Raw genomic sequence first — 72,089 nt, 5'->3', positions numbered from 1 at the left:
AAAATAGCAGTTGGCATATAATCATATTTTGTGAAAAAATAAGGTTATCTTCACAGTCACATGTTGCCTGTTACAGGTAATATAACAGAAATTATATAACTGATCAAACTAAACATTATAACATAAATCTTATTGATTAAAAGAATTGACCATTTTTATTGTATTTTTATATTTAGTATACATTCACTAATGAAATAAATTTTGTTGACAAAATGATAAAAATGTTCATGGCATATGTATTTGTAGCAGTAAAATACTACTACACTTTCAGATTTTATTTTTTTAATAAAAAAGAAACTAAGAGTTAAAGGGGGAATAGTCAAAACTATATTAATAGATGATTTTGGTTTTATTTATTTTTTTAAGGAAGAAAGAATAAAGTTTGCCATTAAGTCTCGGTCATGGCTTGTTTCAGTCTTTCATTGCCATGTACCAAACCACCCCAAAAAACAATTTATCATTTTTTTGGAACTTCATTTTTCTTGAAATCTGGCTAGTGGTTCTCTTGCTCCATGTGTTGTTGGCTAATACTGTTGTCTTCAGCTGGTATGTCCAAGACAAACGCAATCCTCCAAGACTCTCTCCACATTGCTTCTCATGATTCAGCCCAAGCTTCTTTACAACATTGCAATTTTCTACAACTGCAGATTTTCTGCAATGAAAAAATCATTCTTTTATCAAAACACATTCATTGACATGGATTGACAAAGAGAAAATGGAGCATACCTGAATAAAACTTTTACGTCTGAATTTATTCTTGTATTCTTTGTGAATCCTTTTTGTTGATAGTACATACATTCTGAGATTTCCATTTAGACCTGAAGTGAAAGTGAAAGAATATGTTCTTACAAGATTTACAGAGAATTCCACTAACTCAAGTGGTCTGGATTGCTGATACAAGTACCTGAACTTTTTCACATTTTTTTCTTTACCTGCCTCTGTCTCCACTAAAAATCTTCATTATCTTGCCAGTCATTTAACTTGTATCTACCATATCTGATTCTATTGAGTCTTTATTTCTCACACCTTCTTATTAAAACCTTTGGCAGGCCCAAAGTATGAGCATTTTACTTAGTTTCTAATCTACTGCAAAAAATCAAAGCCCAATCCTCCTTTGATTAGAGTAACCTCGGTTCTAGATTCCCAATATTTGACCTGTCTACATCTATATATTTTTTTGCTTTTATTTGTACTTCTCAACCTTAGTTTACTTTATTTCAGAGTTTTACACATCAGTTTCTTGAACATACTCTGAACGTTATGGCATCAGGAAAATCTTATCATCTTTAAAAATCACAAGAAAGTATGTTCAAAAACCTTAAGGAAAAATCTAGTTTTAACAACTAATAGGTATATCCTGTGACTTCAGTTTAAATTACAAACTGCAATCTTCATTAATTTCCTTTTATATTTGAATCAAGGCATTTTTTTCAGATACAAAATTAAAAATGTTAATTACTAACACATTTAAGAAAAATAAAGTGTAATTATTTCTTGCCCTATTGCACAAAGATTTGTTAAGCGAAAGACTGTGTTAATTTAAAAGCTATTACAGTTATGATTAATCTTAATAATTGCAATACTCATTAAGAATATAATTTGCTCAAACCTTTAATTAAAAGTTGAATAATCATTAAAACTGTGTAATGGGAAAAGAAAGGGTCCTGAGTTCAAACACTTTTAATTTAGTATTAAATCTGGTGAAAATTCAAATATTTTTCAGTGTACTAATTGAATTAAATGTTTGACAGAAACTTATATACTTTACTTCAGTTAGTAAGTCACAGCACACCAAAAATCCACTTTGTCTAAATGGTAACATCATTGATATCCATGAACTCAACACTTTTAAAACAGCAATAGACAAATATTAACCTCATTCAAATTCGACACATTTCCTGATTCTTTATGGATTCTAAGGCATCCTTGTCTTTGGAGAGTTAAAAGTGAAGTAACAGGGGCTGGTGTTGTGGTATAGCCAGTTGAGCTGCTGCCTGCAGGGCTGGCTGCTCCACCACTTCTAATCCAGTTCCCTGCTACTGTACCTGACAAAGCAGTAGAAGGTGGTCCAAGTCTCTGGGACCCTGCACCCACACAGGAGACCAGGACGAACCTCCTGGCTCCTGGTTTCAGATCAGCTCAAATCCAGCCATTACAGCCATTTGAGGAGTGAACCAGCAGATGGACAATCTCACTCTGACTTTCCCTCTTCTTCTCTCTTTCTCTAACTGTGACTTTAAAATAAATTAATAAATCTTTAAAAAAGTGAAGTAACAGTCATTTAAAAAATTAACCTATTGAGGCCGGCGCTGTGGCTCAGTGGGTTAACGTCCTGGCCTGAAGCACCAGCATCCCATATGGGTGCCAATTCGAGACCTGGCTGCTCCATTTCCAGTCCAGCTCTCTGCTATGCCTGGAAAAGCAGTAGCAGCTGGCCCAAATCCTTGGGCCCCTGCACCCATATGGGAGACCTGGAAAAAGCTCCTGGCTCCTGGCTTTGGATCAGCTCAGCTCCGGCCATTGTGGACAACTGGTGGAGTGAACCATCGGACAGAAGACTTTTTCTCTCTTTCTGCCTCTGCCTCTCCTCTCTCTATGTAACTCTCTCTTTCTCTCTTTCTCTCTCTCCTTCTTTCTTTCTTTCTTTCTTTCTTTCTTTCTTTCTTTCTTTCTTTCTTTCTTTCTTTCTTTCTTTCTTTCTTTCTTTCTTTATGACAGGCAGAGTTAGGCAATGAGAGAGAGAGAGAGACAGAGTGAAAGGTCTTCCTTTTTCCATTGGTTCACCCCCCAAGTGGCTGCTATGGCCAGTGCTTTGCGACTGGCACGCTGCGCCGATCCGAAGCCAGGAGCCAGGTGCTTCCTCCTGGTCTCCCATGCGGGTGCACGGCCCAAATAACTCTGAGTTTCAAATAAATAAATACATCTTTAAAAAATTAATCTGTAATAAATAACAGCAATTATGACACTGGCGGATATTAATAATGCATGCAGTATCAATCACAACTTTGAGGCCAACACACTAAACTAAATTTCTATACTTTTGTTATCAGTTTCTGATTTTTTTTTGATCTTTTTATAAAGAGAGAAATGAAAAATGAACTTTCCTTTGGGATGTGGAGTCTGAATTAAATTCCAAATAGACATGTGACAAGAATGGGATAGAGCCATCATGGAGAATTAAAAAAATACATATTTACTAAGAAGAATGGTTATTGCAAGTAGTGTTATCTTTCAGGATATTTTAAATTAAGTTTTTGAAGTGTGAATCACTTTTTTCATTACATAAATTTGTGAAAAATTTACTTTTTAAAATATTTTTATTTATATTAGATGACCAAATTTCATGTATTTCATATATACAGATTTAGGGCAGAATGATACTCCCCACTGCAGCCTCCCTACCTCCCATGCTCCGACCTTCCCAACACCTTCCTTTTATTCTTTTAATTTTTATAATGACATAGTTTCAGTTTATTTTATAATCATAAGCTTAATACTCCATTAAGTAAAGAATTCAATGACTAGCAAGAAGAATAAAAACACTGTTCCTCAACCATAGAGACAAGGTCTATAAACAATAATCAAAACTCAAAATGTCAATTTCATTCATATACATTACATTTTAAAGATTTATTTATTTATGAAAGAGTTACACAGAAAGAAAAAGAGAGGCAGAGAGAGAGAGAGAGGGAGAGAAAGATCTTCTATCTGATGGTTCACTCCCCAATTGGCTACAATGGCCGGAGCTGCGCCAATCTAAAGCCAGGAGCCAGGAGCTTCTTCTGGGTCTCCCATGCAGTGCAGAGGCATAAGGACTTGGGTCATCTTCTACTGCTTCCCCAGGCCATAGCAGCAAGCTGGATCAGAAGTGGAGCAACTGGGACTTGAACCAGCACCCATATGGATGCTGGCACTGCAGGTGGTGACTTTACCTGCTGTGCCACAGTGCTGGCCCCTACATTTTTTGTACTCTATTAGTTACCATAGATCAGGGGAAACATGGTATTTATCTTTTTGGAACTGGCTTATTTCACTAAGTATCATGGTTTCAAATTACATCCATTTTGTAGCAAAAGACAGAATTTCATTTTTTTAACCACTGTGTAGTATACCATGGTGTACAAATCCCATAATTTCTTTATCTAGTCTTCAGCTGATGGGCATCCAGGTTGATTCTCTATCTTATCTATTGTAAATTGATCTACAATAAAGGTAGGCATACAAATAACTCTTATACACATTGATTTCATTTCATTTTGGTAAATTCCAGGAATTGGATGGCTGGGTCATAAGGTAGACCTATTTTCAGATGGCTGCACTATTTTACACTCTCACCAACAGTGGGTTAGGGTATCCTTTCCCACACTTCCTTGCCTGTAGTTATTGTTTGTTGATTTCTCTATGAGAGCCATTCTGACTGGGGTGAGGTGAAACCTCCTTACGGTTTTGATCTGCATTCCCCTGCTATCTAATCATCCTGAGCATTCTTTCATGTGTCTGTTGGCCATTTGAATCTTCTTCTTTGAAAAACTACTGTTCAAGTCCTTTGCCCATTTCAAAACACACTGGATTATTTGTTTCATTGTTGAGTTTCTTGGCCTCTTTATACATTATGGATATTAATCAGTATCAGTATCAGTAGTGAGTTTGCAAATGTTTTTTCTCATTCTGTCAGTTGCCTGTTCACAGTTACTGAGTGTTTTCTTTGCAGTGCAGAAGCTTTTTAGCTGGAAGTAATACCATTTGTTAATTTGGCTTTGATTATGTCAGCTTCTGGAGTCTTTTCCACGAAATCTTTGCCTATGCCAATGATTTGTCATGTTTCCCCAATGTTCTTTGATCCATTTTGAATTGATTTTTGTAAAATATGTAAGGTAGGGATCTTGTTCCATACTTCTGAATGTGGAATGCTTTGACAACCAAAAGGTTAATGGTTCTCAAACTTGAGTGAGCATGGAAATCAACTAGAGAGCAAATTGCAAGTACAGATATCAAAGCTTCTCTACCAAAGATATTGGTTCATTATGTCTAGAAATAGATTTGCAAGTGTTTCAGATGATTTCTTTTGCAGGAGTCATATATCTTTATTTTCATATGCACTAGAATGGAGTATCATTTTACATGATAGCAAGTACTGGTTTGTTTCTCCCATGACAATGCCTTGAGGTTAGAATACTAGTGAAAGAAATTTACCTGCACCCATAGAGAAGAGGCGTGGGGACCCAATATCCAATACAAGAAAGCAATATGACATTTAGGATACTTACTAGCATGGCCAAGAAGGCCCAAACTGCAGAGACTTATTAATGCACCACATAAATGGCTCTCTATAATCCCAATAATAGTGAAAGGGAGCCAGGGTATTTATAGATCAACTCCTGAGAGTCAACAGTAGAAGTAAAACCATAACATAAATGTGAAACTAGAGGGGTGTTAATTTCTTATCACTTCCTGCCTGCTTGAGAAGATTAATTTAGCAGAGCTGATCTCCAGCACAGATGAAGTCCCATCATCAGAACACATAGCAGTGATGTTCATGATATCTAAGCGTCAGGGTCCAGGTACTGACATTGTCTACCACAATTTCACCGGATATATTTATACCTCCTTCTTTTATGTTATGGCATAAGAGACAACATACATATTTCTTAATAAATAAGCAATAAATGAATGAAAGAAGAAACATAGCAAGTGAATGAAGGGTGAATGCTATGTTCAAATATAACTACTCTCAATAGGAAGATGCAAAGACTTTACAAAAAGCATCATATTACAATACAATTGCTGGCTTCTAGTGAATGTCTTTTTATCCTCTGAATTAAATATTAATCCTTTTTATCTGATTTTTCTAATCTTGATGTTTATGCCAACAGGATTGTTTTTGCCTTCAGAAGAACAAATGTGAGAGTAGATCTGAAATTTTTAGTTTTAAAAAACAGCATAAGTGTGCTCGCTTCGGCAGCACATATACTAAAATTGGAACGATACAGAGAAGATTAGCATGGCCCCTGCGCAAGGATGACACGCAAATTCGTGAAGCGTTCCATATTTAAAAAAAAAAAAACAGCATAAGTAAATATGTAACTGAACAACACTCAGATATAATCTCTCTCTCTTTCTCTCTCTCTCTCTCACACACACACACATACACACACATTACACACAAATTACATCTCTCAGTGATACATATCATCAACCTCTTGAACGTGCTGATCTAGATAGAAAGTAGGAAGGCCTTTCTAATCCTTTGTCCTTTCAATGTGTTTCAGATTTCTCTTCAACCCTAAACAAGTCAAGTTCACAGCACTGGAGGTTGAAAAAATTCAAAATCTCTAGTGACTGCTTACTATTCTGCTAGGAACTTGTATGGGGTTAGGAGGAGAGCGTGGTATATAAGCAAATAATCAAGAAGTCTAAATCATAATCCTCTCTCCCAAAGAACACAGTAAATAATCAGTTGTACATCCGTACCAATTACTTAATGAAATGCTGGAGTTAGAATTCTCAGGCTTAAAAACATTAAAATGATGACCCTGAGGTGTCATCTAGTCTAGGATATATTGGTGCATGACAAAGAGAAAGGTTAGAAATAAATTCTATGAACTGGACAGTATATATCTTGCCTTAATCAAATAAAATAGGCATAAAATCAGTGCCCACACATGCACACAGCTTCTGTCTTTTTTTTTATAACCAATATGTAGCACCTAATTTAGAGAGAAGTGTTCTCTCCCTTAAACAAAGCAGTCACATAGTTTCGATTTCAGGTGACTTCCTTAAACTGTAGTAGTAATTAATAACTATTTCAAATTTCTATTCTATTGTACAGTTAAACTTCTTGACACTTACTGTATTGTTTCAGAAAATGTTTGTATACTTGATGAAAGTCCAGAGCTGTAAACTGCCTACATGAAATACTTGTAGCCTAAATATTAAGCAATGATACAGAAGCTGCATATAACAGGACCTTCTGGTCCAGGGAGCAGAGTAAGGAAAGTTCATAATGGGTTCTCCAGAGTTGCTCTCCTCCATGCTTTGTTGGAATATAAGAAGTAGACACCCAAAGGGCATTATGTAAATGTCTTTTGCAATGCATCTTACATGTGGATCTAATCAAATTCTCTGACTTCCTTAATAGTGATGCACTCTTCAAATGACTTAAACAGCTTTGAGAAGTTCCTTAAATTGCTTTGTATAGGTACTATGAGGATCAGTGGAAATTATTTGGAGCATTTCACACAATGCTTGACATATAATGTTTTCAGTAATCATTGCTTATGTTATTTGATTATTAATATTATTATGCCTACCCAAAGACCAGTGAGGCAGAACACACAGGCAGCATTCAGAGAGTACTTAGCAGGAGAGAGAAATAAAAATAATAGCTGACATCCACTCAAGCATCACAAAGTTTCAAGAGCTGTACAAAGTGCATGAACTCATTTAATCTTTTCATCAATCCTATTTTATTTCCAATTGTACACATGAAGAATCTCAGCCTTGGAGTGATGAAGAATCTTGCCTGAGGTCATACAGGTGGGAATGGCAGAACTGGCATTTAAACCCAAGGAGTCTAGAATTAGAGGCAGGTTCTTGAACAATATCCTATATGATTTCTTGGTAATAAGAAAACAACTCTTTCAGTAACAACATGGATTTAAGTGCCGTGTAGGACATGCACAAAAGGAATGGGAAATATGGTTGAAAAATGAGAACAGGTATAGTTTCTTTCACTATAGCTGGCTCACATTCTATACCTCTAAGGAGTGAAAAGGAACCAGAATGAAACACTAGAGGTCTGCTCTATCAGAGGTGTCCCTGAGTGCTATGTTAATGAAGGTGTGATTTCTTTATGACTAAATAACCTTTATAGGTAGCTGCATAGTGGTATGTGGTATGTTCTATCACTATCAATTTATCTTTTGTTGTTTCATTTTTATTTTTATGTCTTAAAGTAAATATTCCTTTCTGAGATTGTTTTAATATTATGCTATATTACATAGTGCCTGACAATTGTTATTCTGATGTCTCTCTAGGGGAATGGTGTCTTTATTTACAAAATGGTCACTCAGTGTGAGACTTAGGTTTATGTGTATGTGTTCCCCATGGTTATTAAGTCTCATATAAATACATGCATACACTTGTCTAAGAAACCAAATACTTTCATGCATGTGCATGGGCAAGTACATGTATCACCTAAACTAAAACAAACATATATATGGGGCATTTTGTTGCTTTGATTTATAGCATTCAATTGCACTTTGGAGCCACAGGTTTAAAACATTTTCTTAACATTATGGAGTTATTTTTTCACTAAGATCTATTTTCAATTAACTTTATACACATGATTAACTCTATGCTAAGTAAAGAGTTCAACAAATAGTAAGAAAGAAAAACTGTCCTTCAGCAGTCAAGACAAGGGCTGTTCAAAGTCAATGAATCTCAAAGTGTCCATTCCACTTCTATAGATTACTTTTAGATGCTCTATTAGGTGTCAGAGATCAGGGAGAATATATTCTTTAGGGATGGATTATTTCACTAAGTGTGATGTTTGCCAATTTTATCTATTTTGTTATAAATGACAAGACTTCATTTTTTTTACCGCTGTGTAGTATTCCATAATATCTTTATAGGTCTTCAGTTGATGGGCATTTGGGTGGATTACATATCTTAGCTATTATGAATTGAGCTGCAATAAACATAGGGGTACTGTTAACTCTTTCATATGCTGATTTCAGTTCCCTTGGGTAAATTTCGGATGTCTGGGTCTTATGGTAGGTCTATATTCATATTTCTGAAGTTGAATGTAGATATGTGGGTTGATTTCTGGAATTTCCATTCTGTTCCATTGGTCTATGCATCTGTTTTTGTACCAGTACCAGGCTGTTTTGATTATAACTGCCTTGTATTATCTTGAAATCTGGTATTGTGATACTACCAGCTTTGTTTTTTATGTATAAGCTCTGTTCAGTGCTCCAGAGTGAAAGGAGTGTCCAAATTGACACTAAGAAGGGTGTGGTAAATCTCTGCTTCTTTTTTTTTTATCAGAAGGGAGTTTGTTCTGCTCTGTTGGTGTAGTTTAATACTCACCTCCTCTCCTCAAAGGAGACCAATGCCTGGGCACTAGTGCCAGTGAGTACAATATTTGTCCCCCCGCCACAATGACCACACAAAGGATACATGCACTTATTGGTGTGAGCATGGATCCTGCAGCAATGATCCTCACCAGGGAATCAGGGGTCCCTGAGCATGGGGAACTGCCCACAGTGACTGCCTCAAGTCCTAGCCACACTCTGAACTCTCCCAGGAAGCCATAGTGTTTTCACAGTCCTGGCACACAAGGCCTCCACAGTCACGAGCACCCAACCCTTTGTCATCTCTCTCAGATAGACTCAGGCATCTCCTCTTGGCTGGTTGCTGGGTGCATGGGCACATGCTGGTGCAGCTGTTACATATGTCCAAAATGGCACATGCCCTCTCTCAGCTAGTTACAGGGGCCAGTGCTGGGTAGAGAGAGAAATGCCCCCCTTAATTTCCTTCGAGGTTGGTAGATACACTGGCCCCCACAGGCCTCCAAACAGGACTCACAAAGGCTCTTCCCACATTTTTATCACAAATGACTTTGGCTGCTCTAGTCTAGTTTCATCTCATTCTCCAAAGCTGGTGCTGAGCCTGTTGGCTGCTGGGGTCCTGAGTTGTGTGCATCCACACCTTCCATATATGTCCACAGATTCTGCTCCATGCTAGTATGCCTTGGAAAGCAATGGATGATGGCCTAAGTACTTGGGCTATAGTCACCCATGTGGAAGACATTGATCTAGTCCAGGATCCCGGATTTGATCTGGCCTGGCCCCAGCTTTCACAGCCATTTGGGAATGCACCTGTGGGATGGAAGATCTACCCTCTCCCTGATCTCCCCCATCTCTCTGTCACACTATTTTTCAAATAAATAAAGATCTTGGGGCCAGCTGTGTGGCAAAGTGGGTTAAGCCTCCATCTGCAGTGCCAGCATCCCCATACAGGCCCTGCTTCAAGTCCCAATACTCCACTTAAGATCCTGCTCCCTGCTAATGTGCCTGGGGAAGCAGGGAGTTGGATTGGAAGTGGAACAACTAAGACTCAAACTGGTGCCCTTATGGGATCCTGGAGCTGCAGGCAGTAGTTGAACAATCTATACCACCGTGTTGGTTCTACTCCTTTACTTTTAATCAGAGAAATTAATCCATTTACATTTAAGGTAATTACTACTGCCAATTTTCTATTTGATTTCTAGTTTGTTGTAGTTCCTTCATTTATATTCCATCTCTCTCATAATCTTCACTTGTGGTTAGAATGATTTTTCTTTATTGTGTTTTGATTCCTTGCCTGTTATTTCTGGTAAATCTATTATAGATTTTTGCTTTGTGCTTACTATGATGCTTACAAAATCTTCTTTTGCTTATACCAAACCATTTTTGATATAGTAGAAATGTAATATTGGTTGTAAAAATAGGGAAAGAAATAAAAAATAAATACTAGTAGAGCTCAACATTTGCACTCCATTCTTCATGTTTTTCATTTTTGATGTTTCTTTTAATATCCTCTGTATTGCTTATTTCAACATTTTAATGTAGTGATTAGTGTTTATTTCTATTTTTTATTCTTCATGCTGAAGATACAAATAGCTTATGAACTATGTCATATTATCTGATTATTCTGAATTTGTCCTTATAGTTACTCTTACCAGTGAGTTTCCTACCTTCTGATATTTTCTTCTTACTCATCAGCATCTGTTTCTTTCAGTTTGAAGAAATCTCTATCATTTCTTGTAAGATGTTTCTCAAGGTAATAAATTCTCTCACCCTTTGTTTTTCTGGGAATGTCTAGATGATAATACTTCCTGCATCCTCCTCCCACAGAATTTCTTATGTTTTTTTTTTGTTTGACATCACCTGAACATTGAAGAATTGGTTATAATTTGTGGCTGCCTCTTGAAATTCTAAACAGTCTATTTTTTCTCAGTATTAATATACTGCTTTTTCATCACTATATGGCACTCTAAATTAAAGAGTGTTGCCATTCCACTTTGGTGTTTTTTTCACTGTTTCCATCCCAAAAGACTACCTAAGTTCAGAATTGTTCCTAATATGCAGTTTGTCTTTGTCTGTTGTTCAGAATAAACTGGGGGAAGTGTCTGAAAAGGAATGGTCCATCACTACAGGTCTGTTCCTGTGGCTGTGGTCGACTCAAGAGCCTGTTCCTCTGGCTACTAACATCATGATGCTATATCATATCCAGAACCTTCAGTCTACTTAGACTCATTCAACCCACCCTTCTGTTGTCTGTCTACTATTGAAGTGCATTTTCTGCCTGACACCATTCCTACCAACCAGCAATTTTGGTCTCTAGGATATAAGACAGTATAGCTGGGGCTCCAGATCTCCACATGGCACCAAAGTCTCTGGAGGCTCCATGTGCAGGCATTGGCCTGATGGCAGGAACCATTAGGATCTGCTCATTATTGGGATTTACTGGCCTGGCCTTAAATACCAAAGTAGTCATGTGATTCCTTATTATTTCCTCAAGGTTTATGGAAGGGTGATTGAGGCAGCCCGAAAGGTGTCTAGGCAATCACTGTGGGAGAGGGGTCATCACACCTCAGAGTTATTAGGTCTGTGCAATTTGAGGGTGCACACATGGTCCACATGAGGCTGGCAGTGATACACACCAGAAACAAGTTTACCTTACAAGAGCACAGGTGTCCATCTGATATTGAAATCAGGCTGGATTTCACCTGGCTCTCAGTCACTAGGCTCTTAGGGGTGTATGCTAGCTCCACTTGAGTCTTTTGCGGATGCACAAAGAAAAGAGTCTATTCACCAGAGTGCAGGTCTCTTGCTGAAACAAGACTAGAGGCTCCATCTGCAAGCACTGGACTCAGGTAGAGGCCTTTAGGATTTAACAGATGCTGTGTCCCTTGGCAGTGGGTCTGACCTTGAACTCCAAAGCAAAGTTTTAAACTCCCTCTCTTGTCTTACATGTTCCTTCCATTTTATTCAGGAGGTTGATAGAGAGGTGGCAGAGGTCACCTATCTATGAAAGGTACAGATACTTAATCTGCTAGAGCCCCGGGTCCCTGTATAACATTAAATTTAATCATATTAGACCTGGCACTGGGATTCAAACATAGGAAATGAACTTAATTCTTTCTCCCTCCCCCAGGAAGGAAGCATCTCTCTAGGTTGTGCTATGCGGTGCTAAGGGAGGGGTGATATGGGCAAGTTTTTCCTTCCTGCTTTCTTTAATGTGACTTTCTGAAGATCATATTAAAGGCAAGCATTGTTGTCCCTCACCCAGCTTCCACAGCTCTTCCAGATGTGACTTGGTGAGTGAACAACTGTTCACATTGGTGCTCCCATGTGGAGGGGGTCACTAAAATGTCTCGTTGTCTTGCATCTGAACCTTGCTTTTCCAAGCTTCTGTGTCCTCCATTGATAACTTTGCATAGGATTGGTCAGTTGACTGTACTGATTTTACAGGGTAGATTTCAGTGTCCTGTGGTGTTGTTTGGATATGCCCCATTAGCTTCTGTTTCAGGTGAGTGGTTTAGTAGAGTGTCCATATATCTTCTTCAGTTATAATCAACCTTCAGTGATATTTGAGGATTTATCCATTTGTTGGGTTGCTGGGGTTGTAAGACTTCCTTCAAGAGCCAACGGTGGATGAGTTGGGCTTAGTGTGTTCTTTTCAGGGCCTCCATGAGCCAAGCCTCTGAGAATGGGCTGCTCAATTGCTTTTAGGGGCAACAAGAAGACAGGTGAGGGCTCCCAGTTGTCTCCCTGGGGATACAGCATGGTGAGCACTCAGTCAAGGCTGCTTGGCTGCTTGTTGGCATTGTGAGTGGGTGGGTGGGTGGGCTGCTTGTCTGCTTCCCTGTATCTGTTTGGGCTGAGCTGTTCAGTGCTGCCTGCCTAGCTGTTTCAGAGTTTAGGGTGGGTAAATGAAGCTGACTGATTTCTAGGGCAGTGTGAGAGTGGGAAAGGCTTCTCTCTTCCTTGGAGCTCCTCACTGGGGCTTCAGTGTATTGAGCTGTTAGGTCTGGTTTCCTGGTTAAGTCCTGTGTTCAAGGGTGAACACACAGGTCATGTGCTTATGTCTGAGCCATGGAAGAATAGGGAAGACAACCTGATTATTTTTTCCTTCCTTCCTTCCTTCCTTCCTTCCTTCCTTCCTTCCTTCCTTCCTTCCTTCCTTCCTTCCTTCCTGTCTTTCTTTCTTTTCTGTCTTTTCACTTATTTCAAAGTCAGAGCCACACAGAGATAGCAGAAGAGGCAGAGAGAGAGAGAGAGAGAGAGAGAGAGAGAGGTCTTCCATCTGCTGGTTCACTCCCCAACTGGCTGCAATGGCCAGAGCTGGCAGATATGAATCCAGGAGCTAGGAGCTTTTTCCAAGTCCCCCATGCAGGTGCAGGGGCCCAAGGAGTTGGGCCATCTTCTCGTGCTTTTCCAGGCCATAGTAGAGAGCTGGATTGGAAGTGAAGCATCTGGGACTCAAACCGGCTCTCACATGGAATGCCAACACTGCAGGCAACGGCTTTACCCACTATGCCACAGCACTGGACCCAACCTGATTATTTTCTAAGGGCCTCTGCCTGCTGAGACACTAAGAGTGAGCCATCTGTTTTCTTCCCAGGGTTACGGCAGGTTGGGTACTGTCTTAGCAGGGTTGTGGAGCTAAGTTTAGCAGAGCTGTAGTTGTTTCAAAGGACCCTGGGTGGGCCGAGTGTTACCATGACTCTATGCAGCAGGAATCTGGGTGGAAAAGAGCAGAGTGTTTGCTGGAATATTGCTCCAGGACAGTGTAGCATTGTGTCTAAGGAGGAACTCTCCAGACTGGGCTCAGGACCTAAGAAGGCTGCAAGGGCATATGGTGGTAAACACTGCAAACGTCTTTGGCATTAGTGAGGACTCCTGAGGGGCTCCTACTTATCTTTGTGTTTTATCACCAAGTAAAGTACTTGTCTAGTGTGAATATTGTGAGATAGAACCTTGGATGCTGTGTGCTTAGTTCCTTCTTTATACGGCTATTGCGTATCTCTGTGTTCCATGGTATCTCTGCAACATCGCCACCACACTCTGATGCTCTGCCTCAAATATTCCAGTGATTTAACTGTTGCTGTTTTCTTTGGTTTGGTCATTTTTGTGTGGAGGGGAGTGCACCAGACACCTCATTTAGCCAACTTGCTGATGCCACTGCTTATTATTGTCTTCTGAAAAGTGACAGAGATCTATTTTCCTACATATTTACATCTTCTTTAATATCTTTCAACAATATGTTGTTGTTTTCAGTGTACAAATATTGAAATTTATTTAGTTTATTTCTAAAGCATTTTATTTTTTCTTGCTATTTTAAATGGAATTGATTTCCTAATGTCTTTTGGATGGTTAATCACTAGTATGCAGAAATACAATTGATTTTCATATATTATTCTTGTGCCCTAAAAGTGTGCAGAACTTGCTTAATAGTTCTAATAGATTTTATTGGATTTTTTAGTATTTTCTACAGATAAAATGATGTTATATGTAGTTTTACTCCATCCTTCCCATGATGACTGCCTTTTATTGGTTTTTCTCACCTAATTGTCCTGGCCAGAACTTTTAGTGCAGTGCTGAATGAAATGTGGCAGTGGACAACACCATCTTATTCCTGAACTTAAGGGGAAATCGAATTTTTTACCATTAAGTAAGACATTAGCTATGGGCTTTTGTAGATGCTCTTAATTAGGTAGAGGAAGTTCCCTTCTATTCCTTGTTTTTTGAGTGTTTTTATAATGGAAGAGTGTTGGAGGGTTTCAAAGCATATTTTTTTCCTTTGCATTTACTGATATTATCACCTATTTTTGTAATCCCTGTTGGTGTGCTGTCTTACATTGTTTCCTAGCAAGATGTTAATCCTTTTTTTTTTTTTCTTTCTTGGAGTAAAATATACTCGGGTATTGTGTGTGATACTTTTTATATAATACCTTATATGGCTTGATAGTATTTTGTTGAAGGTATTTATAACCAGATTCTTAAGCAGGCAGTTTTCCTCCTTTGTAATTTTTTATCTCATTTTAATATCAAGGCAACACTGGTCTCATAAGATTAGCTGCTAAAAATCATCTCTACTCTTTATTATGGGACAATTTGTAACTGGTTGAGGTTAATTATTTTTCAAATGTTTGGAGAAATTTTCATGTGAAGCTATGTGCACCTGGCTTTGCTTTGTGAGAAGTACCTTGATTAATAACTTAAACTCCTTACTTCTTTTATATGTATATTTATATTTGATTTTTTTTCAAATCAGCTTCAACTGTTTGTGTCTTTCCAGGAATTGTCCTTTCCTCTAAGTTAACTAATTTGTTGGTATACACTTGTTAATAATATTCCCATATAATGCTTCTTATATATGCAAAGTTGTATTAGTGTCCTCTTTCACCCCAGGCGTAACTACATTGAGTCTCTTTTCCTTGTACTTCAGTATGTCTCCAGGATTGTAAATTTTGTTAATCCTTTCAGAAAACAAATTTGGGTCTTGTACATTGTCTCTGTTGTTTCTTTCTTTCTTCTTCTTCTTTTTTTTTTTTTTTTTGACAGGCAGAGTGGACCGAGAGAGAGACAAGAGAGAAAGGTCTTCCTCTGCCATTGATTCACCCTCCAATGGCCTCCCATGTGGGTGCAGAGCCCAAGGACTTGGGCCATCCTCCACTGCACTCTTGGGCCATAGCAGAGAGCTGGCCTGAAAGAGGGGAAACCGGGACAGAATTCGGCTCCCCGACCTGGACTAGAACTCGGTGTGCCAGCACCACAGGCAGAAGATTAGCCTACTGAGCCACGGCGCAGGCCTTCTGATAGAATGGAAAAATTACTTGCAAACTATGCAACTGATAAAGGGTTAATATCTAGAATACATAAAGAGCTTAAGAAACTCAAAAACTATGAAACAAATAACCCAGTTAAGAAATGGACAAAAGACTTAAAAACAGATATTTTTCAAAAGAGGAAATCCAAATGGCCAACAGACATATAAAAAGTGCTAAGGATCACTAGCCATCAGAGAAATGCAAATAAAAACCACAATGAGCTTTCACTTCACCCCTATAGAATGCCTTTCATACAGAAATCAACAAACAAAAATGCAGGTGAATATGTGAGGAAAAAGGTACCTAATCCACTGTTGGTAGGAATGTTAACTGGTCCAGCCACTGTGGAATACAGAATGGAGTGACCTCAGAAAGTTGAACATAGACCATATGACCAGCATTCCACTCCTGGAAATTTACCTGAGGGAAATAAAATCAGCATATGAAAGAGCTAATAGTACCCCCTGTTTATTACAACACAAGTCACAATAACTAAGATATTGTATCAGCCCAAATGTCAAGTGAAGACTATAATTATGGGGTATGTACATCATGGAATACTGGAGAATGGTAAAAAACAACAACAAAACAAAATCCTATCATTTGCAACAAAATGGATGCAACTAGAAAACATAGTGAAATAAGCCAATTCCAAAAGGACAAATACCGTATGTTCTCCCTGATTTATGGTAACTAATACAACACCTAAAAGGTAATCTGTGGGGGTGAAATTGATGCTGTGAGATGCAATGACTTTGACTAGCTCTTTTCTAGACTGTATGGAAGAGGTTTATATTCCATACTATGTGTTGAATTCTTTACTTAGTATAGAATTGATCTTATGTGTTTAAAGTTAAATGAAAATAGATCTTAGTAAAAAATTAGAATGAGAATAGATGATGTAGGAAGAAGGGTGGAAGTGTTGGTGGGAGGGCAGGTGAGGTGAGAAGAATCACTATGTCCCTAAAGTTGTATTTATGAAATGCATGGAATTTATATAACTTAAATAAAAGTTTTCTGGGTTAAAAAACAGAAAAATTAAGGTAATTTGAGTATATTTATAATTTTGATAGTAATTAATGAATATGGAACAAGGATGAAATAAGGAAACAGTCATAGCAAGGTTTATTAGCTGTATACCTAGTGATTATTTTCCCTATATACATGAGCCCTGTTTTAGGTTGGAAGTATCCTTAATCTTTGCTAGATTATCATTTGGAGCCAGCCGTAGGATACTCTGTTGGATCCTGACATGAGTAAATCCAAGCTGAGGTTGCCTGAAAGTGGTGGTCCCCACAGCAAATGTCAAAACAGAAGTGCCCTGATTACAAGGGGTTAAATTCCATCTTTCCCTTGACACATTTGAATTAAGATTCTTCTTCTATATGCTTCCCCAGGAATACCTCCTTCATATTCATGTATTAGGGGATGAATTGACAAATGAATGTTCTGATTTTCTAGTTTCTATGGCTGCTATTATTCTTTTTAAATTCTATTAAAAATAAGTAGGTAGTTTCAATGGCAAAATTGGAGTAAACAGGAGGAGAGCACACTTATCATCTTGTCAGGAGTAAGAAGAATATTTTTGAGAAAGGAAAAGGAATGGAGGGAGAGAAGACAGAATTTCTAAGAGAGAGAGAAATTCTACTTTTATAAACAAAAAATAAATAAAAATATGAATAGCAACTTGAAAAGTAAAATTCATATTCTGGTACCCCTGATGTCATCAAAGCCATATTGCCAGGCAGGGCTTAGTTTGATTGTGCAAAGTGAAAATAAAACACAAAAGAAGTGGCAACATCTCATTGTTCATTTTTGTGTCTTTTGTGCTTCATGTCAGAGCTCATTTGATCTCAAAAGAAAAGGAAACTCTGAAAGAGTTTTACTTACAAGGAACACCAAGAACACAAACAAAAAAATACAGTTTAATAAGGAAGTGACAAATCTCTTTTGTCTCCTAAACAGTGTCTTCAATATGCAAATGAAAAAAATCAATCAAATCCAAGCTTGACCATATTATAACCATTTGGGGAAACTGCTTTGCTTTGCATGTCCCAATTCAATCTCAAATTATCCCAAGGCACATAACAGATATGGAATCAACCCTAAAAAATTCACATCTGAAAGTAATCTCTACAGAACTTAATTTTAGTGATCTTGTGGTCAAAAACTCCTTTGAGTATCTATGAAGACTATTCAGCTTTATTCTAGAGAAGAAAACTGCCTGTAATTTCAGGAATTTCAGATATCTGTTTTAGTCTATCTTTGTTCTAAAGAACATTTTTCAAAGAGCAAAGATTAAGGGAATTTAGAGTTCCCTATGTTATCACTGTAATTTCTTTTTTAAGAATCCAGGTAATATTTTTCTACAGTGAAACACAAAGATTTTTCATTGATATCAGAGATTACTTAACAATCTCCCAAGTTTTCTTTGTTTTCATTGTCATTGCCACTGTCTTTAATTTAGACCATTTTATATATCTTCTTCTCATAGGTGCTTTTGGAAACCACACTACTCATTTAGTCTGTGCCTGCTGTGTTTAAATTCTGACTGACCATAAAGCAAAAATGAAGGGAAAGAGAACATTGATCATTATATCTAAATGAATCTTCAAACTACATTTCAGCATTCCTCATCCTAACAACCTGAGGCATTTTAAAAATTTCACACTGAGAGAATTGTTCATCTTTGTTTGGATTTATGTATAAATTAACCTCTGACATGAGTTTGATTCTGATCTGACATTGCCGTCTTCCTCTCAATGACTATGATGCTTCAAACTGTAGAGAAAATTAAGTGATTCCTATTTAAGGCCACTGCAAGAATTCACAGTCATCAATCAATCATACTACTATTTGTGTTTTCATTTCTATTGAATACTGTATTCATCTTCATTTGTATTACCATATTGCAGGCTATAATTATCTCAAAAACACTTGGTAATTTTCAGATTAGCTTCAAACAGCTTTATAAGACTGTAAGAATTTTATAAAACTTTCTAAACTGTATGATTTCAGAAGCTTACTGTTTCTCTGCTAAAACACTACTAAAGGGATATAAGCTGTGTTAAAAAAATGTCAATGATGTTAACTGTAATTAAAATGACAGCCAATTATTTTTCAACACAAGAGTCTATATATAACACCGACTATATTAGCCTTGCTTTGAAGAAATCAATATTAGCCTTATGTAGAATATAAATGTAGGAGGTAAGAAAAAATTCTCTCATTCGGTACAAAGGTCCTTATACTAATTATAATATAAACTCTTATAGAATGGCATAATGGTGAAATCAGTAAGATGAAATTCTACAACTGAACAACAGGTAGTAATATCTAGCTATTATTTCTTATATACTAATTGGTCTGGTTCACAAATTCCCACCTATTTTTTTTTCTTTTTTAACCCAAACAGTGCCTAATATTTATTTGCAGAAAATACATGTCTGTATTCCCATCAATGCAAAGTTGAAAATTACATAAATAATATTGGCTTCAATGTTGATTAGTCTGAACTCTTTTATATGAAAGTGATAAATTGAAAAAGGCTTCAAAACATAAATAAATTAATTAATTAAAATGAAAGACATTTTGTTACAAATAGCTTCAATGTTCATTTAGATTTTTTTTTTTTTTTATTTTTTTTATTTTTGATAGGCAGAGTGGACAGTGAGAGAGAGACAGAGAGAGAAAGGTCTTCCTTTGCCGTTGGTTCACCCTCCAATGGCCGCCGCTGCAGCCGGCGCACCGCGCTGATCCGATGGCAGGAGCCAGGAGCCAGGTGCTTTTCCTGGTCTCCCATGGGGTGCAGGGCCCAAGCACCTGGGCCACCCTCCACTGCACTCCCTGGCCATAGCAGAGAGCTGGCCTGGAAGAGGGACAACCGGGACAGAATCCGGCGCCCCGACCGGGACTAGAACCCGGTGTGCCGGCGCCGCTAGGCGGAGGATTAGCCTATTGAGCCACGGCGCCGGCTATTCAATGTTCATTTAAAGAACAACTTTAGACTTACACAATTTCTTATGGAGCATAAATAGGATCAATAAATCTCAATCTTTCTCTTTCCATCTGGCCATGTGTTTATGTTTGTTTTATTTGCAGGTGAGTTTTCCATTATTGGGGTAACATATCTCTTAGTGGCCTGCGGCTACATTCAGACTCTTTAGAAATAGCCAGTAGGAAAAGCAAAATGATGCAAATAGTTTCACATAATGCAGACACACATACAGATTCATACAAACACTACCAACCAAGAATTGAGCTTCACCAGGCCTCATTGGCAGGAATTACATCAGGTGCTCTACCTTGAAGTTAAGAGCAGTAGTGCAAAGTACAAGTTTTTGAACTGAGTTTCCAGCTTTGTATTTACCCAAGAGACATTAAGATCATGTCAATAAAACAGAAAAAAGAAAGAAATGCAGACAAGGAAAGCCATATATATCCAGAATTGCTGTACTGCTCCTGGGTGATCAGTGCCTCTATATAGTCCACTTCTTAAACTGGAAATTTAATCATCAAAAAATAATCTAAGTTCATTATACTCTCTTTTATCTCTGGAATATTAAATATTTTCAATTCTTCACATGAAATGCGTTCTCCTTCTCTCTTTCCATGTCTGGCTGTATCTTATTTCTGTATATTAAAATCTTCATTTTGGGTATGAGTCCATATACAGTATCTGCCATAAGCAGCTGCTCAATAAGTATCTGCTGCATGATGAATCCATTTTTATTTCTATGAGATGAATCAAAATTTCTCAAGTGAACTTAAAAATGCAAACTTAAATAAAAATAGAGAGGATTCAAGAAGTAAAGAAAAGACGTACCATCTCTGGTCTCCTTGTCTTGATGATAATTTTGTGTGTGAGTGTGTGTTTTTGTGTGCTTTGTCCAGTTTATCATACATTTTATTTTCTTAGAGCAGTTTTAGGTTAATGGAAAATTGAATGAGCTGTACAGAGATTCCTTATATGCCCTCTAGCCCTTCCTGTGTGTAGCCTACCCATGATAATTCCTCTTACTGGAGCTGTGCCTTTGTTACAACTGATGAACCTACACTGACACATCATTATTAACTCTATGGTTCATATAAGGGTTCACATTTAGTGTCCATTTTATGAATCCTGCAATATATTCACTATTATAGAGCATACAGAGAAGCTTCAGTTTGAAGTGTCCCCATGGGCTTTTCCTTTTCATCCTCCTGGACCTTAATCGGGACCCTGACAATCACACTTCCGCCTTTTCCAGAGTTACACAGTTTGCATCATGAAGAATGTAGTCGTGAAATTTCCTTCATGTCATTTTAGGCTTGAGAGTTCATATTTCCAGTGCTTAATAATATTCTTCCAACTGGATTACCACAGTATATTTATCCGCTCATCTATTCAAGGACACTTAGGTTGCTTCCAAATTTTAGCAATTATGAATAAAACTGCTATACATATCCATATTCTTGCTTTAGTGCAGACATATGTTTCCAACATCTATAGCACCAAGAATAACAGAATTGGTTCATATGGTGAGATGTGTGCTGTTTTATAAGAACCAACCAAACTATCTGTCAATGTGGCTAAACCATTTTGTATCCCCACCGTAAATGTATTACAGTCACTTTTGTTCCACATTCTCATCGGATTTGATGTTGTCCATATTCTGGATTTTGGCTGTGCCAATAGGTATTTAGTGTTACTACATCGTTGTTTTAATTTGCATTTCCCTGATGACATAATGTAGAACACCACTTTGCATGCTTATTTACAGTCTGAATATCTTTTCTGATGAGGGTTTGTATGTTTCACACATACAAATTATATTCAAGGAATTTTAATCACCTAAATTGTTTAGCATTTAAATAAATTTATTGCATTGATAATTATATTAATATCCCCTTTGCCACTAGATAGTAAGCTGTATAAAGGCAGAGGTAACTTTTTCTTGGGCACAGAAGTCAAATGAAAGACAAAACACATCTGTCTCAAAATACCACTAGTAATAAACACTAGTGCATAGTTGTACCTTCCAGAAATGACAATATCTGCAATAAAAATTCTTTTCCTCTTAGACATAATATATAGCATAGGTTGGTCAGCTCCACATATACTAGCTTCCTTTCTGTAATTAAAATATAGATAACATTTTTATAAGAAGAGTGTAGTGTTTTTTAACTGACAAAATCTAGTATATCTAAATAGAACTTTTGTGGGACATTTGATGACAATATATTTACTATGGTAAAATCTTGATAAGGTCTTGACATTTATTTCTGAAATTCTTTATTACATGTTAAAATGAGCATTCAAAATAATTTTTACAGATAATTTTATCTTTGTGATATTGCTTTTTATTTTATTTGGCTATTATTTCTATAATTTAGTTAAATTTATTTTTATTTATCTGAAAGGAGAAGGCCAGAGAGAAAGAGAGAGAGAGAAAGAGAATCTTCCATTCATGGGCCATTTGGAACTGGCAGGGTCTTGAACCTAGGCACTCTGATATGGGATGATAATGTTTTAACTACTGGGACAAATGTGTGCCTACATATTTCTATAATTAAATAAAAATTGAATTACCATTGATTATATTATGATAATGTGTTTGAGTATTCTAATTAAGCCTTTGTTATATATTTTTATTTTCAATTTCATAAATTTTTTTAAGATTTATTTATTTATTTGAAAGACAGAGTTACAGAGAGAGGTAGAGACAGAGAGAAAGGTCTTCTATCCGCTGGTTCACTCCCTAGATGGCCGCAATGGCCAGAGCAGTGCCGATCCAAAGTCAGGAGCCAGGAGCTTCTTCTGGGTCTCCCATGTAGGTGCAGGGGCCCAAGGACTTGGGCCATCTTCTACTGCTTTCCCAGGCCATAGCAGAGAGCTGGATCAGAAGAGGAGCAGCTGGGTCTCGAACCAACGTCCATATGGGATGCCTGCATTTCAGACCAGGTCTTTAACCCACTGTGCCACAGCGCCCACCCTTCATAAAGATATTTTGCAGATGTTAAATGCCTTTTTAGATGCCAACAAATCCTATGACCCAAATAAGTGATTTTGAACCCTAAAAGTATATAAAGGCCCTCATATGAAATATGAATTAGGTCCACTGTCATCATGTTAACACAGATTTCAGTAAATAACATTGTACTAACTTGTTGATGTTTTGACAAGTAAGAAGAATCACTGGGTTTTTAATAAGCATCTAATGCAATTGGCAAAATATCTACCAAATTTGCGGTTTTTAATAGATACTTGATGAATAACATAATAAATTACTTTATTTGCAGAAAAGCTTCATCTTTGCTACTCTTATGTCTCTTTTAGTAAATCTCCTTTGCAAGAGCTACATTCTTTTTTTCTTGGTGTGTTTCTGTTTGTTCCTAATGTGGTGACTATGTGAAGCATTTCTTCAATTTGCTTGTTTGCTGACATATGGCCTGTGAACCCCATGCTATTACAGTGTCTATTTAATTTAATATTAAAACAACATAGCAACAAGACCTGTTTCATTATAGTTATGGATAAACTAGCTCTGTGGTGATCTCAGAGATATTTTCCTCTGAATAAAATATCAATCATGCTTGCTATATATAGTTGACTTCTAATAGCACAAATGTTTCACGGGGCTGATTAAGAAATAAGTGTCTTTCCAAAGCAGCATCATTCATGCCACCTCTAAATGGCATTTAGAATCAGTTTCAATGTGTTCCTTGAGTGTTTCCTTCAGCTGCTTTACTAAATAAATTTGTTCAGTTGTCAAAATGTCTATGTTGCACATCTTGGGGACAGCTAGATTGGACAGAATAAACAATATCCTTTGGTGAAAGATCTAAGGTGCACATGTTTTGATATGAGTTGGTACAGGAAATCTAACTCCAAGCTGCCCCATTTAGCTTTTAAATAATTTCTTTTCGGAATTATTTTTTGAAAAGCTTATGCTCCTGGCCTGAATCTACTCAGCTTTTTCTTATTAAATTTTAAAGAACATATTTTAGACGTACATTTTCATGTTTTCAAAACCTTAAGTATCAATCAAATAAAAATGAACAAATCAGTCTAACTCCAATGGGAACTTGTCTTATAAAGTAGATCAATAAGACTCCAGCTAAGCTCCTAAGAAAAGAAACATCATTCCCTTGCTAAGGGATCTGCATTTCAACAGGCTGTTTATGTGTTTACTCTGTTGAAAAGCAGTCAAATAATGTGGTTTTTACCTCTTAGCTTTTCCAAAGAGACTTTTTTTCCCTCTAAAATAAAGATGCATTCTAAAAGTATGTAAAATGCTTTGCAACTCATTTACCTTTGCATATTGAAGGAGAATAGGTGTTGCATATAAAATATGGAACAAACACCAAACCCTGAGAATGTCTTAAATTAGAGCAAAAGATGTATTGTATTTAACATTTTACTGTGAAGTTTATGTTGGAATGGAGAAGTATTTTAGGAAGTGGCAAAATAGGTCAGCCAAAGTTTCATGACCACAGAGTCCCAGTGCATATGTGGTAAGAGAAAGATATCAAAACACATTGACAGAAATTCTTCACTCAACTGCTATCATCCAGAGCATGGGAGTCAGTGGTGACCAGTTTCTTGATCTTTGTAGATTCTGGTTACTAAACTGTTATCTGTTGCATAGTTTACAAATATTTTTCCAATTCTGTTGGTTGCCTCTTCACTTTCCTGACTGTTTCTTTTGCTGTACAGAAACTTCTAAATTTGATGTAATCCCAATTGTTAATTTTGGCTTTGACTGCCTGTGCCTCCAGGGTCTTTTCCATGAAGTCTTTGCCTGTGCCTATATCTTGCAGGGTTTCTCCGATGTTCTCTAAAAATTTGATGGTGTCGGATTGTAGATTTAGATCTTTAATCCATGTTGAGTGGATTTTTGTGCAAGGTGTAAGGTAGGGGTCTTACTTCATGCTTCTGCATGTGGGAATCCAGTTTTCCCAGCACCATTTGTTGAATAGATTGTCCTTGCTCCAGGAATTGGAGCAAATATAAGTTGATCAAATATAAGTTGGCTGCAGATGTTTGGATTGATTTCTGGTGTTTCTATTCTGTTCCATTGGTCTATTCATCTGATTCTGTACCAGTACCATGCTGTTTTGTTGATGCAGCTGGCAACACCTTTTCTGGTGTTAACCAAATCCTCTTCTGACGCTGACCACAGAACATGAATGGGGCCACAGTCTTTCATCAACAGATTCCCTTTCTTCCTTGTAAATTCTTTGAGATATTTTATCTACTAAGTTTATTTGCTGGCTAAACGTTTCAATAAAGTTACTCATTTCCATGAACTCCTCAGGGCGGTTTCTAGCTCCTCTCACGGAGGGCACCACTGCTCTGTCCCTTGCCCCATCCTGCTGAGCAATCTGGGCCCTTGCTTCCTGTGAGAAGACAGTCCCCATGCTTGTGCAGTAAAAAAAAAAAAAATCAATCAAGTCTTCATTAAATGTTAAAGTTGAGTGATCAGCAATTTGGTTAAACAATCTATCTAATGGCTTCCTTCGTGTCTCAGTGAAGTCATCATTAAAGCACTCCACCATTCCTTTCACTATAAATTTTCAGGTATTTCTGGAATAATCAGAGCGGGGTGTGCTTCCTCGAGTTTTCCCTTCAACCAAAGAAAATCTTGATAACGTCTCCGAACTTCAGATTCACTGGAGTCAAATTCCCCACGAGACATCTTACTAATGATTCTATAAGTGATGAAAGTTTCAATTGTAGTGTGGCGTTCAGGTTCATTGACAGTCAGGAAGAGATCCTTTAAATCTGGCTCAGCTTCAAACCTGATTTGGTTTATCATTGATAAAGGTGATGTTGGCATCATAGGGCTGAAGGAATTCATGTCCATCACGGAGGCATCCTATTCAACACAACATCAATTGTGGATTCAGTGTTGACTACCTAGATGCAGAAGAAGCTAGAAAAACACTCCAGTCAGAGCTTCTGAAGAAGTTGAGTATATTCTTACTGAACACCTCCAAATCGTACTTGTCCTCGTCTAGATCCTGCACCTCATCCTGCAGTAGGGCAGAGGAGCTGTTGCTGCCCAGGAAGGGGCTCTCCCTATTGCTGCCCCAAGGAGCAGCCCCGGTAAGCCCTCCATCCCTGTTTTATATATATTTATATTTGTGAATAAATATTTGTGTATAAAGTAATACAAAAGAACTAAGTACCCTGTTTTGGATCAAAAGGACACATGGTATCAAATGATTTTATCAATCATATGGTTTTCCTCTCTGTCATTAAAAACTACACAAAATTACTTTACTTTGTGTAGGACTGAACTGAGTAAAAAAATCAAAGCCTGGTTTTCTCTCTAGTTTAAAATAAAAGCATAGAGCTTATCTTTTTATATTTACCAGAAACCCATATTTTTAAAATTTATCTTAAAGTAGTGTATATTAATCATCACTTCTAAAATCTTTCCTTTCTCTCCCAGAAAGAAATGTGTGGTTCCTCCTTTTTCCCCTCCAAGAAGGGAAGGGGAAATTTCAATGACTATATGACCACAATTATAAAGTTATCATTTGGTCCTCCCATTTCCTGGGTATCCAATCTACTTATTTTTTCATCTATTTATTTAGTGTCAGACTGAAATATGACCAACTCCCTATGCAACCCACATCTACCTACACAAAGACACACACATAGTTTATTTCTACTTCTTTTCATTTTCTTCTCAACCATAACACTTGAATGAAATTACTACTATGGAAGACACTGATGATCTCTTCATTGCAAAATTAGTAGACTTACGACCAAAATTATATTTGATTTCTCTCTAACACTTAATAATACTTAGGAAGTCACTACTTCACACTCAACACAAAAATTTTCATCTGGGCTTCCATGACTCAACTATTGACTGTTCTGCATTATGGTGAATCTTTTTTGTTTGCTTAGATCATAAAGATTGGGTACACATATCATTCTGCCATTAAAATTTTTCTTTTCTGGATCATACCATGGATCATTTTATTCTCTAAAATGGCATTAGCTTTTCTCTGCATGTTTGTGTATCCAAAATCTGTGTCTCTGGCTTTGACTCTGTTTTTGTAACATGCTCTTATTTTCAAGACACTTTCTTTCGCCCTTGGATTTTGGCATGGCGATGGATTTAAAAACACCCCCAAATTCAGTGGTTGACTCAAGAAACACTTTACTTGTTTGTGATTCTGCAATTAGGTCTGAGCTCTGTTGGGCAGTGTTTCTGGCACTGCTATGATCTACTCCTCTTCATTTAACACATTGGTTAGCCAAGGTTTGGGATCAGTTGGGATTCTGAGATGATTGGGCTTTTCTCTTCCTGTGCACGTCTGAGACTCCTTTGCCTCACAGGTAACAATAATGACTGTTCTCAGAGGAAAATGACAGCAACCTGAATACTGTACCTTTCTCTCCATCCAAACTGGTCATCAGTCCCATTGATTTTACTTAAGAAAAGTGTCTAAATTCTGCCCTCTTTGCTCAATGCTCAGTAACTTCCTTACTTCATTTTTCAACAATGCTCATTTGAAATATTTACACATTTAATTCTTCTATTTAAGAATAAACCACAAAATATTTAGTAGACCTATTGCATTTTTAGTTACTTATTACATTTTTCATGTTCAGGTTTTCAGTGGGGTCTGGTTTCTTAAAACCCCTATGTTTAGGAATCAGGAATATTCATTTTTAAAAACCCCATATGATCCAAATAAGCTCTAACACTAAAGGAGTACTCCTTTAGTCTATTGCAAGATGCTTTCTTTTTCATGTAATTTTGCTTTTCCTAAAAAGGACTTAACCCAATATGTTCTTGTCAACTTTTAGATGCAATGCGAACTACAACATTGTCAATGTTGCTTAAAATTTCTGATAATTTCAGCTTATATTCCTGTAATAGTCCTTATATATTTTTCAGTTTCTAATACAGCTTCTTCAAGTATATGGTTTAGTGTTCTTTAACTAATAAAAATTCATTCATTCATTGAGGCCAAAGCACTCTGGGCTCTTACTACTTCAGAGAAATCTTACTGAATCCATGATATGTGTCAGACACTCTTCTAATATTTAATGGTCAGGAGTGTACAAGATAAATAATAAATACAGCTGGATAGAGTCATATTCTTATAGGGATGATAGGAAAATATTCAAGTAAAATGCTTAATAAATAAGTTAACCTCAATAATGGGAAATATATTTAGTGGTACAGTAGAGAGAGAAATGGAAACAGAGGTAATGCTTATAGCATACAGGATGGTTCAAGGGAAGTTTCTTGGAAAAGGAATTATTTAAGCTGAGACCTCAAAAATGCTAGAAGTGAGATATTTAAGGTCCCAGGGAAGAGAGTGTTAGTTGTAAGAATCTGAAACCACATTTGTCTCTTAGTAATTTTAATGAAGAATTTCACTTCTTCAGAGCATTAAGAAATGCATACTTAGAAGTTATTCTTAAAACATTTAATAATACTTCTTATATTATCTAGAGTTGAACTTTTAAACTATTAGATTAATTGCATTCCAAACTGATTGGGATAATAGTTCATTCTAATTAATTGGTTTTCAGTGGAGGCAGGTGGAGAAAAATAGGTTGAGGGGAGATTGATACAAATAGAATATTGCTACCTAATACTCATTCTCGGCGTCTTCTTTGACTAAATACTTAAGAACACTGATTCTCCACATTTAAAAACAGAATTCATGTAGCTACTTTTGTGGCCTTTGGGTTATACCACAACTTGTGATGCCAGCATCCCATATTAGAGTGCTAGTTTGTCTTGGCTTCTCCACTTCCAATACAACTCCTTGCCAGTTGTGCCTGGAAAGGCACATGGCTGCCAAAGTACCTGGTATTCTTCTACCCATGGGGAGACCTGCATGAATTTCCTGGCTCTTGGCTTCTGCCTGGCCTAGCCCTGGCTTCTGCAGCCCTTTGATAAGTGAATCAGAGGATGGGAGATTTTCTCTCTCTCTCTCTCTCTCTCTCTCTTCCCATTCCTCTTTCACTCTTCCTTTTGCACAAATAAATGTTTAAAAATATTTCTCAGTGTATCTCTTTTCTGTGTTATAGCAATCTACCAGAAACTTAGTGGCTTAAAGTCAGCATACATTATCTTACCACAGTGTAGGTCAGAATACTGGTACAGGTTCAACAGCCTAATCTCAAAAGCACCAGCACCCTGGATTCTTTCTTCAGGCTCTCAGAGAACTCACATTTCTTTAACCATTGCAGCTTCTATATGCCTGTCACATTCTTCGCCTCATGATCACTTTCTCTATCTTTAAAACTATTGCAAGTTAATTCCTTCTTAAGTCACGTAACTTGTACTTGCTTTTCATGGGCAGATCTCTGACCCACAGGGGTAGGATTCTTGACTTGTAAGGATTTGTGATTGATTTGTAGTTATCCCAGTAGTCCAGGTTAATCTCCTTATCTCAAGATTTTAACAATTTCATCTGCAAAGAATCTTTTGTCAGATTAGGTAATAAATTAAAATTCTTGAGATTAAGACATATGTCTACAGGGAGCCACTGTTCACTCTGCTACACACAGAGACTTCCTTGCTCAAGGGCTAGCTGTGTGGCAAGGTGTGGTATCTCCTTAGCTAACAGAGTGTAGCACTTCTAGGAAAGACAGTATATAGGAAAACACACCAGGGGGTTTCATGGACTGTTTCTGCTTGATCCTGCACCACTGTGCTTTCTAAAATATGACCAAATAAGTGAAACCTCTAAGAACAGATAGAGGGTCCGGCACACTGGAATAGTGGGGAAAGCCACTGCCTGCAGTGCTGGCATCCCATATGGGCGTCAGTTAAAGACCCAGCTCCTCCACTTCCGATCCAGCTCTCTGCTGTGGCCTGGGAAAGCAGTAGAAAATGGCCCAAGTCCTTGGGCCCCTGCACCTGCGTGGAAGACCCAGAGGAAGCTCCTGGCTCCTGACTTTGGATTGGCGCAGCTCCAGCCATTGCAGCCAACTGGGGAGTGAACCAGCGGATGGAAGACCTCTCTCTCTCTGCCTCTCCTTCTCTCTCTATGTAACTCTGACTTTCAAATAAATAAGTCTTTATAACAAAAGTGCCACAAAGAAGAAAGATGCCAGTAGGCAGTCTCTAGGCTGACTAAATGTTAACTTTTTAAATGTAAGTGAAAAATAACCTTTAATTTATTTAAGTTATCATTTTAGTAGTTTTCTCTTGATAGCTTTTGGATAAATCCCTAACAAAGCTGGCTTAGTCATTATAAAAGGGAAAGACCTATGTTAATAGCACAATGAGTTTCTTTTTCATGGCTGACTTAGATTATCCATTCAGCAATCTTATTCACTGGTAGCAGACTTTAACCAGTTGAATTGACAAACTATAGAAATCTGGACAAGTCAAGTTATCTAGAAAGACAATGCGGAGTTGATGTTCTAATAATAGCTTAGCCGTAATTAAGCCAACAGTCAGCCATCAATATGTCAGTATTATAAGAAAATAAATTTTGCTCCTAGAATAATATTGTAATAAATTTAATTAGAATTGTAATTAGTTTTTGAATCAGCAAATCTTAGCTGCCATAAATATTAGCACTTTAAGTTTGTCACATATATACTCAAGTTTATGTCTTACTTTAAAAATTATTTTCTCATGTAAAAAATCTAAAAATTGCATAATATTAAAAATTGGTAATTCCAAAATATGTAAAAGATCTTTGAGAGCTCAGTTTAAAACACGGACTAACAATATTTCTGTTAGATTACTAAAAAATCATATCATTTTTATTATTCTTTCTTCATAAGCCTGTCTAGGTATCTACAGTCTCAAGTTTTACTCAATGTCTCACTGCAGATTATTTCATATTTCTAAAAAGAAACAAACTTCCACAGTCACTGATCAATCCCAATTATCTTCTAATAGCATTAGAGGAATTTAAGTTATTGAATCAACAAATCACATAGAACTTGAGCTTGTTTTTGCCTTTTTGAATGAGTGCATTTTTACTTATTTTAGATAGGTCAAGTCTTAGCAGTATGTGTTCTGTGAACCATTTCTGATAAGTACAGCACTATGTCAGTTCATACTTCATATTCTGTGTTGCCACACTGCACACACAATGAATATCATCTGTCCCGAGATGCTTGGTCTAGTAACACTCTTATTTTGTTCTGCATTAGTGAGTAGGAAATTCAGTTTTGTAGCTTAGTTTGTTCATCTATTCTTTTTATATCTGTTAGTATAAAATCAAAATTTGAAAGCACTAGACAAATTGTACATTACATGTGCATACTAAATGACATACTAAACATAGTTTTTTTTTTAAATGCCCAACTTTATGTTCTTCACTTGGAAAGAGGCTTAAATTTGAGGGGAAAAAACACCTAATTTATATTTTAAAAATAGTGCTATCATAATCTATTGAATCAAATGTTTAGATTATTAGATGGGGGTGTTTATATTTATCTCCAAATACAAATACTTGGATTCTGTGAATGTCACTTTATTTGGAAAAAAATGACTGGGGGCCGATAGATCAGGTAAAGCACAGAGGAAAAGAGAAGCTGCTTTGAAAATGGAGAAAGAGATCCCAGTGGTATAGCTGCAAACCGAGAAATCCCATGGCTAGCTCATAGCCCTCAGGGTCTAGGAGAGTGGCATGGAATAGATGCTTTCCCAGAGCTTCGCAGATTCATCTGTCCCAAGACCTCAGTATTGAGATCCTGACCTCCAGCACAGCGAGGGAAGCAGTTTTTGTTCTTTTCAGCCCCTTGATTGGTGGTGATTTCTTACAGTAGCTGCAAAACACAATTACAGCTATCATTGTGCAAATTATTTTCATGATTACCTGTTGTTGTACACCACATCATTTTTTTTCCAATTATTTTGCTGAAAAAAACAATAGTCTCTTTACTGGATAAAAAGATTCCCCAAAATTCAGATGAAAGGTGGCAGTGTAAATGTATACCATTTAAAGGGGAGCATTTGAAACAGTGTTTAAGATGTGGCTTGGGTCCTCTGTTTCCATATCAGAGTGCCTGGGTTCAAGTCCTGCCTCTGCCTCCAATTTCAGTTTCCTGAAAATAAGAACTCTAAGAGGTAGCAAATGATGATGGCTCAAGTACTTGGGTTCCTACCACCCATGTGGAAGCCCAGACTGATTTCCAGGGTCTTGGCTTTGGACTGATCCAGCCCCAGGTCTTGCAAGCCTTTGGGAAGTAAACCAGCAAATGGAAGGTCTCTCTCTCACTCTCTCTTAAATTAATGCAATTTAATAAAAAAGTTAAATATACTCCTTTTATTCCAGTTCTGACTTTCCACTGTAAGGATAACACAGCATTTTAATTTCTACACAAAATAATCAAGTGAAACGGAGGAAAGGGATAGGGAGCACAGTCTGGAAACCATAAAGCACAACAGCCAACAGGCATCTCTGAATCAGCAGACCAGAAACGTTGTACATTATCCCATTCATGGGCAAAACTGAATCCCACAGCAAAATGAACCATCCAAATAGGGGAGTCAGTAGAAAGTTTTTTAACACTGTCAGAATCATCCTTGAACTTCCTCAAGAATCCTTGTCCTTCTTTGGAGAGTGAGACAACTGCACTTCCCCCCAAATACATACATAAACATTCACCAAAAGACTATAGAGACTAGAAATTTATCCTGTATAGGTGGAAAAACAAAACATTTTCTTTCCTAGAGATACCTTAGAAGATACCCTTTCCTAGAGATAGTATTCATGTCCCTACAGTAAAACAGAGAAGTGAAGAGAAACTGAATTTTTTTTGGGGGGGGGGATAGGCAGAGTTAGACAGTGAGAGAGAGAGACAGAGAGAAAGGTCTTCCTTCCGTTGGTTCACCACCCCCCCCCAATGGCCACTACGGCTGGCTCATTGCACTGATCTGAAGCCAGGAGCCAGGTGCTTTTCCTGGTCTCCCATGCGGGTGCAGGAGCCCAAGCACTTGGGCCATCCTCCACTGCCATCCCGGGCCACAGCAGAGATCTGGACTGGAAGAAGAGCAACTGAGACAGGAACAGTGCCCCAACTGGGACTAGAACCTGGAGTACTGGTGCAGCAGGTGGAGAATTAGCCTAGTGAGCTGCGGTGCTAGCAGAGAAATTGAATTTCTTAAATAATGAGACCTCCTTGGTTCTTTCTGCTTTTGGTCTGAGTCAGTTGACTAATACTATTTGTGAAGAGTCTAGAAAATTTGTATCTAGGGATTTGGACCGATCAAAGGATAAAGATTCAAAGATAATGTCATCAGTGGTTCTCATCAGAAAAGTTCCAATCAGTTCATCCCACAGTGAAATTCACAGTCAGTAAAACAATCCTCTCTGTGTAGTTTCCATTCAGCTTTTAGTGTTACCCTCCTTAATGTGAGATGATATCCAAAAATAGCCAGAGACTGAGTAAAACTTCTAAGTGTAAAAGATCATAACCAAAAGCTTACTGGAAAATAGACGCCTAGTTGGGGAATAAAATTCCTGAGGGAGAATGGAAATATTTATCCTTAGAATCATTTTTTGAAGATTTCATTTATTTATTTGAGAGTGACACAGACAGTGAGAGGGAGAGATTCTCCAAATGACTTCAACAGCCGGAGCTGGGCTGATCGGAAGCCAGGAGCCAGGAGCTTCCTCCACATCTCCCAAGAAGCTGAGGGGGCCAAGCACTTGGGTCATCTTCTACTGCCTTCCCAGGCCACAGCAGAGGTGGATTGGAAGTGGAGCAGCTGAGACTAGAACTGGCACCTTTATGGGATGCCAGTGCTGCAAGTGGAGGGTTAACCTACTGAGCCACAATACCAGCCCCAGTATCATTAATAACTTAGAACTGATACAAAGTATATACATGAAAAAAGGAAATAAATATAAACTCCTAAAGCAATTTCAGTCTTCAAAATCTTATTAACAAAATTTGGAATCACTATAGAATTACAAATTAAACTGGGACTGTGCTGCAGCTCAATAGGCTAATCCTCCACCTGCGGCAGGGCACTCTGGGTTCTAGTCCCGGTCAGGGTGCCAGATTCTGTCCTGTTTGCTCCTCTTCCAGGCCAGCTCTCTGCTGTGGCCCAGGAGTGCAGTAGAGGATGGCCCAAGTCCTTGGGCCCTGCACCCGCATGGGAGACCAGGAGAAGAACCTGGCTCCTGGCTTCAGATCAGCGTGGTGCGCCAGCCACAGCAGCCATTGGAGGGTGAACCAGTGGAAAAGGAAGACCTTTCTTCTTTCTCTCTCTGACTGTCCACTCTGCCTGTCAAAAATAAATAAATAAATAAACCTGAGAAAATCTCCCTTAAATCACTCATTGATACATGTGGAAAATTAGAGGAAAATATTTTAACCATTGGAATTTGGGTGTGGAGTATAGCAATAAGATACTAGAAATCAGAAAAGGAAAAAATAAAACAAAAAAATGAAAATCATTGAACAAATACTTCAGTATATCTCATGGAATTGCGAAGTGTGTATTTCCAGTTTGAAAGCACTCAGTGAAGTACCAGAAACAGTTATTAAAATCGAACTATCCCAATGTGTATCATCAAAAATTTTCAGAATTTTAAGCTAAAAAACACTAAAGTACCAAATAAGAAAGGATACTTGAAATGATTAGGGACCAAAAAGTTGTTTAGCTTGTAAAAGGTAGCAATAAAATCAGTGAAATAATGGAGAAATGTTTGAAAAAATTAGAAGGTGACTGTTAACCTAGAATTCTGTGTTCAGCCATATTACCATTTAGTTAGGATAGAAAGCATATGGGATCTCATAAGTTTTACTTTAATGAATCCTTTCTCAATAAAGCTCTAACAAAATTAAGGTATAAACAGGAGGTCATAGGAACCAGAGTTTCAAGAGAGATGTCAAAAACTTCTCTGGAATAAAAGTTAAAGAAAACTCTTGGATGACAATTGTGGAACAAAAATAAATTATATTCCTCCGAAGACAATTTTAGATGATACTAAGTACTCCAAGAACCTGACATTGAGAAATACCTTTTATATTTCAATGCAGTAAAAGGAGATTTAGATAACTGCATGAAGAGAGTATTTGTGATTGAATTTTGATTAAGTATATAAGAGACTAACAAAATGAAAAACAAGTCAATTAACAAATTCATTGAAAGTCAGTTGCTCCAAAATGATAGATAATTGGATGCTATACATTAGAGATGGAAAGAAATTTATGAATTCTTTTTGTAAACAATGAATGATATTCTATATAAAACAACAAACTATAATATAATGAAAAATAATAAACAGGACAATAAAGTAGCTATTTAAATCTATAGATTCTATATTCACATACTACATAAGTGTTTCTGAATGTGAATGTGTGTAATGGATTGGTGTTGCAGTACGATATATCACATGGATAAAAGCTTGTATTCTGTTGCAGGTGATTAAAATTTTTCTAAAATTGATAGTTTTAAGAATTAAGTCTTATGGACCTATTCCTTAAATATATGGAAGTAAACTTTTCTGAAAAATATCAGGAACAGATAAAAGAGCAGGAAGTTATTGGTTCACAGATATCAAAACTAGATTGATACGGGGATTTGAGGGCTGATTTTAAACTATGTGTGGGGGAAATACTACAGGGGGGTATATCTCCTTGCATTCACAGCTTTGAGTGATCTCCCCTGAGTGTGGGCAGGATTTGAGGCAGGCTTACAACCAATAAAGCAAAGGTGATGGAATGTTAATGTTACTTTATATTAAATCTGTCTACATGGGAGCATGCACTCCAGAGACAAGAAGATGAGACCATCCCAGCAAGGCTAGTAAGACATGGCCATTAGTCCAAAAGTCTATGAGAAAGTAAATGTGGTCAATAATAAATGAGATCAGAAGAGGGTCATTCCTTGGTGAAGTCATCAGAGGAGACTAGAACCTGAGAAAAATTTCACACCAGCCTTGTACGACACTGAAGCAGAACATCCAGGGAAGCTGCAACCTGACTCCTGATCCACAGAAAGCCTGCGGTAATTAAGTGCCTTGTTTGAAGCAGTAACTTTGTGAAAATAGTGTTACAAAGAGACAATAACCCAATTAATAAATGATGTCTTGGTGAATATTTTGAGTTATTGATCATATGCATGTATTGCTTTGATGAGATTAAGAACTGAAATTAAAGAAAATGTAGATTCTTAGTGCAAAGAGCAATGTATACAATTTCCTAGATAAATTTTTCTTTAGATATTTCTTACCTCAGATTATATTTTGGTCCAAGGAATCAGGAATCATGCAGAGAAACCCAATTAGAGTGGGGATGCATTTCATATATTGAATTATAGACTAACATGCTACTAGTTGGCCATTTCTTCCTCCGTCTTTTTAGTGTGGCAAGATATGTTTCTGTTCCATTAAGAGGTTTATTTTTAAAATAAGCAAAGAAGGGTCTGGTGCTGCTGTGTAGCCTAGGGTGAAGCCACTGTTAGTGCTGCCAGTATTCCATGTGGGTTCTGGTTTGAGTCCTGGTGCTCCACTTCTGATTCAGCTCTCTGCTATGGCCTGGGAGAGCAGCGGAAGATGGACCAAGTCCTTGGGCCCCTGCACATACATGGGAGACCCAGAAGAAGCTCCTGGTTCCTGGCTTAAGATCAGCACAGCTCCTGCCATTGCAGCCATTTGAGGAGTGAAACAGCAGAAGGAACACATCTTTTCTCTCTCTCTCTCTTTCTCTCTCTCTCTCTTTCTTTCTTTTTCTCTTAGTCTGTCTCAATTGCTCTGCATTTCAAATTGATTAATCAATCTTAACAATGCAGAAAAAAGTGTAGATTTTTACTGTTTTATTGTGACTAAATGGAAAATATACTGGATGAGTTTCAACCTAGTACTTGGCTAAAATCTCTATTATGTACTGTTATTATTTACACTATTAGAAGCTAAGAGTTGTGAGCACTTTTCCTGCACTTAAAGCTTCTATGAGTTTTACATATATTAGTTTGTTTAACTTCATACCAACTCTATAAATAAATAGGACTTTTCTCTCCATTTTACATATGGAAAACAAATGTTTAGACATTAAAGAAAGTTATTCATGGAAGGAGAGAAGACAGCGGTAGAGTCAGGATTTGAAATTAACTTTAAAAATCTATCAAGACTCAATTTGTGGCTGAAAATATAATCTATAATGGAAAATTCTCCCATAGCTACTTAAGAAGACGTGTATTTTCATAGTAGACTCATAAAATGGCCGACACCCTAAACAGCACTCTGGCCTCAGAATCAGCCCTTAAGGCATTCGGATCTGGCTGAAAAGCCCATGACAGTATTTCAGGCATGGAAAGGCAAGACACTGTTGCAAAAAAAAAAAAAAATGACCTAAATGAAAGATCTCTGTGAGTGAGATCCCAGCGGAAAGAATGGGCCATCAAAGAAGGAGGTACATTTCTCTGAAGGGAGGAGAGAACTTCCACTTTGACTATGGCCTTGTCAAATTAGGATCAGAGTTGGCAAACTCAAGAGGCTTGCATAGCTATGGAAGCTCATGACAAGAGCCTAGGGTGATTACTGATGCCATCAACAAGAGTCTCAATTGTTAAATCAACAACAGGAGTCACTGTGCACTTACTCCCCATGTAGGATCTCTGTCCTTAATGTATTGTACTATGTGAATTAACGTTATAACTAGTACTCAAACAGTACTTTACACTTTGCGTTTCTGTGTGGGTGCAAACTGTTGAAATCTTTACTTAGTATATACTAAAGTGATCTTCTGTTATAAAGATAATTCAAAATGAATTGATGTGAATGGGATGGGAGAGGGAGTGGGAGATCGGATGGTTGTGGGTGGGAGGGAGGTTATGGGGGGGAAAAGCCACTGTAATCCAAAAGTTGTACATTGGAAATTTATATTTATTAAATAAAAGTTTATAAAAAGAGGACATGTATTTTAAAGGAAGAGTCAAACACATACACACACAGAAAGAGAGAGAGAGAGAGAGAGAGAGAGTGAGAGAGAGATTGATTGTTTATCCACTGGTTCATTCTTCAAATCCCTACAATAGCCAGAACTGGGCAGGCTGAAACCCAGAACCAGGAACTCCATCAGGGTCTCCTGTATGAGCTGCAGGGGCTCAGGCACTTGCCCCATCCATCATTCACTGCCTCTGAGAACACATCAGCAGAAATCTGGATCAAAAGCAGGGTAACTGGAACTTGGACTCACAAATAGCAGCTTAACCTGTTGTGTCGCAACATCTGCCCCAACCTATAGCTTTTCTTAATCTCTCTTTTTAGTTGATTTATTTTTGCAGAAAAACATTCAAAAAGCTTTCTCATTTCTTTCTATGTATATTCTTTTCCTCTGTTGTTACTATGAAAATTTCAATTAACATTTTAAAGTTATAAACACTCTAATGTGAGTTTATACCAACTTATTTTTATTACTGCACTAAAGCTCTCCTCATTTACAGTTCTACCTACCCTTTTCAAGTTTTGATGTAACAGAATTATATTTTGTGTATTTGTTAATAAATTTTAGTGCATTAGTCTTTTTATGTAGACAGAAAATTAAGTTATGAGTCTTTATTATAATAAACTAGCTTTTATGACTGCCCATATGTTTTTCTCTATTGATATATTTATTTATTCTTATGGCATTGAGTTTCCAGTATCCCTCCACTTCTACCTACAGGGTTCCCTTTAGGATTTCACACAATTGGTGGTGACATACTCCCTCAAGTATTTTTTTAAGATTTATTAATTTATTAGACAGGCCCAGCTACAGAGAAGCAGAGGTAGATAAAGAGAGAGCAGGGACTTCCATCCACTGGTTCACTCCCCAAATAGCTGCAATGGCCGAGCTGTGCCAATCTGAAGCCAGAAGCCAGGAGCTTCTTCTGGGTCTCCCATGTGGGTGCAGGGGCCCAAGGACTTGGGCCATCTTTTACTGCTTTCTCAGGCCATAGCAGAGAGCTGGATTGGAAGTGGAGCAGCTGAGACTGGAACCAGTGCCCATATGAAATGCTGGCACTGCAGGTGGTGGCATTCCCCATTATGACGCAGTGCCACCCTCTGCCTAAAACAGATTTATCTAATAATGTGCTAATTTGTCCATCATTATTGAATAATAATTTTATACATACAAGATTGTAGACTGAAAGTTTTTCTTTTAGCACTTGTTAACCTTAGTCCACTGCATTCTCATCTTCAAATAAGAAATGTGTTGATAATCTTATTGTAATGTCACTAAACTGTTGCTATTTTCAAGATAATTTCTTTGTCTTTCAACAACTGGATTGAAATGTCGATATGGATTTATTTATTTATTGTTATAAAGTTAAGTAAACTAATGTCTGAAAAACTCATAGCAGTTTTGGGTGCAGGGAAAGAGTTCACTACTCTTAGCTTTTAACAATATTAATAATAACAGTGAATCATAGAGATTTTATCCAAGTTGTAAGTTTAGTCTCACCCAGGATATTTTCCATTTAGTCACAATAAAGCAATAAAAATCTATGCTTTTTTCTGCCATTTTTTGATTGACTGATTAATTGATTTGAAAGGCAGAGCAATAGAGCCAGAATGAGAGACAGAAAGAGAGAGAGAGAATCATTGACCTGCTCGTTCACCCCCCAAGTGGTCCAAAGAGCCATGTTAGAATGTGTTGTGCTTTGCCAGTGTTGACACTCATGTCTTTCACTGGGAAATTTCTGTCCATTATTTCTTCAAAAATCTCTCTGCTCCTCTCTCTTGTTCTCTCCCTCAATACATGTGTGGGTCTGCTTGGCAGAGTCCTCAGATCTCTAACCTTTCTTCACTCTCACTCCATCCCACAAATTAACCATTTCAATCTTTTTGTCTTAAACTTATATGACGTTTTCTTCAGCCTACTCAAATAACCCTCTAAATCTTTCTAGCCATTTGGTTATATGGTTAGTGTAATTTTGAACTATAGAATTCTTTATGACTTCCTTTGGACTCTACCTTTATTTATATTTCTATACTATTCATGCATATTCATACATTAGATTCTTGACATTTTTCCTGTTTTCCTTGAGTTTTTTGAGCATTTTTAAAGTCTTTGTGTACTGTCTGCCATTGGTCTTATTCATGGATAGCTTCTTTTTTATTTATTTATTTATTTTTGACTGGCAGAGTGGACAGTGAGAGAGATAGAGACAGAGAGAAAGCTTCTTTTTTATTTTTATTTTTGTTTGTCTTGTAAATGATGCATATTTTTCCATTTCTTTATATGTCTTGTGATTTTTTGGAAATCTGAATCAAATAATGTGGTGACTTCTGAAATATAATCATTCCCTGGGGATTTCTATTTTTTAATTTTAGTTTCTGATATTTGTAGTCTGTCTCTATGCCAAAGATGAACCTAAGGTGTAAATGTAATGCCTTAGGTTTTCTCTGATGCTGCATTTCTATATGCATGCATGGTTAGTTTTTAATATTCCTTGTACAGCCATTCATTTTGCAAGTCATCTTCCTTAATGATTAGCTCTAAAAAAAAGAAAATGAGTAAAATCAAGGAAGCAAAGGCATTAGCACTTTAACTCCTCTGCACTTTAGCCACAGAGGAAGAGTTCACCATAGGGAAGGAAAAGAGCTGTATGTGGGCAAAAATTGCTCCGAGTCTCTTTGAACCTCTGTGATCAGGAGCAGAAATGAAGAGAACACAAACCCCACTATTTGAAAGACAAGATTTTGTCACCATGTAACCTCTCCAGGAGCACGTGCCTGGTTTCGTGCCACCAGATGTGAGGGAGGGAATGATAACAACTGCTGTGCCAGGTTTGAGCAAAGTTAATTCTAATTTACTGGTGATCTTTACCTTGGGAAGTGAAAGCTCTTCACAGTCTTGAGTTCTGAAGTAGTCACACCAGGCTAATTCTGCCTGTACAATTGTTGTCAAAGTGAGAAGAAAGATTTCTGTATTTCTTACTGTGTCATCTTAGAATCATGCTGCTAAAAAGTTATTTTTAAAAAGTTATTTGGAGGACCTGGATTACAAAATATAGAGAAAATATTGCCTCGGATTAGAAAATTAAATTAAAAGCAGAAATGTATAATATCAAAAACTACACAAATAATTTACTCTGAATTTAATCTCAGAATTATGTGTATTTTTCAAGGTTGATTACATCTAGCATAAGGCAGAATCCTATCAATTTAACATTTTGAATAACTAAAATCCGTCATATTTAAGGTAGTCACAATAGCTTTTACAATGAAAAGTAAAGATATTAACATCAGGCCAGTGCCAAGGCTCGATAGGCTAATCCTCCACCTGAGACACTGGCACACAGGGTTCTAGTCCTGGTCCGGGCGCCGGATCCTGTCCCGGTCACTCCTCTTCCAGTCCAGCTCTATGTTGTGGCCTGGCAGTGCAGTGGAGGATGGCCCAAGTCCTTGGGCCCTGCACCCGCATGGGAGACCGGGAGAAGCACCTGGCTCCTGGCTTCGGATCAGCATGGTGCGCCGGCCACAGTGGCCATTGGAGGGTGAACCAATAGAAAAGGAAGACCTTTCTCTCTGTCTCTCCTTCTCACTGTCCACTCTGCCTGTCAAAAAAAAAAACCAAAAAACAAAAAACAAAAAAAAAAAAAAAAAAAAAAAAAAAGATATTAACATCATACTTTATATGAATTTTAATGTAAATCATAAGATTTGTTTTTATTTGCATCTGTATTTTTGTTATGTTTTATGATTTGCTTTTGTTCCTAAATCAGTTAAGTTTAATATTTAGAGGATGAATATTTAATTTTAAAAGGGTAGATTAAATAAAGTCATAAATAAGCTTAATATGTTTGAATCAGTGTTTAAATAATAAATGATTGCAAGCATGATTCTTAAAATGTTTCATGCAGGAACACAAAATATTAGTTCTGCCATACCCAACCCTCTGAATAGGAGCCCAATTTGGTCTGGGTCACAGCTTGTCCCTTTAATTTGGAAAGTAACTGCTTGATTTGTCATATTCTACAGGTAAGAAACAGGTGTAAGAAAATCAGTTTGGTGTCTTCCCACTCTCATACAGTCATCCCACAGAGGTCAAATAAATAACAGGATAGATGTGACATTTAGGTAAAAATAATCTCAGACTATTTAAGATTCAGCTGATTCTTCCTTTTTTCTTAAACTCTACTATCATTTTTGTATTGACTTAAGAAAACTATTTGTTAAAAATAAAATTTGTCCTTCTTTCTATGGTATAATGCTAAATTATCAGTGTGTAGTTTCTTTGACCTGAACATTAAATATATGCATATATTTCATTTTATTGGTGACTAATATATATTAAAATGGATTTGTTAATTTATTCTAGAATGCACAATGATGATAAAGTTACCTTAACAGCTAACAGCTTTCCAGTAATTTTTCCTATTAAAATAGATCTGCCTTATTTACTGAGTTGTGAAACTCAGTAGGTGAAAACACCATATGCCTCTGAAAAGATCACTTTGAAAATCTATAGAAAGCAGGCAGGTATTTTCACTTCTGAGGTATTTGATTTCATTAAACAAAAGTGATAGTTAATTTCACAATTAAATTTTGAAAAGTATGGCCCCAGGCGAGCATTTAGTGTAAAATTTAAGATGCCACTTGGGATGCTCACATTCCACATCAGAGTACCTTGGTTTGAGTCACAACTCCACTCCCAATGCCAACTTCCTGTCAATGTGCACCCTTGGAGGTGGCAGCTGATGACTCAAGTACTTGGATCCCTGCCACCTACATGGAAAACTTGGATGCAGTTACAGGCCTAGGATTGAGCCTGTACCTTCCCTGACTGTTGTGGGCATTTAGGAAGTGAAAAAAACAGATGGAAAATCTCTATCTATCTGCTTTTCAAATAAGACAAATACATAAATATTTAAAAAATAAGAAAAAGATCATCTTGAGTGACATCTTCTTAATTGGTCTATTTGTGTGATTTTAGTATATATACATATATTATTACTTTAAACACTGCCAGTGAATTTTATTGTGCTGACATTCTGAATCAAAATTCCTAAAAGATATGAAGGATTATATTTTGCATTTACACTGTCCCAAAGAAGTAACAACCTTTGCATTATTTTAAATGCACATATTCCACAGATTGCATTTATATGTTTGAGTTATATTGAAAAGTAACACAACTTGACTGCCTTAAGTAACAGAAAATTTGCTGCTATAGCCAGAACTTTGAAATCAAGATACTGGCAGTTTTCTTTTTAGGGTAGTAAGAGAAGGATCCAGTTTAGGGCTTTCTGCTTGGTTTTTCGAGAGCTATCTTCTCCCCATCTCTCTTTACATGCAAAATCTCTCTGTGTGTATACATGTCCCCAAACTCTTTCCCTTTTCATAAGGGCACTGGTCATGAGATTAAAGTCCATTGAATTGTTGCATTTTAACTTGGGAATCTCTATAAGAACCATCTTTTACAAATAAGGTCATATTATGAATTACTGAGATTTATTGCTTCAAAGAATGTACTTAAATATGGATACATTTAATTCAATGAATAACAGTAGTAAACAAATTAAATTATTATTATTTTTTTTTTTTGACAGGCAGAGTGGACAGTGAGAGAGAGAGAGACAGAGAGAAAGGTCTTCCTTTGCCGTTGGTTCACCCTCCAATGGCCGCCGCGGCCGGCGCGCTGCGGCCGGCGCACCGCGCTGATCCGATGGCAGGAGCCAGGAGCCAGGTGCTTTTCCTGGTCTCCCATGGGGTGCAGGGCCCAAGCACTTGGGCCATCCTCCACTGCACTCCCTGGCCACAGCAGAGGGCTGGCCTGGAAGAGGGGCAACCGGGACAGAATCCGGCGCCCCGACCGGGACTAGAACCCGGTGTGCCGGCGCCGCAAGGCGGAGGATTAGCCTAGTGAGCCGCGGCGCCGGCCAAATTAAATTATTATTGAATGCTTTAAAAGAATTGTCTTATTTCACAAATACAGGCATAGTTATTTTCTTTCTTTAAGAATTTTGTTTTAACTGGTTAACAGTCTTTCTATAGGGCTATAGGCTAAGCAAAATTATATTAAATTGCACTTGTCTATATCTTTAGATCTAGATGATTCTCCCATTTTACTTTTAGGCCATCAATTTCAAGGGTGAAATTATAAATGTAAATGTTAATACACACACACATACCCTGTATATATTACATGATGATATTTTTCACTTTATCACAAGAAAATATTTTTGACATATTTTGTTATTGGTTAATAAAAAAGTTAAAAATTACCAATTTGGAAAAATACTAGGAAGAATTTAAAAACAGTAATATATGTGAATCAGGGTAAATTAAGAAATATGTTATCTTTTAAGGAAATCATTCTTAGTATTTTAGAAGCATAAAACATTTAAATATTGCTATAGCTATTATTCGTGCCAATGCTACATACTTGCAGATGAAAATGATTTATTGATGAATTGCAAGTATTTCTTTTAAAGATGAAAGTTAGAATGATTATCAACTAAAACTACAATGACAAATACTGCAGATATAATATCGAAAATATAGATAATTCTGTACTAGAATGCAACTTACCCAGTTTTCATTTTCATACATGCCATACTTGAAAACTTTTATATTCTCTTACAATTATAGTTGTTTGTTGTCACTGAATTTATAAAGATCTAATTTATTTGCTACTTAAAAAAAATAATATAGTTGAACATAGTTAAAGCAATTTCTGTAATTATTCTATCTACACTTTAAGGTATCACAAATGGCTTACTTTTCTTTATTTTTTACCTATTATTCCCAATGTGTCTTCCCAGATTTAGGCACCTAAATTTTCTAGAGCAGAAAGCTTTAGTGCACACTGCAAGATTAAGTCAGCTCTTTAAGATTCTGCACCCCCAGATTTTCTCTATTTATCAGCTCACTTGGTTCTTGCTAGTCCATGTTAGTAAACAGAAAACGGATCAGCCAGTAGCAGGTCTTCCAGATGAACAGACACATGACAACATCTCTATGTGAACTGTAGTACTCAGCACCATTCTTCATATTGGACAATTCCACGTGGTGAGATCTTTAAACAAATTATCTTCCAAGACCTAAGACTCAAGAGAAGGATTTTAGTAAATGCCATTAGTAGAGTAAAATTCAGGTTTAGAAATACATTTTTTAAAACAGACAATTACATTGCTTTTTAATTTGAATAATTTACTTCAGCTTTGCTGGCTGGGTTGTGATATTCTAAAAATGAGCAGATATTGATAAAATGCCTTTAAAACTTAGTATTTTATAACTTGTGTCTTTTATATGTCCTATAATCAAGATAATATTGGCAAATTTTTTACTTAGACCAGGAAAGTTCACTTTCAGAATAAACATGATTTTTCAAGCTAAGACAGTGAGAACAAAGAACTGAGAAGCCTGTGCAGGAAAGTAGAAACTCGAATTGTTCAGAAAACTTCTCTCAGACTCTATAAACATTTGAGAACCACTTTCCATAAATCAGAGATAGTGACCACTATTTAATGCATCAATAAAACTTCTACTGGGAAAGTAGTCCTTTCCTCTCATTTTCTGAAAGTCTTTGAATTTGGCTTTACAATACATTGCTATTGTATATTTAACATTTTCTTTTATATTTCTGTCTTCCTCAAAGCATCTGTAGTTTTACACTGTGAAAATAATATCCTTAGTACCTCTGCTTCAGAGTTTGATGTACATAAAATATTTTCAAACTGAGGAGACCGTGGTGCGTTGTGTTTAGGTGCCACTTGGAATACTGGTATCCTGTGTCCGAGTGGCAGGTCGAGTCCCAGCTGCTCCTCTTCTGATACTGTGTCTGAGAAGGAAGGCCGTGGTAGCCCAAGTGCTTGGGCATCTGCCACCCAAGTGTGAGACTAGGATGGAGTTCCTGGCTACTGGTTTTGGCCTGACCCAGACACCTGGCTGTTGTAGCCATTTGGGAATGCACCAGTGAATGGAAGGCCTCTCTCTTTGTCTTGTCCTCTCTCTCTCTATTCTGCCTTTCAATTAAATTAGTAAATAAAGTCCTAATAAAAAATGGAAGCCAGATCTGGCATTGTGGTACAGTGATGTCAGCATCCCTTATGGGTGCCGGTTCCTGTCCTGGTGGTTCCACTTCTGATCCAGCTTCTTGCTAATGCATCTGGGAATGCAGTGGAAGATTGCCCAAGTGTTTTTTGGGAGATCAAATGAAGCCCTTAGGGCCTGGCTTCAGCTTGGCCCAAAGCTAGCTGTTACAGGTATCTGAGGGCTTAAGCAGTGGATGGAAGATATCTCTCTCTCTCGCTCGCTCTCTCTCTCTAACTCTGACTTACAAATAAATAAGTAAGTCTTAAAAAAACAGAAATGAATGGAGGAATCCTTTTACTTCATGTATTATATGCCTGGAATGTCCCTAATTTTGGTAACGATATCATGAGAAATAATCCATATTGTGAGGGAAAGCCAATATTCTTTTTTTTATTAACACTTGATTCTTTGTGAATTCTATATGAATTACTTGGAGAAATTCACATGATGCAGAAAAAAGTAACTGCCTACCAACGAAAGGTGTACCTTGTATTAAAAACAAATTTAGACTTCTCTTCTAAAATCTTGATATCAGGAGAAATAAGTAAAAGTCAAAGTTTTAGAAGCACCAAGCATCAGTTAAGAGGCAACTATTAATATATAAACAAATGTAATGTTTGCTATCCAAAGAGAACTGAGTTAATAACTTAATTCTTATTCAGACATACATATTTTGACCCTTAATAATACCACAGATTATTGACCAGGTGCTCAAGCAGAAAGAATTAGTAGAAAATGCAATTTATGTTGGAATCAAATTGGCCATTATCAATTAATAAAAAGAATCAAATTTTTACCATTGTTTGTCTAAAGGCATCCCAACTCTACCCACACATATGAAGACACATAAAATGGGTGATATAGGCTTAGATATAGGACAACTGTTTTTAAAAAAAGCAGATTTCTCACAAATGTGCTATTTAAATAAAGTGTTGATCAACTTCAAAATGTGAACATTAAAATCTATTAATAAATCCAAAGCAATATGCAATGTCAAGTGTGTGCCAAGCACTGTTTTTTTTAAACTTTTATTTAATGAATATAAATTTCCAAAGTACAGCTTATGGATTACAATGGCTTCACCCCCCATAACATCCCTCCCACCCGCAACCCTCCCCTTTCCCACTCTCTCTCCCCTTCCATTCACATCAAGATTCATTTTCATTTCTCTTTATATACAGAAGATCAGTTTAGCATACATTAAGTAAAGATTTCAACAGTTTGCTCCCACACAGAAACATAAAGTGAAAAATACTGTTTGAGTAGTAGTTATAGCATTAAATCTCAATGTACTGCACACTAAGGACAAAGATCCTACATGAGGAGTAAGTGCACAGTGACTCCTGTTGTTGACTTAACAAATTGACACTCTTGTTTATGGCATCAGTAATCAACCTAGGATCTTGTCATGAGCTACCAAGGCTATGGAAGCCACCTGAGTTCACTGATTCTGATAATTTTTAGACAAGGCCATGGTCAAAGTGGAAGTTCTCTCCTCACTTCAGAGAAAGGTACCTCCTTCTTTGATGACCCGTTCTTTCCACTGGAATCTCACTCATGGAGATCTTTCATTTAGGTTTTTGTTTTCCCCCAGAGTGTCTTGGCTTTCCATGCCTGAAATACTCTCATGGGCTTTTCAGCTGGATCCGTATGCCTTAAGGGCTGATTCTGAGGCCAGAGTGCTGTTTAGGACATCTGCCATTCTATGGGTCTGCTGTGTATCTCACTTCCCATGTTGGATCATTCTCTCCCTTTTTTATTCTATCAGCTAATATTTGCAGACACTATTCTTGCTTATGTGATCCCTTTGGTTCTTAGTCCTATCATTATGATCAATTGTGAACAGAAATTGATCACTGGGACTAGTGAGATGGCATTGGTACATGCCACCTTGATGGGATTGAATTGGAATCCCCTGGTATGTTTCTAACTCTACCGTTCGAGGTAAGTCAGCTTGAGCATGTCCCGAATTGCACATCTCTTCCCTCTCTTATTCCCACTCTTATATTTAACAGTGATCATTTTTCAGTTAAGTTTCAGCACTTAAGAAGAATTGTGTATTGATTACAGTATTCAACCAAAAGTATTAAGTAGAACAAACAAACAAAAAATACTAAGAGGGATAACATATTAAGTTGCTCATCAATAGTCAGGGTGAGGGCTGATCAAGTCACCATTTCTCATAGTGTTCATTTCACTTTAACAGGTTTCCTTTTTGGTGCTCAGTTAGTTGTCACCTATCAAGGAGAACAAGTGGTATTTGTCCCTTTGGGATTGGTGTATTTCACTCAGCATAATGTTTTCCAAATTCCTAACAGGGATCACTTTTCAGTTAAAATTTAAACACCTAAGAATAATTGTGTGTTAATTACAGAGTTTAACCAATGGTACTAGAACAAAAAAAAAATACTAAAATGGATAAAGTATTACATTGTACATCAACCGTCAGAACAAGAGCTGATCAAGTCACTGTTTCTCATAGTGTCCATTTCATTTCAACAAGTTTCCCCTTTGGTGCTCAGTTAGTTGTTGCCGATCAGGGAGAACATATGATATTTGTCCCTTTGGGACTGGCTTAATTCACTCAGCATGATGTTTTCCAAATTCCTCCATTTGATATTTATATATTTGTTTCCATCTACTTGAAAGGCAGAATTACAAAGAGAAAGACTGTTGCCTCCCACTTACTGGTTCACTCCCTCAAATGCATGCAAAGATGTGGCTGGACAAAGCTGAAACCAGTCTAGAATTCCATCCAAGTCTACCATGTCAGTGGCAGGAGTTCAAGCCCTTGAGCCACCATCTGCTCCCGCTCATGCTGCATTAGCAGGAAGTTTTACTGGAAGCAGAGCATTCACAATTTAAATCAGCACTTTGATATATGACGTGGAAATTCCAAGTTGTACTTTAACTTATTGAGCCAAAATGCCTGCCTTTTATACATTGATTGGTTTCTGAATGTCAAAACATCTTTGCATCATAGGAAGAAATCCCACTTTATCTTAATACATAATCTTTGTGATGTAATGCTATATTTGGCTGCTAATATCTTGTTGAGAACTTTTGCATCTATGATCATCAAGGATATTGGTCTTTAGTTTCCTTTTTTATTTTTAATTGTTTAAATATTTACTTGTTTATTTATTTGACAGGTAGAGTTACAGACAGTGAGAGAGAGAGAGAGGGGGAGAGAGAGAGAGAGAGAGAGAGAGAGAGAGAGAGAGAGAGAGAAAGGTCTTCCCTCCATTGGTTCACTCCCCAAGTGGCCTCAACAGCCGGAGCTACGCTGATCCGAAACCAGGAGCCAGGTGCCTCTTCCCAGTCTCCTATGCAGGTGCAGGGGCCAAGCACTTGGGCCATCCTCCACTGCCCTCTCGGGCCACAGCAGAGAGCTGGACAGGAAGAGGAGCAACCAGGACCAGAACGCGATGTCCATTTTAGTTTCCTTTTTATGCTGTGCTTTTATTTATATAATTTTATTTATTTTGTGGGGTATCAGAGTAATGCTGGCCTCAAAAAATAATTTGGTGAAGTTTAAGCCTTTTCATTATTTTAAAGTTTGAGCAGTATTGGAGGCAGCACCTCTTTAAGTTTCATAAATTTTTGAGTTACAGGGGACAGCATTGTGGTGTAGTGTGTAAAGCCTCTGACTATAATTCAAGCACCCCATATGGGCACAAATTTGAGGCCTGGATGCTCCAGTTCCAATCCAGCTCCCTGCTAATGTGCATGGGAATGCAGCAGAAGATGACCCAAGTCCCTGGGCTCCTGCCACCCATGTGGGAGATCCAAAAGAAACTCCTAGTTTCTGGCTTTGGATCAGCCCAGCTCTGAACTTTGCAGCCATTTGGGGAGGGAACCAATTAATGGAAGATCTCTCAATCTCTCTCTCTATCTCTCTCTCTCCTTCTCTCTGTGTGTGTGTCTCCCTCTCCATCTCTCCCTTCAAATAAAAAAATAAATTTTTTAAAAATTGAGTTGCAAAGCCACCTGGTTCTGAGATAAGATTAACCTTATACTAAGTAAAGAGTTCAACAAATAGTATGTAGAAAAAAAACTGTTTCTCAACAGTTGAGACAAGCGCTCAAAGTCTTTATTTCACTCCTATACCTTTTAGGTACTTTATTAGTTACCACAGATTATGAAGAACATTTGGTATTTGTCTTTTGGGGACTGACTTATTTCACTACATATAATGGTTTCTTTAGTAATCCATCAGTCATTCAGGAACATATTGCTCAATTTTCACATATTTGTAAGTTTTATATTGTTCCTCTTGTGTTATTTATAGTTTTATGCTTTTGTGATCTGAGAAGACACATGGTATGAGTTCATTATTTTTAAATTTGTTAAAAATATTTGATCACTAAATGGCATCTCATTTCTTCATTCATTTTAAAAATTGTTTTTCTCTGACTTGGTTATTTCAAAAACCTTGTCCTCAATAGCAGAAATTCTTCACTTCTGCTTGGTCTATTCTGGTTCTGAAACTCTCAGTTGTATTATTTATTTCATTGATTGAAAGTTTTAGCTCCAAACTGTATTAGTTCTTTTGAATGATCTCTCTTAGCTGAATTTCTCATCAATGTTATGCATTGTTTTCTTCCTTTATTTGAATTGTTTATCTGTATTCTCCCTCACTACACTAAGTTTCCTCAGGATCATTATTTGAATTCCTCTTAAGGCACTTCACCATTTTTTCTCAACTCAAGGTTCTATTTCTGAAAAACTCCAGAATTCTTTGCAAGTTGCCACGTTCCCTTGCTTTTTCACATTCCCAGTGTCCCTGTGTTGTCATCTTTGCATCAGGTTTAACAGTTCTTTCATCTTCATGGAGCAGCTTTTTTTTTTTTTTTTTTTGGACAGGCAAAGTGGACAGTGAGAGAGAGAGATAGAGAGAAAGGTCTTCTTTTTCCATTGGTCACTGCCCAATGGCCACTGTGGCCGGCGCACCACACTGATCTGAAGCCAGGAGCCAGGTGCTTCTCCTGGTCTCCCATGCAGGTGCAGAGCCCAAGCACTTGGGCCATCCTCCACTGCACTCCCTGGCCACAGCAGAGAGCTGGACTGGAAGAGGAGCCACTGGGACAGAATCTGGTGCCCTGACCAGGAGTAGAACCCGGTGTGCTGGTGCCTCAGGCATTGGATTAGCCTACTGAGCCACAGCGCTGGCCATGGAGCAGCTTTCATGAGAAAAACTGTTTTGTTTAGATGAAAGGCAGTTTCAGTTAGGTTGTTGCTTTTGCTTTGGTTTCATATGAGCTCAGAAGCATAAACATTTAGTGATTTCTTTAGCTGTAATCAGTGTAAGCATTATCTATGGGAGCCATAGTTGTCTAGTTTATAGCCTGTAGCAGCTCGTGGAGGTAGTAGTCTGACTTTAAAGTGGACATGGACTTCCAAAGGTGTGTACTTTCAAGCCACAAAGAGTTGTCAATCATGTTGGAGTTTGTGATGGCAGTAGCTATATTCCTGGCACCCCATCAGACAAGCCTGAGTAACATTGGGGCTTCTGGCACCAATAGCTATGGCCCTGGAACTGTGTAATATGGATGGGACCCTCCCTAGATTCTTTCCTGCAGGTCTTGTTGATTGCAGGGCTTATAGCATCAACATTCCCAGTTCTAGCCCTGGGTGATATGAGAAAATCCTTATGTATGGGGATGTACGTGGGTACTTGTGAGCCTGGAATAGTTGAATCCATGTAGGGTCTTCCCAAGGTCCTGTGATATGGGTCCTGGTAACTCTGAGGAATGTAGTGCCAATAGTCACAGCCTGGAGCTGCAGGACAAGAAGGATACCTTGCTGAGTTACCATGGGAAAATCATAGGCTATGCTGGGGATTGTACACTGGTAACCATGGACCTGTAGCATCGAAATGGAGAAAGAGGCTTCTGCAGGTCCACAAGGTCAAGGATAGTTGTTTCCAGGATTCAGAGAGTCAAGAATCACAGTCCTAGGGCTGCAGAATGCAGTGGATATCTTAACCAGGTCTCACATTTGACATTCAGTGTATGCCTGGGGTTACACACTGACAAGCATGCGTCTGGGGCACTAGAATTCAGATAGAGTTCTCCCAGTTCCCATGGATCGATCTGCAGTGACTATGTGGAATATTGACCCAACAGTCGCAGTCCCTGAGCTGAAGACATTGAGGGATAACTTACTACACCCTACAGGTTGACCACAGGTTGTGCTGGGGGTTGTGCAATAGCAGCTGCAACCCTAGATCAACGGGTTTCAGTGAGGGCCTTTCCCAGGTCCCAGGACTCATGTAATAGTCAATACCCAGATCTGCAGAATGCACTGGGGTCCTTAGGTACTTCAGAGGGAACTCAGGTTACCGTAGAATAAAACAACAGTCACAGTACCAGAGCTGTACTCAGAAGGTACCTTACTAAGGTATTACATGGTTATTTCAGGTTATACTGGGATTGCTCATTAGCAGGTTCAGGTGCAAGCCTGGAGAGAGAGAAATATAGATAGGGCCTTCCTCTGGTCCCACAGGAGAGCACAGGTGTCCCTGTAACTTATTAAATCAAGACTCATGGTTCCAGAGCTTCAGAATGCAGCAGAATCCTTCCCCAGGTCCCACAGGTGAGAACAGGTTTTCCTGGGGATTTTGGTTCTGTAGCTGCCAACTTGAAGCAGAGGAACATCTACAGAATCCTCCTTGTCCCACATTTGGGTTTAAGTTACTCCATAGATTGTAGCACCAACAGTCACTGTTCCAGAGCTTCAGTACAGAGAAAAGATATCCCCCAATTCCCACAGAGCTTGCAATGCTGATGCTGGGGTTTGTGCCCTGGCCACCCAGCACCCTGTTCTAGGAGATGCGGCGGGGGGTGGGGGGGGTTCCTCGGGTCTGGTCTTCGTGGCTTGTGTATAGGTTGCTGCTGGTACCAAGCTCCAAGAAGCAGTAGAATCTCCCCTAGATCATGGTGGGTAAGTAAGCATCGCTCCTGCAGCTTCAGGATGCAAAAGGTCCTGTTCTCTGCCCTGTGAGGAACCCTGGTTGAAGCTCCTGGGAGCTTCTGGTAGCACTGGGGTTTCTTGCAGTTCGTTAAGGCAAAATGGAGTTTGAAAGCAACTGTACCACAGCTGCACAGGTCTGGAGCTGTAGGGGTGGGGGTAGCCAATGTGGGTATCTTTTTTGGAGAAAAGCAGTTGCTTGGACCCCAGTCAAGCTATTAGGCCAGTGAGGACTGTGAAATTCTGTGTGAGGACTGTCAGTATGTGAAAATGATGGGGGGAGGGATCATAAAGCTTTTCCCTTATCTTTTCCCAGCAAAATGGCCTCCCCCTGACCTCCCAGCCAGGGTAGAAAGTGTGATGTACTTTATTCCCTCTCTCTCTCTCTCTGCCGGCTTGTGGAGTCTCTGCCATTCAGGGTTCCTATCACACCTTTACTGAAATTCTCTCTCATTCTCCTAGAAATGTAGTCCTTCCTTTGATGTTCTGGTTCTCTTCTGTGGTGGAGGCAAGTGCAGGGCCTCTCTGTGCAGCTATCCTGGAACCAATCTGGCACATTATAATTTTTGTTTGTATTTCACTGTTGCCACCATGACAGCTCCTGAGGGAAGAGACTATTTTATCTACCACATTTATCTGCAGTACCTTACACATTACAAGCCAGAAATGATATTCAATAAAGTTCACTAAATGGTGGATGAATTAATAACTGGTTAGTTAGAGTAACAGGAAGAAAAGAGCATACATAACATTTGAAGCAATGTAAGCTTTGATGTATTGTTTTAATCTCTGAGTCTCTGATTCTTCCTCCATAAAAGGAGGATAGTTTCTATCTCTGAAGATGAAGTAAAATGTAAAATGTCATTAGTAGGGTGCCAACAACAAAGCAGGCATTCATTGGATGATATCTACACACGATGTATACCTTATATACCCTGTGTGTGTGTGCAAACCCGGCTTCCTGCCCAAGAGTCATCTGTCTATGACTGCTAGTGGCATGACTACTTTTATAATCTCTTATCTTCTATCTTTCATTCCAAGTATCAAATTAGGTAAAGCTGTCCTTGCTGTTGGCTTTCTGTATTTCACTCACAGACAGAGGGAGGTAATAAGGAAAGCTTCAATCCAACAAGAATGTAGGCTCTGTGTGGATAATGTAGAGTTTTTGGTCCTCTTTTTATGACCTTCTGTATACTTAGGTCCTAAAGCAATGCTCAGTACATATACATTGGAAGTTGAATGAATTTGCTTTTGGACCCAAGAAATGAGGAACTCATACTGGAGAAAACATATAAATTCACATTTCGCCCAGCTTTTTCACAAAGTGTGCATGAGTGCCCAGCACTGATCTGACCTGATTTTTACTTGCTTAATGCCTGATGACATAGTTCCCTTGCAAATTTTCAAGGGGAAGGTGTAACCAGCAGAAACCCTTTGGACAATCTCTAATCTTCCGGTTTTATACCATCACATATAGCTTCACTATGAGATTTTTCAAAAAAATATGAAACCTAGCTGACACACTTAAAGAAGGACTGAATGCATGTAAATAGGAGAAGTCTTCAAAAAGTTCATGAAACATATATTATGAAAAACTGTACATTAATTTCAATTTTTGCATCAAACTAAATTTATCTTTTGATTCCATTTTCCATGTTCCTGGATGAGGATTTTCAATATTATAAAGGTGTCACTTCCCCTCCAAATAAATCTATGAATTCAATGACATTCAATTAGAATCTCAATAGAATGTTGTTGAAGAAGATATAAAAGTAAGCTGTAATAAATTTTACAACCTAGATAAAATTTACTTGAATAAGTAAATATAAAAAATTATTTAAATTTCAAAGTTAAAAAAATAAAATAAAAAATCTGAGGCAGATTTTATGACTAAAATATAAATCCCTGAAGAACTGTTTACGATGGAAATTCTGAAAAACTGTAACAATATCAGTGCTAGCTGGCACCGCTGCAATACCAAACATCATCAGCCAATTCACCTCTCATTCATGTCTGTTGCTAAGTGTTTAGTTACTGTAAATGCTTTAGATTTCGCATAATTTATGTAAATTATTAAACACCTGTTCTCTTCCCAGAAAATGAAGATATGAAACAGTCTCCTTAGTTTAATTGATTCCTGGCTTGAGTTCTGTCATTGTTTCCCCAGCAACTACAAAGGAGTTGTAGCTCCCTAATGGTCAGATATTGTTGGAGAGACAGATGTTAGGAATTGGTCTCTGAGATACATATATCTATGCAGCTTCACATGTGGATGAACAAGCATGTAAATGAATAAACTTAAATATCATTGTTCCTCCTGAATGCATTTAGGACAAAATGTGCACACTTTCAATAACACTTCTTTGGTAAGTAATTTTGCTGCTTTTTCCATACTGTTTTTTTTCACATTTTCAGCATTAGCCTTAAATTGAAAAAAAAAAGGGGGGGGGGTCATATTTTCCTTAAAGAAACCATCCATATCCTCTTCTAAATACCTAGATCAAATCGCATGCTTCAAAAATTTCCAAACAGCTAATTCAAGAGAATGATGCTTATGGTGAATTGAAAACCAAAGGTGCTGGCTTGAAGTCTGTTAGATAAACACCACATCATGTGAAAAACCAGTAATTGCTATTATTACTCTCCTCTGTAAATGGCCCAAAAGTTTCCAGACCAAAATAATATTGGAACCATCTACCACCCTAGACAGGGATTTTAATTGGCTCTTTATTACACAAAATCATATATAAAATACAATTTGTAGTTACACTGAACCAGTTGAAATATAATGTATTAGTTCTATAAATAAAATCTTTCTATGAAATTAAAAAAAATTCAAAGTTCAATACAGAAGGGAGAACTTGTGATGTCAGGTATCAAAATAAATGAAAGTATGAAAACTAAAACGGTGTTATACAATAATATAACAAGAACACAAATTGATTAGATCAATTGAAAAGCTTAGAAACATGTAAAAGCTAAAAAAGAAATAGCATAGAAATATAGGTAAAAATTGAGAAAATATGTATTTAGTATGTATTAACATAACATTAATTTCTTTTAATATAAATTAGGGGATAGTTTTCCATAAGTTCATTTGAAGAAAAATAATATGGTTGAACACTTTATGCTGTATGCAGAGTGAATAGTCTAAGTAAAAATTTAAAATATTACAGAGAAACTAATAGCATATGTTAATTAGCTCAGTGTCAGGAATATTTCATAAGCTTGCATAGTACCAAAATTCCCAAAGGAGAAGTGTATATATCAGATAACAAAATGTTAAAAACTTCAGAAAATGCATCATTATAAATAAATCTGATAAGAAAAAAAAACATAAATAACCTGAAAGATAAATGCTAGTTTTGATGAGAATATTTAAAGACAAAATATACAAAACATTATTAGCAGATAAAGAGATTTTACAAAGCAAGAAAAGGACAAACAACCTCAGTAAACTAGCAAAGGATAGGATTAAGCAATTCACAATCAATTAACACTAGCCAATTTAAGTAAAATGTATCACAGTAAGCAAGTGGATGTGTATTAAAACCATTTAAATAGAATTTAAGATGTAATTTAATCACACATTTTAAAATATTTTGTGGCAGTCAATGTTTATAAGAAGATATGGTAATAGGTATCCTTCTACTCTGATTATGGTATATTTCAGCAAGGCAACTTTGCAAAATCTAGCAAATATGTGTACCCTTGGACTCTGCAATTCCACTTCTATCTTTTAAGAAATAGGAAATACATAAGGTTATGTGTGTACATGTGTATTTCCCAAAATTTCTGATGAACATGAAACCATAGGTATAGGAAGCTCACAGAACATCAAATGGAAAGAATACCAAGAAGTCTACACCTATGAATACTATAGTCAAACTACAGAGAATAAAACAAATGCATGATGAAAGAAAACACATTACCTACAGAGGAATAAGAATATCAGTTACACCAGACAATTATTCAGAAAACATGCAACCAATAAGAGAGTAGAGTAAAACATTTGAAGAATAGGAGCAACCACAACAACAAAAATCCACCAATGTATAATTTGGTTATTCAGTGAAAGAATACTTCAAACACAAAGAACAAAGACCATCTCAACAAATAAAAAGTAAGGGAATCAGCAAGACATAGTGTGAGAAATATAAAAAGAAAGTCTACAGAGAGAACAAACTTAAGGACATTTTGAAAAAGCAGGAGCTGGCATTGTGGTGTGGTGGGCTAAGTTGCCTCTGGCATCACTGGTATGCTATATGGGCCCAGGTTCCAGTCCTGGCTGATCCACTTTCCCATCCAGCACCCCACTAATGCACCTGGGAAAAATCAGAAGACAGCTCACATGCTTGGGTCCCTTCCACCCATATGGCAGAACTGGGTGAAAACTGGATGACGTTCCTGGCTCCTGGCTTCTGTCTTCAGCTTGGCCCAGTCCCAGTCATTTGGGGAATGAACCAATGGATTCTCTATCTCTATCTCTATCTCTATCTCTATCTCTATCTCTATCTCTATCTCTATCTCTATCTCTCTCCTCTCTCTATAACTCTGCCTTTCAAATAAATAAATCTTTAAAATGAAAAAGGCAAAACTGGAGATACAGTGAAAAGATCAGCAATTGCCAGGCCTAGTCAGGCGTAGGAAAGGATAGGTGGAGTACATAGGATACCATAAAGGCAGATACTTGCAGGGATGTGGTTGTCAAAAGACACAGAACTTTGCAACATCACGAGTGTACCCTAATGTAAACTATGGACTTTATTCAGTAGTAGTGTACTAACATAGGTTTATCAATTGAAACAAGTTACCACACAACTATTAATAATGCACATAGTGGGAACAACAAGAACAAGAGAGAACATATGGCAACCCTTAACATATGCTCCTCAATTCTTCTTCAAATCTAAAATTCCTCTTAAAAATAAAAACTATTACCTAACTAAATTTAGAAATGTTTAAAACAAATACGTAGCAAAAGGAAATTATATTCTTAAGACATGGTTGGGGTAGGAGTGGAACATTAATTATCTGAGTAATATTTTTTATTTTTAACTAAAATCAAAATATGCATATCTATATGATACTCTGTTACATTTAGGTACATTTATACATTGTGTGATGTCCAATTAGGGTAAGCATATATATTTTTTGAAATAGTGATCATTCTCTGTGATGAAAACATTTAAAATCTTTCCTTCCAGTTTATTTTTAGAAAAATATATAGTGCATTTTCATTCTGGACCATTCTTAAATACACCATTTCAGCTTTAGAAATCAAGAAATCATTAAAAAGAATATTTTTTAAAACTCTTGCTATTTATTTTTCTTACTACATTTAACTTCATCACCTGGGTGATGTCAGGATATGTTGGAAACACATCCTGTGGCCCACTATGTTCCCACAGAAAGGATGCAATAGAAAAATAGCACACAGGCAAAGTAAATGATTAGACTTTGTTATTACAAAGAAAATTTTTGGTATACCACTTAATACATTGGAAATTGCACCCTGTACCCCAGGATCTCACATCTGTCTTTCTGCCATCTAATTTCTCTGTCAGAATGTTAGAGCCACCACAGAATACCTTAAAGACTTTTTCCACACAGCACTCATACTTGAATCCCGCATTTTTAGTCTCTTGCTGTGGTGATGTCATTCAGATGGCCAATGCATAGAAGATGACTGGACTGAAGTGCCTGCATCCAATAAAACCCTGAAATGGGTTAGTTGGCGTTTACTGCTCCATTTCCTCACCTTTCTTCATCCTCCCTTTTCCCTCATGGTATGTGTGTGACCATTACATTCAGAGAAATGGGGAGATGGTAAAGTGTTTGAATTAGAGTGAATGGTAGGACAACATATTCACATTTCAATAAATAATATTTGTGGAAAAACAGCAGAATGTAGCAAACATGGACATGGGTTGACCTACTAAGAGGCAGATATGGTCTTGTGGATTTGAGATGATTTTTTTCTTCCAAAGGACATCAGCTTTTAGCAGTTGATAATCCCTTCTCTAAAAGGAAGGAGGAGAATTTCAAACACTTTTAACAATTGTTTAAGGAATGCATTTTGAATAGTCCCAAAGCCCCTTAAATTCTCTTTCAATATTAATATACTTTTTAAAATTCAGGTAAAAATAATGCAATCAATCTCATTATTTTTAATTTGATTACTCACTCAATGACTTTTGGGTCACAGAATCCACATCTCATACTCTGATTGCTGGGATAAATTTAGACCCAATTTTTCATCTGATGGATCCATTTTAGTTGAGTAGAGTTGTGTGATTTTCCAAATTTCAAATAATCTTTAAATTTCATTGGCAAAAATGATTAATTTGATTTGATCAGTATGGCTTGTATACATATAAATTAAATGTTAATCTATAGGCCATAAATATGTACAAGTTAGTTAAAAATAAATATTTTCCATGTTAAAAAATCTTAGGTGATATAATCAACATTTAAAGGAAAATATAGAGGAAGTAAAACATACATAGTATGTTTTCATACCTACATACAGGTATGTATGAAACAGCATACTAACACTGCATAACCTCTGTTTGTATACCTATTCCATAGTGACTTACAAATACATAATATCTGCTTTTACAAAAAATTCTATAAAATGCCAGAAATAGAATTCAAAGTAATGATCCTAAGAAAATTCAACATGATAGTAGGAAATACAGATAGTTTAAAAAATGGGGAGGGGTGTTTGGTGACATGAATAAAAAATTTACTATGAAGATAGAAATCATTAAAAAGTCTGAATAGAAATTTTGAAGCTGAAAACTTCAATTAATGAAATAAAAATATAATGATTTTGACAGCAGAATACATAAAACAAAGAAAAGAAGGACAAAGCCTTTTCAAATATCACAGTCACATATAAATAAAAGGAAAAAAAAACTTACTTGAAATATGGGGTACCATTAAATCACAAAATATGTGCTTTATAGGAATTTCTGAGGGAAAAGAGAAGGAAAAAGGCATTTAGAAACTGCTACATAAAAAAGTTGAAATTTCCCTATGTATGAAAGGCATGTGGATATCCAGATACAGGAAACACAAAGGATCCCATGCAGAGTCAACCAAAAATTACTTTCTCCAAGGCATTTTGTAGTCTAATTGTCAAAAGTTAAGGACAAGGAGACATTCTTAAGTGCAAAAAATATAAAAGCATTGAGTTACATAGAAAGGAATACTAGTTAGGCTAACACAGACTGCATTTAAGTGGTGTTGCTTGTAATGTCTCTTTTTCAACTCTAATTTATTTTTTTCTCTTTAATTTTTTGTTGATCTGATATATTGTTTTATCTACTCCAAAACCAGCTATTTTTCTTGATCCTTCCAATTTTATTTATTTTCTGACCTTATTATTTCTCATGTCCTGCTAATTTTAAATTAGATTTATTCTTGTTTTACTGTCTTCAAGACACATTGTTGGATAATTTATTTGAGACATTTCTCTTTTTTAATATAAGCTCTTAATGCTCTAAATGTCCCTCTTAATTTCTGCTTTTGCAGTGTCACACAGGTTTTGATATGTTGTGTTTTCATTTTCATTTATTTCAGGAAAGATTTAGATTTCCCGTTTAATTTCTGTTATGATCTATGGATCACTTAGTATCATGCAACTAATTTAATTATATTCCTAAATGTTATATTGTTCCTTTTTGTTGACTTCTAATTTCATTCTTTGTGATATGAGAAGATACAAGATATGATTTCAATTTTTTTAGTTTACTGACACTTGAGTTGTGGCTTAATATATTGGTCTGTCATAGAAAATTTTCCATGTGCTAATGAGAGAAATGTTATTCTGTACCTGTTGGGAGAAATGTCCTGCAAATTTCTGTCAGGTCCATTTGCTCAATAATATGGTTCCAGTCTGATGTATTTTTGTTCATCTTCTGTCTGGAACACCTATTCTTTACTAGCAGATGGGTGTTGAAGTCAACCACTGTTTTTGTATTGGTGTCAATCTCTCTAAGTCTAATAGTATTTGCTGTATGTGTCTGAGTGTTCTTGTGTTGGTATTGTTTATGTTTATTACTGTTACATCTTCTTGGAGAATTGAGCTTTTATAAATTGAACTTCCTTTTCTATCTTTTTACTTTTGGATTTAAAGTCCATTTTATGTGATATGAGTATAGCTATTGCTACTCAATTTTGGTTTCCATTTGCCTGTATTTTTCCCAGCCCTTCACTTCAAATCTATCTATATCTCTATTAGTGAAGTGAGTTTCTTGTAAGCAGTATATATTCAGGTCTGATTTTTTTTTTAATCCATTTGGCCAACCTAAAGTTTTTGGTAGGAGAATTTAATCCATTGACATTCAAGGTTAGTATTGATAGATAAGGACTAACATTTATCATTTTGTTGACTGGTCACTGATTTATTCTGGTCTGTTCATGAACTTGGTAGTGTCATATGTTTCCTTGTCCACTTCTAATGCAGGACTCATTTCAGAATTTCCTGTAAGGCTGGTCTGGAGATGGTGAAATACAATTTCTTGTCAAGTGGTCTGGAAGAAAATACCTAATTTCTCCTTCTCTTCCAAAGGATAACTTCTCTGGAGATAATATTCCTGGTTGGAAATATTTTTTGATTCATTTATTTATTTGAAAGTCAGAGTTAGATAAAAAGAAGGATAGACAGAGAGAGCTCCCATTCACTGCTTCACTCCCCAGAAGGCTGCAATGGCCAGGGATGAGCCAAGCTGAAGCCAGGAGCCAAGAGCCTCCTCCAAATCTCCAAGGTTAGCAGCAGGGGCCCAAATACTTGGATCATTTTCTGCCGCTTTTCCCAGGCTATTAGCAAATAGCTGAATCAGAAGTGGAGCTTCTGGGAAACAAACCAGCACCCACATGGGATGCTAGTATTGAAGGCAGTGGCTTTACCTGCTATTCCACAACACCAGCCCTGGAGAATTTTTTCTTTTAAGAAAATTTATATATCATCCCACTCTCTTGTGATTGTTGTATTTCTGCAGAGACATCTGCTGTTAGTCTAATTGGTTTTCCTTTATATTCAATTTGATATTTTTTCTATCTTTAAGGTTCTCCTCTTGTCCTTAATTTTGACAATTTGAACATCTTGGAGATTTTTTTAGTTGAATCTGCTTGAGGTCCTTTGAGCTACCTGTATCATGATGTCCATGTCTTTTCAAGACCTATGTGATTTTCAAATACTGTTTCATTAAGCAAATCCTCAATGTTTTTTCCTTCTCTTCTCCTTCAGGAATCCCTATAACAGAAATAAATCATCATGTAATGGTATCCCATATTTCAGGTAGGACTTTTTTCATCCCTTTCTCTTTATTTGTGTATGGTTGAGTCACTTCAAAAGACTTGTCCTCCAGACAAGAAATTCATTCCTTCACTTGGTCTATTGTCCCATGAATCCCTCAATCATATTTTTTGTTTCAATGATTAAGGTTATCACCTCCAAAATTTCTAATTTGTTCTTCTTAATCATTTATATATCCCTTAGTGCAAAAATTCTTGACAAAATTCTGGCAAACTGAATCTAACAGCATAGCAAAATTTATACACCACTACCAATCGGGATTTATTTCTGCAATGAAAGGTTGTTTCAACATAAACAGATCAATCATGTGATACACCAAATCAACAGATTGAAAGATAAAATCTACTTGATATTCTCAACAGATGCAGAAAACTATTTAACAAAGTTTATAATCCATTCATAATAAAACCTCTCAATAAACTAAGCATAGAAGTATCTTAAGTCAGTACAATAGAGGCCATCTATGACAAATATACAACAAACATAAAAATCAATAGGGAAAATTGGAAATATTTTCTAAAAGATTTGGTAAAATAAAAGGGCACCTATTCTCCTTGCTTCCATGCAATATATTACTGGAAGACCTCCAGAGCAGTTAGACCATAAAAAGAATTAAAGCCATCCAAATCATAAAGCAAGAAATAAAATAGTCCCAGTTTGCAGATATAAAGTCTTACATATAGAAACCTAAAGACCCAAAAACTATTAGAACTTATAAGCAAATTAAGTAAAGTTGAAGAACACAAAAATCAACATGTAAATAAAAGTAACCATTTGTACACTAATAACAAACCATCTTTAAAATGAAATTAAAACCACATCATTTATAATAGCATCAAAATAATGAATTACTCAGGAATAAATTTAACAGAGGAAGTGAAAGATCTCTACATTAAAAACTACAAAATGCCAATCAAAGCACAAATAAACAGAAAGTCATCACATATTTATGGATTTGGATAATTAAAGAGTTCATAAATACGCAAACTATAGAATAATGCAATCTCTCTCAAAATTCCAATGGCATTTTCCATAGAAATTGAAAAAGTATATCTTAAAATTCACATAGAACTACAAAAGACCCCAGCAGAGTCAAACTAAGGTTGGGAAGAACATAGTAAGAAGTATCACATTTCTTGACAAAGTTGTATTGCAAAGCTATAGTGTATAGTTTATTTATTTGAAGGAACAGAAATACAGGGATATATAGATAGATCTTCTATTTATTGCTTCACTCCTTAAATTTCTACAATAGCCAGATCTGGGACAAGATGAACCAGGAGCCAGGAACTCCCTCCCAACATCCCACATGGAGAGCAGTGGTCCACGTACTTGGCCATCTTTTGCTCTCATCCCAGATACATTAGCAAGATGCAGAATTGGAAGAAGAGCAGGACATGAACCAGCAGTCCAACATGGGATGCCAACAGTAGCCCTTTCTATTTCTGTTGCCTTCTCTTCAATATAATACGTCATTGCTCACACTAAGACTTTTCCAATAGCCTACTTCTAGGTTATCACTCTTCCACATTACCCTTAGTTATTCTCCTCCAAACATTGTTGTTAATTATCACCTCCCAGCTTAAAATCATGCATACTGATCCTCATTAGCACAACCATTGGCTCACCCATTAAGAGCCACTATGAAATTCTAACTTCCCCATCCATTCAGTGCCTATCTAAGGCAGAGAACTTCCCAACCCACCTGCTCTCCAGGCTACTGGATCTTTAATAATTAGTTCCTTATTCTGGCCCAAGGTCCTATCATAGCCCTGGTGTCTACACTGAACCTGTGCTCCCAATGATGATGCCTTGGCAGTGTGGCACACGTGTCTTAGAAAACAATGTGACTAAGTGAGAGGAGGCAGAGTGTAGCTGGGTTATGGCCAATCACACAGTAATGCTGCACACTCTCAATGCTCCTTGGCTGCCCAGAGCAGCTCATAGGAGAGAGAACTATGCTCACAAAAAGGACTGTGCAGATCATGTGTAGTACATAAGGTGGTACAGATGAGTGTTGAACACAATGAGGGCTAGCACTTGGGCATTCCTCAGCTTGGAGGAGAAGGTGTGGTTACAACAAAAGGTGACCAAGGACTGGTCACATCAACAAAGGTAACCACTCCTCTCTATCCAGTTAACCAGAAGAGAGCTACCACACCCAACCTGGGTGTTACCCTGGATACTCACCCCATCCTGGAGCACTGACCAGAGCTCCTTGGCCACACTCACCACACACCTCTTGGTATTCACTTGATGTGTAGACAAAGCACTAAGCCACAGAGGCTTAGCTCAAAGATAAAAGCCATCAGAGGGGACAAAAATTCTACAAATGCCTAAAACTAAATGCAGAACTTCAAGAAACAAGAAAAAGGGAGACACTATGACCCCCCCAAAGGTACACAACATTCCAATATTATAATGATAAGATGAATATTGAGGCAATACTAGAAATGGAATTCAAAAAATTAATCATAGTTTTACTCAAAAGAATTGGAAGCAAATCCATGAACTAAAGAAAACCATATATGTTATGAATGAAAATTTTTCCAGGAAATTGAGATTTTTAAAAAGAAATGAAAATGATATACTACAATGATTAATTCAACTGATCAAATAAAAATGCAGTGGAAACCTATAACAACAGAATTGATGAGACAGAAGAAAGAATATCTGAGTTAGAAGACAAATCTTGGAAGAATGTCCAGCATATGGGTCTTAGGAGTTTCTAAAGGTGTGGAAAAGAGAAAGGACTAGAAGACCTACTCAATAAAATAATTACAGAAAAATTCCATTACTTGGAGAAAGAAACAAATGTCCAAGTACAGGAAGCACACAGAACTCCTAACAGATAATGAGAAGAGATCTTCACCTCACCATGACACATTGTACTTAGACTTTTCACAGTTAAGCATAAAGAAAAGATTCTAAAGTGTGCATGATAAAAATGTCAGATTACTATCAGAGGATCTCCAATTAGACTCACAACTGACTTCTCATCAGAAACCCCACAGGCTAGAAGATGATGTCAAAATATAGTCCAAACAGTAAGAGAAAGAAACTGTCAACCTAGAATACTGTACCCTGCAAAGCTCTCATCTATGAATGAAGGTGAAATAAAGACCTTCTATAAGAAACAGAAATTGAAATAATTTATCACCATGCATTCAACCTTACAAAAGATTCATAAGGATGTGCTACACACAGAAACAAATCAAGAAAGTCATCATCAAGAAAGACTACAAACACAGTGAAAAACAGTAAAATTACAAAATAAATCCAAAGTAAACAATAGGAATATTCACAGAAAAATGACAGGATCAAGTAGTTACTTATCAATAGTTACCTGAATGTAAATGGCCTCAGCTCTCCAGTTAAGAGATACAGACTGCCCGAATGGATTAAAAAACAAGACCATCTATATGCTTATTACAAGAAACACCTAATCAACAAAGATACATGTACACTGAAAATGAAAGGGTGGAAAAAGATATTCCATGATAATGGGAAAAAAGGGCTGTGTAGCCATCCTAATATCAAACAAAATAGGCTTTAACACAAAACTGTTAAAAGAGACAAAGAAAGACACTATGTAATGATTAAAGGATCAATACATAGGAAGATGTGACTATAATAAATCTATATGCACCCCATTAGAGAGAGTAGCTATTTAAAAGAACTGTTAACAGATCTAAAGGGAGACATAGACTTTGATTCCTAGTAATGGGGGACTTCAACATCCCACTTTCATCAATGGATAGATCTAACAGATAGAAAATCATCAAGGAAACAACAGAGCTAACTGACACTATAGACCAAATGGACCTAACTGATATCAACAGAACTTTTCACCCCACCGTTGCAGAATACACATTCTTCTCAGTGGTGCATGGACTCTCTCTAGGATAGACCATACACTAGGCCATAAAGCAAGTCTCAGCAAATTCAAAAAAATCAAAACCATACCATCCACCTTCTCGGATCACAATGGATTAAAGCTCAAAACCAACAACTCAAGAATCTCAAGAATGTGTGCAAACACCTGGAGACTGAACAACATGCTTCTAAATAAACAGTGTGTTGTAAGAGAAATCAAAAAATTCTGGGAGTGAGTGAAGATGACCTTACCTCATATCAAAACTTACAGATTTGCATTTAAGTGTTAAAGTGTCGTAAACTTCATACAACATGTCCTGACCAAGCAAATCTTTTGTTCAAGCTAAGCTCCTCTCAGCAGTAGCACATTTGTTATGAAATCTCGGGAACAGGAGTTTGGAGGAAAGAAATCGCAGGTGTCACGAAGCCTGGAGTGACTGAGGCACCGAGTCAGAGGCGTCACACACGAGAAAAAGGTGTGATATGTTAGTTTAATTGCTGGTCTACCACAGCATGTTGCTTCCTTCTGACTGTCAAGACACCGGTTCACCTGAAACTTGTCAGCGCGTCCCGCGTGCCTGGCTGAGCCCCCAGCAGCCCGGCCTGCCTCGCACCCGCGTCGGTGCTGTCCTGGGCTCGCTGACAGGTCCCTGCTCCTGACGCGTCACCTCCCAGCCCCAGTGAATCTCCACAGCCCACTCGGACTGCAGCCTGTTCGCCACCTCGTCCTCCCATTGTAGCAGCAGCAGCGGCCGCGCCGACCCCGAGGGAAAGGGCAGACCCAGCGGGAGCGACCGGCGGGCCGGGCTTCCGAAGCAGCAAGGGGCAGGGAGGCGCGACGGGAGCCCGCACCGCAGGTAAACGGGGCGGCGAGGCGCAGGGCAGCGCCCAGGCACCCAGCGACTTCCAGGCACACAGCCCCGCCTCCAGGGCGCTCTCCCTCGCGCGCTCCCGCGCCGCTCGCTCGCAGCCCCAGCAGCAGCCGCCTCAGCATCACTTCACACAAAGGACGGTAACCCGCCGAGCAGCTCCGCCACCTCCGCGTCGTCCTCCGGCGACAGCAGCCCCGACAGCGCGGCTCGGGCGCGGCGGCTCGGAACCTATCGCTCCCTGCAGCCGAGGCGGCGGAGCGGCTTTTTTTCTTAATTTTGCTTTTTTTTTTTTTTTTTTTCCCTCCCCTCACACCTCTTCGCCTTTCTGTGATTCCACCCACTTCTTCCACACCTCTTCCCATAAACAACATTCCTACCCCCCCAATAAATGAATAGGAGGAGGAGGGTGGGGAGAGGGGGGAGGAGGAGAAGGAAAAGAGAGGCAGCGCCAGAGAGCGAGGCAGAGTCCGACCCAATAGCCAGCAGCCTGCGCGCATCTCACACCTTGAGAAGGCGACGCGCCCCGCGCCGTTCCGGCAGTCCGGGCCCCGCCGCCCCCACGTCACAGCCGCCGCCGCTGCTGCTGGTGCTTCCGCTGGCGACCGCGGCCCTGGCGCCGGGGGCGGCGGCCGGCGAGGACTCGGCTCACGCGGGGGCTCGGTGTGCTACTCGTCCCCGCCCAGCGCGGGCTCCGTGCAGGAGCCGGCTCAGCGCGCCGCCGCGGTGATCCAGGGAAAGGTGCGCCCGCCGCGGCGGCAGCAGGGGGCGCTCGACAGGAACGCGGCAGCGGCGGTCGGCGAGGCAGGGGCGTGGGGCGGCGAGCGCCAGCCGCCAGCCGCCAGCCGCCGGCCGGGGGCGCTGGGGCTGCCCGCCGAGGACCCGCTGTCCGCCGCCCACGGGACCCTGCCCTCCCGGCCCACGACCCCGGCGCCCAGCCCCGGCGAGCCTGCGGAGGAGGAGGCGCCCTGTCTGGTGAAGGTGCACCAGGTGTGGGCGGTGAAAGCCGGGACTTGAAGAAGGACTCTGCTCACGGTGCGCCTGCGGACCTGGGGCCACCCGGCTTCCCCGTCCTGCGGGAGGCTCAAGGAGGACAGCAGCTACATCTTCTTCATGGAGCCGGAGACCGACAGCAGCAGCAGCCGCCGCGCGCGGGCCACCTTCCGAGCCTCTTCCGGAACCTCAAGAAAGAGGTAGGCCGGGTGCTGTGCAAGCGGTGCGGTAAGTTGCTGGCCCCCGGGCGCGTGCTCCGCGGGCGAGGGGCGCGCGGGCTTCCACGGCGGAGGGACGGAGGCGGCCCCCTTGCAAGGGAATCTTCGCGGCCCCCACGCTTCCTGGCCGCGTCTTGGGCTCTGCTGCCGGTGAAAAGCCCAAGTTTGCGCCTTGGTGGGGCGGCCTGAAACTTTTTTTAATTTAGCTTTTTGGGGGTTGCTTCATTGCGTGGCCCCGAAGCGTGTTGGTGGCTTTCTCCGCGTGTGACTGCTTGAAGTTGGCTTGGCGAGGAGGCGCTGGTGCTGGGCCGCCCCGTGGGGGCGTTTTCCTGGGAAGGAGGACGGGTCGGACACGACTGGGCCTGGGCGCCCCGAGTGTGGAGATGGTCGCGGCTTGGTGCGTGTGGAGAGCGGGCAGGCGGAGGACGGTCGCCCGCAGAGCTGGCGGGAAACTGTGGGGGACTCCATGTCCTGCAGATGGGTGCAGTGTGCACCTTGTGAGTCTCTCTGGGTGTGAGAACGCTAAAGTTTTGTTGAACAGAATTAGGGAGTGGTGTGTGGAAGGCCCTGGAGAAGATAAGCGTCGCAGCCGGTTTCCCACACCTTTTCCCGTTAGGCCATTGAAGTGTGCTTGCCCCAGGGGTGCCTGTTAGGATCAGGTTGGCGAAATCAGCTGAAAAATTTCACTACCGTTCTAAAGTAGCATTTCGTTTATGCCATTCGTAAAATAATGTCTGTGACCTAAAACATCTGTGTAACTTACTGATAACCTGCTGTGTGTTGATGATTACATGGTATTCTTCTCAAACCACAAATGCACATGATTACACATCACCAATTCTAATACACCTAATAGCTTTCTCCCTCTGTCTTTATGCCTCTACTAGATGGTTGGGTTAATTGACTTTTCACGAAACTCAGCACCAGGCCATGCTCCGTCTGCCTGTAATACAGAGTGTGTCAGATCTTCTCAATTTGTATCCGGTGATGGCCAATTAGTGAAGTTTCGGTCGACATTTGGGGGGCTTTTGTCCTACTGTTAATTAATACCTAATGATTTGGCTTTCATGAGAGGAAAGAGCATTGTTCACTCAGGGTTCCCTTATTTTAGCAATGGACTTGGTGTGCCAGAAACCTGTTAAGACTGCACCACTCTATGGCAGAAGCTGTTCAGAGAGTGGTGCTGAAGCAGCTGAGTGATGCTGGGACTCCCTGAGACTGGGTGACAGGTGTCACTGGGGAACATGGCAAGCACTCTGCTGGGAGCTCTCTTAATAGGGAACACAGAAGCTCAGCAGTGTTGTACTGCAGCATGTGTTATTCTGTTACAGAATCCAAAACAAAACCTTTTAAGCCATATGCTGTCCAGTTTTCACATGTTTGATATGTAATTGGGGAAGGATGTTTGCCTTTACCCCAAACTGAATGAGTTTTGGTGGGAAGCTAACATCAAGAGGATTAGGTTTGCAGGGATGCCTGGAATTGGGGTGCATTGCTAGGGTAGCAATGGGGTGGTTATACCTTTTAACTAGAAATACATGTCAGACTTCAAGGGTAAAGTTCCTAACAGCATCAAGAGGATGTTTGGACGTGTAAAATGCATGGTCTGGAAGAAGAATAATGTATTTTTATGTTTCTTTGGGGGTGAGGGGGAAGCTTTACTGTAGGTAGTATGGTTTGGCCCTTTTGTTTTCTAGTCAAAAGAAATACATAGCTGTAACTTGTGGCATGTCAAAGAGGGTTGGTCTATAATGAATTGGAAATCCCCCTACATGTCATTGGGTAGATGTATAAATCAGAGTTCCTGCTCTGGGTTTGTGTGACTAAGTGTGCGCTTGGTGATTTTCGTGTTACGTAACAAAGTTGGATATTGCATGGAATCAACAGATAGAGCTAAGGAGTGAGAGAAGTCGTCCTGAAAGTTTCTCTTGAATTTCCATCAACAGAGTCTTTACCATGGTATCCGAGGATGAAAGTAAATGGTACAGAGATTTTTCCAGTCAGCACTGAAGAAAATTATTCTTAACAAAATCTATATTAAGGAAGTAGCAATAGTAAGAGATACAGCTTGACTGCTTGTACTTCATACATACACATGTAAATATAATTTCCCAAGTGTATGTGACTGTTCTCTTTAAGCCAAAAAGTGTTGCTGTCAAAAATCTATACTGGGTTTAAAACACTTCCTTCTGTTGAGAAGAGACTAATGTATGAATGTATTTATATTAATGCTAAAAAATGAAACTGAGATCATTTGGGAAAACAATTCCTTAGAATAAACACATTTAAAAATGGATTTAAATATCTCAGGACATTTTACCAGCACGAGGGGATAGTTCTCATTGGCTGTGGGGGATCTATAAATCCTCGGAATTTAGGGAAAGCTTTACCATATGTCTTAATGTGTTAGGCAACACTGGGAAGCTTAAACAACCCTAAGGATCAAAACAAGGAGCTGTCTTTCCCTGGCCTGTATATTTTTAGCAAATGAAAGTGAAAGATGTGATTGGGAGGGTTATTGCCCTTGTCAAATATAATCTCTTCATTGTTCATGAAATCTCCTTGACTTCAATACCCGTTTTCTTCCTGTTTTTTTTTTTTTTAGTTATAAACACATCATATTTTAAAGCCTATTTTTACATCTGAGTTAAAATTTATGAATTGGCCAGCTGTTCAAAGACCTTCAAGCACTTGTCTTCCTTTAGTACTTAACAATACCTGGATTTTTACTGTTTGTTTTTAATCTCAAATTATATGAAAATAATCTCTAAATGACTCTTTCTGAATGGATATTTTGACTAGCTTTATGTAAGTAAATGATAGTGAAATTCGGTAAACAATAGCTTTTTCACTGACTGAAGCAATTTGTTACAAAGAAAAGTAAAATGACAAAAGTTTTTGTGAGGAATTGAAAACATTGTTAGAATTTTTATTTTTAAATAGCAAAAGTGGACATTACAGACAGTTTTCAATGCATATATGAGTTCTCTAAATTTTGTTACTGTGTGTTCTAGATGATCAGAAAATTTAAGTTAGTGATGTTATGTAAGAATGGATGGATGACCTGTATTCCCCCAAATATCTATTTCTTTATAATATTTGAACAACTGCCAAGTGGCATGCTCTGTTTGAATCTAAAGTTGAATAATTTGAGCATTTACAGAAGGATTGTGCTATCTGCAAGCTTGTGTTTTCAAATTGCCCAAGTATAGTGCTACAGCGTACTCAAAGCAAACCTGTTTCTGAAGACTTGCCTCCTGAATTTCCTGCCCAAATAAACTGCATGGGTTAGAGTAAACAAAAGCAACTTTGGTGAATTTGAAATCTAAATGTGGGTTGGCATGGATCCAGTTATTAAGAAACAATTCCCCCCAATGTAGCCATCTTGGAGAGAGATGCTTAAGAGGTAATTTTCATTAGGTTTTGATCTTGTTCAAGAAAATCAGGATTTTTGTCCCAGTGGAACATTTTTTCCTAGGAAACTATTTTTTAACCAAAAAGCTTTTATTTAAATTATACAAACTTCATGCATTTCATAAATAGAACTTTAGGAATATAGTGATTCTTCTAACCCTACCCACCATCTCATCTGGACTCCCACCCTTCTTCCTCCTCACTCTCCTATTCCCATTCCTGTTTAAAAAATATATTTTTAAAATTTTGTTGTTGTTTATTTGAAAGTCAGAATTACACAGAGAGAGGAGAGGCAGAGAGAGAGAGAGGTCATCCATCTGAGGGTTCACTCCCCAATTGGCCACAACGGCCAGAGCTTGGTCTCTGGGTCTCCCATGTGGGTGCAGGGACCCAAGGACTTGGGTCATCTTCTACTGCTTTCCCAGGCCATAGCAGAGAGCTGGATCAGAAATGGAGGAGCCAGGACTCGAACCAGCACCCATATGTGATGCTAGTGCTTCGGGCCAGGCTGTTAACCTGCTGTGCCACAGCGCCAGCCCCATTCCATTCCTTTTTTTTTTTTTTTTACTAAG

The 72,089-nt window shown here is 38.1% G+C and overlaps 1 non-coding gene and 2 pseudogenes across 1 annotated transcript; 2 read left to right on the top strand and 1 right to left on the bottom strand.

Annotated features, from left to right (window-relative positions):
• The first annotated feature begins 5,946 nt into the window (after positions 1 to 5,946).
• On the top strand, positions 5,947 to 6,053 carry LOC127485972 (U6 spliceosomal RNA). The gene has a single exon (XR_007912797.1). It is a non-coding gene; the product is annotated as a U6 spliceosomal RNA (small nuclear RNA).
• Positions 6,054 to 24,674: 18,621 nt separating this feature from the next.
• LOC127488632 (sorting nexin-7-like) lies at positions 24,675 to 66,758 on the bottom strand (annotated as a pseudogene).
• A 525-nt stretch (positions 66,759 to 67,283) lies between these two features.
• Positions 67,284 to 68,292, top strand: LOC138850346 (pro-neuregulin-2, membrane-bound isoform-like; annotated as a pseudogene).
• The last annotated feature ends 3,797 nt before the right edge of the window (positions 68,293 to 72,089 follow it).

This window comes from Oryctolagus cuniculus, chromosome 7 (assembly GCF_964237555.1).
Source record: "Oryctolagus cuniculus chromosome 7, mOryCun1.1, whole genome shotgun sequence".
Classification (NCBI taxonomy): Eukaryota; Metazoa; Chordata; class Mammalia; order Lagomorpha; family Leporidae; genus Oryctolagus; species Oryctolagus cuniculus.
This window is presented reverse-complemented; position numbering and strand designations above follow the sequence as displayed.